Source organism: Salvia splendens, chromosome 5 (genome assembly GCF_004379255.2).
Source record: "Salvia splendens isolate huo1 chromosome 5, SspV2, whole genome shotgun sequence".
Taxonomy (NCBI): domain Eukaryota; kingdom Viridiplantae; phylum Streptophyta; class Magnoliopsida; order Lamiales; family Lamiaceae; genus Salvia; species Salvia splendens.
In genome coordinates, this window is record NC_056036.1 from 41,880,174 (window position 1) to 41,950,801 (window position 70,628).

General features: G+C 38.1%; 7 protein-coding genes across 9 annotated transcripts; 3 read left to right on the forward strand and 4 right to left on the reverse strand.

Annotated features, from left to right (window-relative positions):
* Positions 1-11,412: 11,412 nt before the first annotated feature.
* Positions 11,413-16,444, forward strand: LOC121803418 (protein LAX PANICLE 2-like). Its single transcript, XM_042203083.1, has 4 exons — positions 11,413-11,866; positions 12,404-12,454; positions 12,554-12,626; positions 15,947-16,444. The coding sequence occupies exons 1-4, from the start codon at positions 11,505-11,507 to the stop codon at positions 16,112-16,114; spliced, it is 654 nt and encodes a 217-aa protein (XP_042059017.1). The 5' UTR covers positions 11,413-11,504; the 3' UTR covers positions 16,115-16,444.
* Positions 16,445-18,030: 1,586 nt separating this feature from the next.
* Positions 18,031-19,106, reverse strand: LOC121802676 (protein bicaudal C homolog 1-like). Its single transcript, XM_042202353.1, has one exon. The coding sequence runs from the start codon at positions 19,089-19,091 to the stop codon at positions 18,207-18,209; it is 885 nt and encodes a 294-aa protein (XP_042058287.1). The 5' UTR covers positions 19,092-19,106; the 3' UTR covers positions 18,031-18,206.
* Positions 19,107-20,616: 1,510 nt separating this feature from the next.
* On the forward strand, positions 20,617-25,981 carry LOC121803012 (coiled-coil domain-containing protein SCD2-like). 3 transcript variants are annotated; one of them, XM_042202713.1, is made up of 18 exons: positions 20,617-21,055; positions 21,318-21,484; positions 21,779-21,854; positions 21,945-21,986; positions 22,078-22,140; positions 22,933-22,982; positions 23,083-23,110; positions 23,243-23,311; positions 23,395-23,505; positions 23,600-23,660; positions 23,943-24,059; positions 24,180-24,295; positions 24,509-24,578; positions 24,963-25,004; positions 25,120-25,160; positions 25,244-25,370; positions 25,446-25,569; positions 25,730-25,981. In XM_042202713.1, exons 1-17 carry the CDS (start codon positions 20,744-20,746, stop codon positions 25,556-25,558), a joined length of 1,605 nt encoding a protein of 534 aa, XP_042058647.1. In that variant the 5' UTR covers positions 20,617-20,743; the 3' UTR covers positions 25,559-25,569; positions 25,730-25,981. The 3 variants fall into 3 exon arrangements, 2 of the variants coding, with proteins under 2 accessions (XP_042058647.1, XP_042058646.1); XM_042202712.1 differs by lacking the exon at positions 25,730-25,981 and having other exon boundaries at positions 25,446-25,681; XR_006050887.1 differs by lacking the exons at positions 25,244-25,370; positions 25,446-25,569; positions 25,730-25,981 and adding an exon at positions 24,668-24,755 and having other exon boundaries at positions 25,120-25,196.
* A 9,901-nt stretch (positions 25,982-35,882) lies between these two features.
* On the forward strand, positions 35,883-38,375 carry LOC121801911 (serine carboxypeptidase-like 45). Its single transcript, XM_042201371.1, has 9 exons — positions 35,883-36,409; positions 36,505-36,606; positions 36,673-36,768; positions 36,863-36,955; positions 37,042-37,121; positions 37,205-37,486; positions 37,583-37,707; positions 37,788-37,998; positions 38,068-38,375. Exons 1-9 carry the CDS (start codon positions 36,160-36,162, stop codon positions 38,215-38,217), a joined length of 1,389 nt encoding a protein of 462 aa, XP_042057305.1. The 5' UTR covers positions 35,883-36,159; the 3' UTR covers positions 38,218-38,375.
* Positions 38,290-40,964, reverse strand: LOC121801909 (pentatricopeptide repeat-containing protein At5g13270, chloroplastic-like). The gene has a single exon (XM_042201370.1). It carries the CDS (start codon positions 40,816-40,818, stop codon positions 38,572-38,574), a length of 2,247 nt encoding a protein of 748 aa, XP_042057304.1. The 5' UTR covers positions 40,819-40,964; the 3' UTR covers positions 38,290-38,571.
* A 183-nt stretch (positions 40,965-41,147) lies between these two features.
* Positions 41,148-43,884, reverse strand: LOC121801912 (inactive leucine-rich repeat receptor-like protein kinase CORYNE). Its single transcript, XM_042201372.1, has 3 exons — positions 43,835-43,884; positions 42,413-43,589; positions 41,148-41,733 (listed from the first exon to the last, which is right to left on the reverse strand). Exons 2-3 carry the CDS (start codon positions 43,273-43,275, stop codon positions 41,433-41,435), a joined length of 1,164 nt encoding a protein of 387 aa, XP_042057306.1. The 5' UTR covers positions 43,276-43,589; positions 43,835-43,884; the 3' UTR covers positions 41,148-41,432.
* A 6,917-nt stretch (positions 43,885-50,801) lies between these two features.
* LOC121801908 (ADP-ribosylation factor GTPase-activating protein AGD3-like) lies at positions 50,802-57,827 on the reverse strand. Its single transcript, XM_042201369.1, has 19 exons — positions 57,292-57,827; positions 56,375-56,451; positions 56,163-56,263; positions 55,621-55,691; positions 55,304-55,366; positions 54,801-54,845; positions 54,306-54,371; positions 54,165-54,212; positions 53,953-54,048; positions 53,828-53,869; positions 53,441-53,656; positions 53,214-53,345; positions 52,890-53,114; positions 52,727-52,813; positions 52,310-52,645; positions 52,042-52,187; positions 51,848-51,941; positions 51,286-51,773; positions 50,802-51,200 (listed from the first exon to the last, which is right to left on the reverse strand). The coding sequence occupies exons 1-19, from the start codon at positions 57,334-57,336 to the stop codon at positions 51,086-51,088; spliced, it is 2,493 nt and encodes an 830-aa protein (XP_042057303.1). The 5' UTR covers positions 57,337-57,827; the 3' UTR covers positions 50,802-51,085.
* Positions 57,828-70,628: the final 12,801 nt, after the last annotated feature.

Genomic DNA, 70,628 nt, shown 5'->3' on the forward strand with positions numbered 1-70,628 from the left:
AGCATCTTTTTAATTATGACCTTGAATATATCTATTATATCTAGCACTTTGTTTTTGTTCAATTAATTAAAACATCAATCAAATATCATTATGTCCAAATTAGTACTGTGCATTTAAAATATTTATATCACTAAATTGACTTGCAATAATGAGCACAATTGGTGCAATATAATTAGCATAATTGATAGTATAAAATATTTATATCACTAATTTTCAATGAGTTATAACAAACCTTGATTGATAACTTATATAGTCTATACTCTATTTTTTTTCTTTTTAGTCATATTAGAGCATTAGCAATGGCGCCCGTCCCGGCGTGCCGAAAGTCCGCGCGGGACGTTCGCCATTGTGCATGGGAGGCACGGATACGGACATCCGCTGCAGACACCGGAGTTCCGCGGCGTTCCGTGGATATCCATCGCGATATCCGTGCGGACGTCCGCCATTGCGTTGACTCCCACGGACGTCCGCGCGGACGTCCCGATTATTGCATTAATTTCTTTTTTTAATAATTCTATAAATACGTATCGTTGAACTTCATTTCATTCATACTACTTGTATTAACGAGTATCTCTCTCCCTCTCTAAAATACTTTTCTTTCGAAAATAATGGAGCACCACGATAGCGATTCCCCCGCCACGAGCGAGTCACAGGCGCCTTATTTTCCCGTCGGCGGTAGTACGCCGATGTCCGCTATGCCCCAAATGCCGGGGATGATGCCCCAATCTCAAACGGCGGCGGGGATGATGCCCGGGTACTACAACATGTACCCGCAGTGTATGGGATGATGCCCCAAATGTCCCAGTTGCCCGGGGCGCATCCCGGAATGCCCTAAATGCCGGGGTTGATGTCCGGAATGCCGGGGATGATGCCCTAAATGCCGGGGATGATGCCCCAGATGCCCGGGATGATGCAGGGATCGTCTGGCGCTGCGGGGGGAGTAGGCAGAGGATGATGCAATCATCGGTAGACAACGTCTATCGGCCCTATATGGATTTACTGGCGCCAAACAACCCGCCGAGTACTCCTCTCGAGACTCAGTTCACTGGCAACGAGACGTTCTCGCTTGAGGAGTTAGGGCTATCTCCAATCCACGATTCTCCCACCGACGCACCAACGGCGACAGGGAGGAGGGGGAGGGCAGGAAGAGCGAGGGGTAGGGGCCGCTGAGGTGGGGGAGGGGTCCAGCGGGAAGAAGAGGACCGTCTGGAGCATGGAGGAGTGCATCACGCTGGCGAAGACTTGGATCAGTGTGGTGGTGGATCCGTATGTCGGGGCTAACCAGCACATCGACATATGTGGTGGCGCATTAGCCAAAGCTACCTCCAGTTCAAACCGCCAGGGGGAAAGCCTCACAACGGAGAGCAATGCCGGAAATAGTGGGAGCGGCTGAGGAGGCAGCTTAGCCGATTTGTCGGCATTTACACAAACAACCTCCGCTCGGCAACCAGCGGCATGTCTGTCGAGAATGTGAAGCTCCTGTCTCACCATCAGTTCATCGACACTGCACAGGGGTTCGGGGAATTCAAATATTGGGTGGTCTATCTTGTGGTGCAGACATCGACCAAGTTCACTGCAGATGTTGAATCTGGCTGGCCGAAGCGGACGTCTCCGGAGAGTACAGTAGCAGTGCTGGTTCCCACGAACTCCGCCCCCCCTCGGCCGAGGCAGAGTTCCCGACGTCCACATCGTCGGTCCGCCGCCGTCGCTCGGTTGAGCAAAAGATTATGCATTTATTTTATTTCTTTTCAAGTTAGTTAATTCTCTTGAAAAGTATTTTCATTATTTTTAATGAATTTCATTTTCTCTTCTAATGCGTCTTATTTTGTACATATATTTTTATTTTAAATTCATCTTATACATTTTATGCATTTATATTTAAAACAATTTCTTATCTTATAAAGTATTATGCATTTAGTTATTTTCTAATGAATTTTAATATTAACTTTTTGTTTTAATTTATTCTATTGTATTTTATTTTTTATTTTCTATTTTTTTGTAAATAATTGAAACATTGCTCAAATAGGCAAATGATGATTTATTGGTAAAATAACCCACAAAAAAGATAAATTATTAAAAGATAACACACTATTAATGCTAAAACAATTTGTCTATAATATATAAATCTATGAAACTTTATTTTGAATAATGAATGTCATTTAAGTAGTAGTAACACTAATTTAAAATAGTTCACATCTATATACAAATTATAATCTTACTTGAAAATAAAAATAAAAATTTTGATCGAGAGAACAAATTAAAAAGAAGAAAAAGGATCGGATATTGAAGATGTACGCTATAATTATTTATCGTACTCCCAACCCGAAATTCCTGGATACGCCACTGGATTCAGGAAGGTAAATAGAAAAAAAGAATAAAAAGCTCTAGAAAATTTTTCAATCAAAATAAGGTGTGTATAAATTACACTTTTAATTTTGCAATGTTATAAGGTTGATTACTATGTGTTGACTTGGAGTGGATATTTGGATTTTATGATATGAATCTGATATAGTTATGTGTCATTTGATATCGATTGTGGAATATGACATGAATATGTAGTTGATGTACTTGATACGTTTTATATATGATATTGGAATTATATCAATCATATGATTAAAGAGAACATGTGACGGCATTGCCCTGTATCTGAAATCATAGTGATCATATTGAGACCTTCGGGTCAATCACAATGGGACCTTCGGGTCAAATCATATTGACATATTGAAAATTCCGGGCAGATACCAGGCTTGATTTGTCACAAAATAATAAAATGAACATAGAGACCTATGCATATGAATTTGAAATTATTTATGATATTTGATATTTATTTATACGTGCGGATTTAGAATATTTGTAAATAAGTCTAATAATTGATGGATTTTGTAATTATAGTATTTGGATGGTGAAATGATTAATATGTGATTTCTTTACTTTAATTTGTATAGGTGTATTATAAATTCATATGTCAGAGGGGTTAGGGTATGACATTTTGAATTATTTTTTCTACGTCAACCACTTATACTAGTATTAACCATTCCGTTAGGGAAATCCAATTAAGAAGTAAAAAAAAAATTGTGGTGTGGTAGAACCATATGTGTCCATCATCATAAGATTGATGCTTTATTCCAAGCCTAAGTCTCCTATTCCATGCACTCACTTGTCACCAAATCAAGCCCATGCATGCTAGCTTCCTTATTCCAATTAAATTGATGATGTACGTGGCACTTCATCATACCCAATGCAGCAATGCTTCTTCCTCTTTTTCACCATCAAAATATTTCTTCTTTACAATTGGAAAACCCATTATTTCAAAGCTTCTTCCTTTCATCATTGTTTACTACATATCACTCATTTGACTTGCAATGGATAGGTGTGTATTTAATAATTTATGGATATGTTTTTGGTACTTTGCGTCTTTTAAATGATCGAGCTGCCTAGTTGCATTTTAGTCACGAGACAGAATTTTGACATTGGGTGAAAGAATCTTTATTAAAAATTAAATTAAATTAAATTAAATTAAATTAAATTAAATTAAATTAAATTAAATTAAATTAAATTAAATTAAATTAAATTAAATTAAATTAAAGTTTAAAAATAAAAGTGTTTTTCTTATTATGATAAATATAAAAATTTATTAAATTTATTAATAAATAGTTGAAGCGGTACTGGTATATAATTGAAAAATGTACTACTCCAACTAAAAATTATGCTCATTTGTACCTAAGAATATGGGAATATTCCTCTGCGTTTGTTGCAAATTAACAATTTTAAAATATGGAATGAGAAAATACTTTTTTTAACAAAGAGCTAAGAAGAGACCAAATTTAATGGGATGATATCAGTCAGCTTTTCTGAATAACAGGCAGTCTATAACACGCCTGCCTCCCCTATTGCCACTTTTATTTTTTTATTTATTTATTAATCCGTATTTACATCTAATTAATCATACACTAATCACAACTTAATTTATCTCATTCACCAATTTTAGAACATTATGATCAGTGGCTTTAATTCATCATCAATGTACACATATTTCATTAATAGATTATCAGTTGCATCTAATGAATATTCAAATCCTATATATGTATATTCTGCAATATACATATATTGAGTGAAAACTAAAATAGGAGTATTAAAGTAGAAATGAAAATAGAAATAGAAATTATGGCGGATCTAGGTATAACTGTGGTCAATCGATTTTACAGCTACTAAGGTTCGAAAACACCATTAAATTCGAGGTAGTGAATTGCTTTCAATCTTACAGTGTAGCAATTCCGCTTTAATCCAAGATTAAGTCTATTTATGTTCTTTGTCTGTCATCCATTACCAGTGATAAATTATTATGTCGTTTCTGCCTTCTAATAATGACAATAATTTTTTACACCTACAAATTCTATTTTCTAGATCGTCATTCAATATATAATCACTAATATAATTAATTAGGTATTGAGAACATGGAGATATATGACTATATGAGAGTGAACTAAATAAAATTTTCAAAGGGTGGGTGGATGCTTGTAAAATGGAATGTCTTTGAGTCTTAGCAACACCACGTCCTTCTTCAATTCTTGGCTTTCCAAAAAACACAATCATGCTTGCCTAAACCCCATCTCTATTTTTTTTTCTATCTTGCTTTCTCATTATTCCTTAATTAATCTCCCCTACCCCTATCATTATCTACTTCATAAATCCTCCAATTATTCATTTCCCTACAAATCACTAATTGCTCTCCCACGTCACTTGCTATGCAATTTGTCTCTACTACTTAAGTTGTTTTGCTCTGATTTCTAAAATTTGGAATTTCGAATTGCCAATGTTTCGAAATGTTACAATTCATTAATTAATAGTAAAAAAGAGAATGGCTTACATTTTAGGTCAATTTGGTAATTGAAATAGAAAATGTTAGTATACTAAACACCCAAACAATTGTCAGTCGAGCTATACAGTGACAAAGTTCTGACAAACTTGTTTAATACTCCCTCCGTCCCATAGAAATAGGTCATTTGTGATTGGCACGGGTTTTAATGTGTAATTGGTAAAGTAAGAGATAAAGAGAAAAAGTAGTTGAAATTGTGTAGTGGATGGTGTGACTCATAAATGATAAAGTAAAAGAGAAGGAGAAAAATGTTGTCATAAATAGCTACGAACTATTTGTTTGGGACGGACGAAAAAGGAAATAAGACATATTTCTATGGGAATAGCTTGTAATGTAAATTTTGAATCTTGGAACATGCCCTAAAGTTGTTGGATGGAAAAACCTCCATTACAAAACGAGCTGGATCGTGTATTTTATCTTATTCATAAAATCATTATTTATTAAAAAATAAAATAAAAGTTAATAAAAAGATTATACCTCCTTAAACTGCTACTCCTATTAAATATCCTATATTTTCACTTTTTAATGCTCACCACTAAATATCTTATTCTTTTATGATATTATATATATAAATCTCACATTTCACTAATATTTTTCACCCAAAATCTTTATATATATATTTTAAAATTCACGCTGCCTTAAACTGCTACTCCTATTAAATATCCTATATTTTCATTTTTTAATGCTCACCACTAAATATCTTATTCTTTTATGATATTTTCACTAATATTTTTCACCCAAAATCTTTATATATATTTTTTAAAATTCACGTTGAATCAAAGTGGGACATTTCATCTCGGTCAAAGGAAGTATATTGTTGGCCTTCTAATAGTTTTCCAACAAAATTCATAAGACAAAGATGAATTGTACATTATATGTTTATTTTGGAGCCTAAAATATCTTCTATCATATTTAGGATTTGCTTCCTTATAGCGAGATATGTTTCCTACTCTGATCAAAATCTTCTATCATATTTATGATTTATTTCCTTGTAGTGAGATATGTTTTCTACTGTGATCAAAATTAGGGTTCTCTATTATGCTTATAATAAAGGTATTTCCTCGGTATAAAATCATCTTGAAATTTCAGACATCGCTCTCATATGTAGATAAACAAACGGGCAAAAGAATTCCTTATGTTCATCTCGTTTATAGTCATCAGTGTTTATTTTCCAACATTATATCTGTTATGAGGATTGGGGCAAAACTGCACAATCAGTTCAGTTCGGTTACCAATATATTGTTCGGCGATTAGGGACCGATATGCTGTTCGGTGATCTGACGAACTGCAATCATGCTCGGTGATTGGTCGAGTTTGTAGTCGTGCTCAGGGATTAGCCGAGCTCAATGTTCGGTGTTGAGCTCGGTGCTCAGTGCTCGGTGTTGGTGCTCGGTGTTGGCCGAACTTAAACGAGTTCGGAGTTGACAGTTGTTATTAACTGATGCACGTCGTCGGATGCGACTAGTTAGTTAGCTTTAAATGAAAGCCGTTAGGTTTGAACTAGTTGTTAGATAAGTGTTAGTTAAATAGAGCCGAGCTGTGGAAAAAGAGAAAGAATTTTTCATCCATGAGTTTTGTAATCTTCCACACAAATAAAACACAAGATTTCCATTGACTCTCCAAGAATTGTTTTTAGCTTATTCATTTTCATATCAAGTATTCGTTCTTCTCGTTCCGGAATCGATCTCGTTGTGATAACAAGATTGAGTCGCGTATCTGATAGCATTACAAATTGGCGCCGTCTGTGGGAATCGAAGAAGGACGACGAATTCAACAATGTCTACCGCAAAGTTCGACGTTGAGAAATTCACCGGCGAAAATGATTTCGGCCTGTGGAGATTGAAGATGAGAGCTGTTCTGATGCAGCAAGGCGTCTGGGATTATGTGAAATCCAAGACGGACAAGAAAGAGATTCAAGGGATGGATGCGGCGAAATGTCAAGAACTGGAATACAAGGCGTATAGCTCGATTGTCTTGTGCCTCAGCGATAGAGTCTTGAGGGAGGTTCAGAAAGAGGATGATGCCGCGGGAGTGTGGGAGAAATTGGAGAAAATATATATGGAGAAGTCAATCTCCAATAGGTTGCATCTCAAGCAAAGATTGTTCAACTTTAGATTTTCTGACTCCAAGAATCTGGCGGATCAGCTGGAAGATTTTCGAAAGTATATAGATGATCTTGAGGGTGTGGATGATCCCATGAAAGATGAGGATAAAGCTTTGATGTTATTGAATGCTCTGCCTCAGAGTTTTGAGCAATTCAAAGACTCAATACTTCTTGGAAGGGATTCGAAAGTGACTTTGGAGGAGGTATTTTCTGCATTAAAGCTGAAGGCAATGCAGAAATGTGTCAGCAAGCCAATCGATCAAGCTGCTGAAAGCCTCAATGTGAAGGCAACTTCAAAGAAACAATTCAAATTCAAGAAACCCCCATCTGACAAGTGGAAGCCAAGATCATCTAAGGAAGGAGATCAAAAGGAATCTAGAAGCTGCTTCTGGTGTAAGAAACCAGGACACATCAAGCAAAATTGTTTTGCTTGGAAGAAAAAGCAATCTGAAAATCACAAAGGAGATGGTACAGCAGCTATCACTGAGGAAATTGAAGAGGCAAGAGCTCTCAATGTGGTGGAGGATAGCCCATTATCAAGGCTATGGATCATGGACTCAGGCTGCAGTTTCCATATGTCCTCCAATCTCGACTGGTTCCAAGATTTAAAGAAATCTGAAGGCTCGGTGCTGCTGGGAGATGACCATGTGTGTGATGTAAGGGGTGTTGGGAGCATATGTTTGAGGATGGACAATGGAATTTTCAGAACTCTCACTGATGTGAGATACATCCCATCCATTAAAAGGAATCTTATATCCTTGGGTCTTCTTGAGAAGAATGGCTACGAATTGACTCTCTTTGGTGGAGAGATGCTTGTCAAAAAGGATGGCCAAATGATCATGAAGGCTGTCAGAAACAATGTGCTCTATTATCTGAAAGCTGAGGCAGTTGCTGGAACAGCTAACAACACACAAAAGACCATCAATTGGCATGCTAGGCTGGGCCATGTGGGGGACACTGGGCTGATGCAGCTGGTAAAGCAAGGCATTATTCAGATGGCTGATTCAGAGATACAAAGAGCCATTGGATCGTGTGAAGAATGCATTCTTGGCAAAAACAAGAAGCTGCCATATGGAGTGGGCAAACATAACTCAACACAACCTCTCCAATATGTTCACAGTGACATATGGGGCCCTGCACCAGTAAATAGCATTGGAGGAGGCAGGTATTTCTTATCATTTGTTGATGATTTTTCAAGAAAGGTTTGGATAATGATCATGAAAGAAAAGTCAGAGACCTTCAAGAAATTTCAGGAGTGGTGTACTGCAGTTGAGCTAGAAAAGGGGAAGCCTTTGAGATGCCTAAGAACTGACAATGGGCTGGAATTTTTGTCCCATGAGTTTGATGAGTTTTGCAAGAGAAAAGGAATTAAAAGGCATAGAACGGTGCCTCACAACCCACAACAAAATGGGGTCGCCGAGAGAATAAATAGAACCATTCTTGAAAGGGTAAGATGCATGTTGATAGCATCTGGAATGTCAAAACCATTTTGGGCAGAAGCAGCCTCCACAGCTGTTGTTTTAATCAACAAATGCCCCTCTGCTGCCATTGAAAATCAGACTCCGGATAGTAGATGGTATGGATCTTATGGAGACTATTCAAAATTAAGACCATTTGGGTGTAGAGCATATGCTCACATCAAACAAGGAAAGCTGGAACCAAGGGCTCTCAGATGTGTGATGATAGGCTATCAGGTTGGAGTTAAAGGTTACAGATTATGGTGCTGTGAGGAAGGGAATAAGAAGGTTGTCATCAGTAGGGATGTTATTTTCAGGGAATCTGAAATGCCTTTCTTCATGAAGCAAGTTCAGACTGTTGAGTTTGAGGTGGAGGGTCAGAGGGAATCCTCATCTGATGCTGTAAGAAGTCCACCAGATACTGTGAGAAATTCACAAGAAACCAGTGTTGGTGGATCCTCTGAACATGAAAGTAACATCAAGACTCCACAGAGACTGGTTGCAAGAGACAGAACCAGAAGAAGGATCAAGCTCCCTTCCAGATTTCAGGATTTTGATATGATGCACTATGCACTGGCCATAGCTGAGGAGATGGACTATCATGAGCCTTCAAATTACAAGGAAGCAATAAGGAGTCCGGAGAAGGATCAGTGGCTATTAGCCATGCAGGAGGAGATTGATAGCTTGTACAAGAATCACACATGGATTTTGGTGTTGAGGCCAACTGATCAGAAAACAGTTGGTTGTAAATGGATTTTTAAGAAGAAAATTGAGGCCTTCAACAACAATCAAATCAGATTTAAAGCCAGGTTGGTGGCCAAAGGCTTTACACAAAAGGAGGGAGTAGATTATAATGAAATATTCTCCCCTGTGGTAAAGCATAGCTCCATCAGGATTCTACTTGCCATTGTTGCTCAGAGAAATTGGGAATTGCAGCAACTCGATGTCAAAACAGCCTTTCTTCATGGAGAGCTCGAAGAGAAAATTTACATGGAGCAGCCTCCTGGTTTTGTCCAACCAGGAAATGAAGGAAAGGTGTGTTTGCTGAAAAGAAGCTTGTATGGTCTAAAACAAAGTTCAAGACAGTGGTATCTCAGGTTCAATGAGTTCATGCATAAGATCGGTTTTGAGAAGTCTTTGTATGATCATTGTGTCTTCATCAAGAGAAGAGGTGGAGTTGCTGTGGCATATCTACTATTGTATGTAGATGATATGCTGATCTCTGCAGAGCATAAGGAAGAGGTGGAGTTAGTGAAAGGTGATCTGAAATCTGAATTTGATATGAAGGATCTTGGAGATGCAAAGAAGATCCTTGGAATGGAGATCATAAGGGATAGAGACAAGAAAAGGATATGGCTAACTCAGAAAGATTACATCAGGAATGTGATCAAGAAATTTCAGATGGATAAAAGCAAACCAGTGAGTGTGCCCCTGAGCCAGCAGTTTAAGCTCAGTGTAAATCAGTGCCCTAAAGATGATAGTCAGAGAAGAGAGATGGATAAAATCCCATATGCAAACATAGTGGGAAGCATCATGTACACCATGGTGTGTACAAGGCCAGACATCAGCCAAGCCATAAGTGTTGTGAGCAGATACATGGCAGATCCAGGTATGGAGCATTGGCATGCTTTAAAATGGATACTAAGGTATCTGAATGGTACTCAGGATTATGGCATACTGTTTGATGGAAGTAAGAATTTTGATGCACAGCCTCTATTGGGATATTGTGATTCTGATTTTGCTACTAACATTGACACAAGGAAGTCCCAATCCGGCTATGTTTTCTGCATATATGGAGCTGCTGAAAGTTGGAAGTCGAGTTTGCAATCTGTGGTGGCACTCTCAACAACTGAGGCAGAATATATTTCCATGGCTGAGGCCGTAAAGGAGAGCATGTGGCTGAAAGGAATCTGCTCGGATTTTGGAGTTGATCAAGGAGCTGTGACTGTATTATGTGATTCAAATAGTGCCATATGTTTGTCAAAACATCAGACATTCCATGAGAGGAGCAAGCATGTGGATGTTAAGCTTCATTTTGTGAGGGATGAAGTTGAAATGGGCTCAGTGAAGATTGAAAAGGTAGCTACTGAGCACAATGCAGCTGATATGCTAACAAAGGTGTTGCCCGGACTTAAGTTGAAGTATTGCATGGATTTGGTGAATCTGATTCAGCTGGAGTGATTGTGGAAGATGGATGAAATCTATGGATTGTCCAGTTATGTCCCAAGGTGGAGATTTGTTATGAGGATTGGGGCAAAACTGCACAATCAGTTCAGTTCGGTTACCAATATACTGTTCGGCGATTAGGGACCGATATGCTGTTCGGTGATCTGACGAACTGCAATCATGCTCGGTGATTGGTCGAGTTTGTAGTCGTGCTCAGGGATTAGCCGAGCTCAATGTTCGGTGTTGAGCTCGGTGCTCAGTGCTCGGTGTTGGTGCTCGGTGTTGGCCGAACTTAAACGAGTTCGGAGTTGACAGTTGTTATTAACTGATGCACGTCGTCGGATGCGACTAGTTAGTTAGCTTTAAATGAAAGCCGTTAGGTTTGAACTAGTTGTTAGATAAGTGTTAGTTAAATAGAGCCGAGCTGTGGAAAAAGAGAAAGAATTTTTCATCCATGAGTTTTGTAATCTTCCACACAAATAAAACACAAGATTTCCATTGACTCTCCAAGAATTGTTTTTAGCTTATTCATTTTCATATCAAGTATTCGTTCTTCTCGTTCCGGAATCGATCTCGTTGTGATAACAAGATTGAGTCGCGTATCTGATAGCATTACAATATCATTATATAATATAATATGTAACTGACTGCCCACCATCTATCTACCACTCCACCCCTTCATAACCTTCCAAACAAAGAGAATTAATGGAAAGTGAGATTTGTAAGTTTATTCTCTCCACTGATTTCATTTCCCACCATATATATATATATACACAAACCATACAAAAAAAAACAACCAAAAATAAAATCTAAAAAATTCTTCTTGTCTGCATCTCCTTAGATTCCCTAACACCTCAAAACCCTCGATGGAGATGAGCCGTGATCGGGCCGTGACACGACCATGTTTTCGGCTCGGTTTTGCGGCGGCGAGGGCTATGGTTTCTTCAGCGTAGTTGGATCGGATCTCGTTTGTGAAATGGCGGAGGATAGCGAATCAAGGGAGGAGGAGTGGTTGCAGCTCAGCATCGGAAGACAAGATCTCGGGAAGAACAACGGGCCGGGCTCGGGCCTCGTGGAGCTTGACCTCATGCCTAGTAGCAGCAGCAGCCGCCACTCACACACGAGGCCCGAATTTCGGCCTCCTCGGCCCGTTATGAATTTCGGGCCGCGGCCTTATTTTGGGGGGCCGGATTTCGTGGTGGTGGCGCCGCCGAGGAGGCCGCATTCGGGCGTGTGGTTTATGCTTCAAGCATCGCACAATCAGTGAGTATTGAGTAATTATTAAGATTTCTTGTCAATGATTTTTTATTTTTATTTTTTGTTTATTTTTTTTTCCATATTTTCGACATCATTTCATGTTTGGCCGCGGATTTAGGGGCCGAGAGGAGGCGTCCGGCCGATGAGGAGGGTCTAACTAGTTTTCTCTTAGGTTCCATCCTCAGTTAGTTTCTAGGTTTTCGATCCTCCACTGATTATGATGATGATTTCTATTTTTATTTTTGGTGTCCCTACTTTTAACAATCATCATGGGGCGAGTGGGGCAGCGACCCATAAGGAGGGTCTTGCTAGTTTTTATTTTAGGTTCTACCTCGATTTTCAGGTTCTGGATCCACCACTGGTCATGTTGATGATTTCTATTTTTGTTCCTGGTGTCCCTACTTTCGAAATCATCATGTTTAGTTGTACATTTAGTGGGCGAGAGGGGGTGGTCGACCCATCAGAAGATCTAGCTAGTTTCCTCTTATGTTTCGTCCTCCGTTTTAGGTTCTGGATCTGCCACTTATCACGCTGCTTTTTCAGGGAAAGAGAGCCATTTCTTCCCCAGATATCCAAAAGCTACTTGAGAATCAAGTAATCAGTTTCATTTTTTTTACAAGAGTGTAAATTTAATGACTAATGACTTAATATATTGTAGTATTACAATTTTGTTTCTATTTTGTTCTTAATTAGGGATGGGAGGATGACGATTCGAGTGGTGATAAAATACCTTGTTAAAAAGCTTAGCTTGGAAAATGAATCAGAGGTAATTAACTATGCTTCATCTTTAATTAGACTAATTTATTCTGCCTTTATATGTCTTACCGGTTTTAAAAGTGATTAATAATGGTTCCTTATATATCCTCGAGTGATGACTTGAAATCATGACTTATATATATGTGAATGGTTGGTGGGAATAAGATGATGCAAACAACATAACCTAATCTCAACTCTCAATGAAAGGATAACATCATAAGTAGGTATGGAGTATGTGTCTTAGGTCTGTTTACTGTTGGTATTAGCTTAATCCTGTTATTAGAGGATAGTTAATTAGATAGTTAGTTATGAGGATTTGAGATTTAGGGTTGAAGTTAAGGAAAACAACTTGTCACCTTTATAATAAGCTCCCACACATATATATTTTCTTCTCTGCTTCATTTTTTTCCAAGAAAGTGACAACTCCATTGATTATCCATCCCTTATTCCACTCATCTTCACATGCAATCAAGATATATAAACTAGAGTATATAAATTGTGAAAAATATCATCAAATTTTGGTTATTCCTATCTTAACTTTGGAATTATTTTTATTTATCGTGTCTGAATTTATTGACGTGATGTGTACATATGTAAAAAAATTAAAGACGTGATTGATTAAGTCTATAAATGATACTCCTTCTTGCCCACAATAAGAGTCACATTTTCCTTTTACTATAAATAGTAAGTAGGTCTCAAATTCCGCTAAGTATAAAACTAATATAAAAAATTAGGTTTTATATTCCACTAACTTTTACAACTCACTATTCTTTACATTTTAAAACTCGTACTCACAACAAATGTGACTCCTATTGTGGGATGGAGGGAGTAGTATTTTTTTAAGTAGCCGAACGAAGATTAATTTGCCTCCCTAAACTAAAATTAGCCTAACATTCCAACGTCAGAGCCTAACATAGTACCACAACTTTAAACATTTCAATTATAGTTCATTTCATCTAAATTTTTATCATTGATTAATTTATAATTAGGTCAACCCTTTTATGATTAGGATGAGTATGCACATCGGACTTCATATAATGAAGTAATTAGGTTAATCTTATTATAACCTAATCTTTATTCTTAACAGCTAGATGTACTACAAACATAATTCTAATTTAACATTTTTCAAATAAAAATATGTTAGGTACAACTATATATACGTGCTGCTTTTGCATACATCGATTAGTTACTTGTTGATTTTATTTTTAAATACATCACATACATTTTAAAAATTATCTTGGAAGCAAATGAAGAGTCCCAAAAAATTTTTAAAAATTATTCGGATGTAGTAATTGACAAGAGTGTTACTATCAATTTAAGATCTTTTTGCGTATGAAATAATAGTAATTTTCCAAAACATTCGACCCAACTCCTTATAAGATGAGTTTGTTATAGTGTATCTTTATTTTCCTAAATCAACCTTTCCGTTCCCCTTGATCATTTTTTCACTAATTTGAAGTATTAGTTAGATGTTTATTTCTATTTAGAGGTGGTTTGGCTAATTTAGTTGATAAGTCATAATTACTTGGCCAAAAAAAACTTTTTTAGACACCATGCAACTTAGTGGCCAATCATTGAGATTATAATTGGTTAGGGATATTAATATACCACCAAATTAAAGTTTGGAATCTGCATGAAAGTCAACATAAAGGGGGAAACTCTTGGAGTAATGTGGTACGATGAAATCAAACAAAGTGACATCTTGAAGTGATTTGTTTTAATTACCATATGATTAATTAGGAGTATTTACAATGCGTGACAACAAACATTGATATTAATGACTATGGGAAAAATCTTAAAGGGATCCTCAATGGACCCATTCAATATTAAATGGTTAGATAAATTATTTTTTTGTCTTGTCTAAAGACTTCATTTTATCATATAACCCTATAATTTTAGGTGAGGTTAATAATTAGAAAACGAAAATAGGTTCTGATATTGTATTAGGATCATCATTACGTGATAATTGTGGATATTGAGCAAAAATAAACAAACTTTTAATATGAAATTGAAATTATTAATATTGGAAAACAAGAATGTGGAGAGTAATATTGTTGTATGGGTTTTGGTTTGATTTCGTCATGCTTGCGTTGGTCTCACCTCAGCCAATTGTAGGTCCTTTATTTTCTTTTCAAATTTATTGTGCTTTTAAAGTAGCCATCGAATTAAGTGCTGCACTCATTATAATTGAAGGTGATAAACAAATGATAAAGAATGTGTGGAAGGAATGTTCAACATAATTAATATAGGTATTTATAATAGTTTTGCATTAAAAAATTAGTGGCATGGAAATATTGTCATGTAATGTATGTAGCTCTAAACTATAGAAAAAGATAATGAAGACATATAATATTTCTATAATTGTAATTGAGAGTACACATTTCACGTGACAATAGGTCTGGATCACTACTTTTACTCAATAGTTTTGTCACGTAACGAATGTAATTGACAAGAGTGTTAATTAGGGATTAGCATGAGTCTTAGATCTTCCTTATCTATAATTAGTAATCAATTTTGAAAAGTATCCCCCTTCATTAATTGCTATGGAAATCGAAGTTGTATACCCTAATAATTATTATAGGTTTTGTGGTTGAAGAAAGCAATGTGAAGGAGACTTGCATGAAAGAGAAGATATATATACTCCATTATATTGAGAATTCATAGCTACTATCACATATACTCCTACAAGTTAGGTAAACTATGTAAAAAGGAAGATAGAAATGAAAAATGATCCATCATCTTTTTTATTTATATATATTCTTCCTATTAGTATAATTAAGATGATATGTGGTACAATGTACAAATACAAAACATAAAATAATGAGAAATGATGCATTCTATTATAGAATGACATCAAATAAAATGAAGTCTAAAGGTATAATTATTTAGGCTTAGGAGCAAAGTCTAAATGGGTCCCTTGTAAAATGATTAGAGTGAAGAGAAATTTAGTGATGGTGGAAAAATGCATTGGATTTAGGTAGGGTTATGTGTCTAAATTGTATAGTAATTGTTACATTTGTTATTAATAATAGCATTGGATATGTGATTATCGCTTCTTGAACATGATAGTAATCAATTAATTAGTATTAAGGATGGGTTGGGGGTACCCGCAATGTCGGGTAATCCTGATATATTGAGAGACGGGTATTGAGACAACAAATTTGGCTAAAATCGGGTATGGGTACCCGCGGGTAACCCGTTTCGCCACCCCTAGACATGCATGTGACAAATTTGTATCATTTGAGAAGTGACATGTGTATAATATAGTCATTATGAACCAATTATGTGTAGTAATTGGTAAATACTAATTGATTGTAGTATTTTTTGCAGATAGAGATAAGATGCAAAGGACAAAGGCTTTTACCTATGTTGACATTGCAACATGTAAGAGATAACATTTGGAGTAGCCCAAGAGATTTCATCACTTTGCTTCCTAATTCCTCAACTATTCATCACATTATGGTGCTTCACTATGCTAGAACCGACCCCTCTAATTAAATATTAGACCCGACCCAATCCGACCCGACTCGACTCCGTGATCGATTTTAACTTTAAATGATCAATCCAAGTACTTTTTTCCTTTTTCTTCTCATTTTTTCTTTAAATTATTATTTTCTATTCCAATAGTACCAATATTAATGAAGAATAGGTGCTCCCACTGAAGAAGAAGAAAACCCCATCCATGTAAAAGGTGTTGGGCTGTTGCAAGTGGTAACTTATGTTGGCTTTGGATTTTCATTAAATCTCTTAGCCAATTTGATTATAGTTTTTGCTTGTTTCATCGATTGGACTAATGTAACTTTTTGTCTTTAATCCAACACTTTGTTTGTTCCAGTGTGTGTGTGTGTTTTCTAAATGCTTGATTTCATGTTTATGTTTTGGCCAAATTTCATCTCCGACGAAAAGAGACGAGAAAACGACAAAAAATACAACTTCGTCTAAAGTTCCGTTTTGGATGAAATTCGACCACCTTCCGTACATCCGTAACCACCGGTTTCTGGCCAACACCAACACTAATCCAAACTGCAGATTGATGCAATGAAGGAGAAAAATGACATCAAAAGCTAAGTTGTTGGAAGAGAAACATCCATCCTCTTTACATCATGTGGTCATAAAAAGCAGTAACAAAATGCAAACAATTCCACCCAATTCTTCAACATAAGTAGAAATAGGTTAAAGCATATAATAATATCCACGACAACATTATAAGCACGATTATCTCATGTCCAAAAAGATCATACAATCCAAGCAAAATGCAGAAATACAAAACTACCAAGTCCTTTATATGGTATACTTGCATTTCTAGATACTCCAAGAAATCGTTGTAAGTCATTCACTAAGATGCAAGTAAACAAAATCATGGCACCATGACTCTACCTTATTCACATACAACATCCCTTTCGACGAAAAAAAGGAAACGGCTAAAAACTCAAATGGCTCACTGTATATTAACCAAATTGGCATTGCAATCAATAAGTGATTCTAAGCTCTACCTATTTCAGTTCAGTTGCTTTCCAGAAGAACCATCATTCTACCAAGCTTTGCTCGAGTTCTTCCTAAAGTGAGCTAAAATTTCGTCAATCGATAGTAAACCATTAGAGTTGCAACTTGCACATCCTATAGCTTTCACCAAATCAAATCCTAGACGTAGTTAGGAATCTTTTAAGGCGAAAACAAAAGATTGCTAGATCATATACTAGCTTTTACCAAATCAAACCTTAACGATTTCTATCTTACTACAAAACATCGGTGTTCCCGACAACTATCCAAATTTCAACATCGATACATTCCTACCTAACAGTTCAGGCTCATTTATATCGATTCATATGCAGAAAATAAATCGATTCATATGCAGAAAAACGACAACTTCGGATCAGCCTTACCCCATTTTCAACCGAAATTAAAGACACAATAACACCAAGGAAAAACCATTAAAGCTGCAAATCCTATAACTTTCACCAAATCAAATCCTAGTTAAGAATCTTTAAGGTGAAAACAAAAGATAGCAAGAACAGAAGTTAGAAGCATAAACAGCTCAACGCACATTCCAAATTTTCAACATCGGTGATCTCAACAACCTTCCAAAATCTCAACATCGATACATTCCTACATAACAATTCAGGCTCATTTAATATCGATTCATATGCAGAAAACGAAAACTTCATATCAGAAAACGACAACTTCATATCGATACATTCCTACATAAAACACGCAATAACACCAAGGAAAAACCATTAAAGATGCAAAATCCTAGAGCTAAATCAAATCCTAGTTAAGAATCTTTAAGGTGAAAACAAAAAAGGTAGCTAGATCAGAAGTCAGAAGTATAAACAACTCAGCAATCAAACCATTAGAATCGCTAATCCTATTAGCATTCGCCAAATCAAACCTTAATGATTTATACATTAAGCAAGTCTGAAAGCTCTAACCTTTGTATATCAGCAACACAATCTAGGCACAGAGTAACAAACAGCAAACTAGTTTACCACAAAACTATTTATCATTATTGCTCAAGTTGTTAATATTGTAAGAAAAAACCAATCCATACAGCACAAAAAAGTAGACAAACTACTATCCATACATCACAAAATCAGGAAAAGCCTTTTCTTAGTTTGAGAATGGAGGAATACATTTTCCTCCTCGAACCCACCGCATTAATCCCCATATCCTTTAGATCCTCCAATGTTAACAAAGGCAAAACGTCGTCGTCTACCTCGTGTATCTCGAAAACCGGCGCGTATCTCCCTAACCCTAATCCGACTAACCATTCCCTCACCCCTAAATTACTCCCCCCATTGTTCTTCTCCGGCGAATTCACCTCATTGCCGTTGATTTCAGCTCGATTCCCCCTTCTGTGTTGATCCCAAAACTGCAATCCCATATTCTCTGCGGAATTGATCGGGCTCTGCTGCTGGTCTTTCAAATTAGGGCTTTCCGAGCCCTCCCCCTCGAACTCCCGAAACTCGTAGTTGCTGTTATCGTTCTCTTCGGGAAGGAAGCTCGTGCTCTCAATTCCGACTCCGCCGCCGTTGTGGGCGGCGGAGGGGTCGAATTTGTTCCAATTGGTGCGTGCCCTTTTCGTGGGCTTCTTCACTTTGGGCTTGCGGTGGCCGAAATCGGCGAAATTCTCGGCGATTTCGAGCGAATCGTGGGAATTGTCGGCGGCGGCGGCGCCGCCGTTGACGAGGTTGGTTAAAGGTCGGGTCTTGGAGGTTTTGGCGGCGAGGGACGGGTCTTTGTGGAAGCGCCAGGTGGAGGTTTTAGTGGGGCGGCGAGGGGGGGCGTCGTAGGGCGGGTCGCCGCCGATCTCTCCGAGGCGGACGCTGGGGCGGCGCTGGCGTTTGGGGGGGTTGGATGCGGCGGCGGCGGTGGTGGGGTTGTCGAGTGGAGGGGGTTCTAATGGGGCGGAGGCGGCGGTGGAGGGGAGTGGGGAAGGGGGGATTTGGGCGTCCGGCTGCTGATGCTCTGTTGCCATGTGTGAGTGTGTGAGTGTGAGAGAGAGGAGTGAGAATCTGAGATAAGGAGAAAGGTGGAGAAGAAGAGGGATTTTTAAACGGGCTACTGTTTTATGGGCTGCATATGTTAGGCCCAATGCGTGTTTATTAATCAAAGCTCAAATTTTATGGCTGCGAGCCTGATGATATACGTTATTTAATTTTTCCAAATTTGATGGTAATTACAAAATAAAAATAATAGTATAATGCGTAGGTGTTGCCAATTGAAACTAAAAATATAACATATAACTGTCCCACATATAACTTGAAGGGTTTGAGGGAGGGTGTTGACAATTGAAACTAAAAATATAACATATAACTGTCCCACATCGGGTTTGAGGGAGAGTGTTGGCAATTGAAACTAAAAATATAACTTGAAGGGTTTGAGGGAGGGTGTTGGCAATTGAAACTAAAAATATAACATATAACTGTCCCACGTCGGGTTTGAGGGAGGGTGTTGGCAATTGAAACTAAAAATATAGCATATAACTGTCCCACATCGGTGTCAAGAGAAAACTGAAACTAGTATATAAGTCTAATGGGCCTCTCCTCCTATCACCAATTGGTTTTAGGATGGAACCAACGGAGTCTAATGGGCCTCTCCTCCTATCACCAATTGGTTTTAGGATGGAACCAACGGATTTCTATCAGTAGGAAAGAAGAAACATACTACTAGATTTGTAAGAGTTATGAGGAGAAATACGATAAATTAAGCAAAAATTCATGTCTTTTGCATTGCATTATAATTCCTTTAGGTATGTAATGATTATTTCTTATTCTATTTTCCAAATGAAAAATTGACGATCACTTCACATTTATTATTGGATTTGGAACATAAGTATATTGGATTATTGAGTGAATTTTATTTATTGAATTTGAATTATAAACATACTATATTCGATTATTGAGTGATTTAGAGGATCGAAGTGTTAAATTGTACGCTTAGACTTTGTTCAAAACTTGGTCAAATTAATAAATGAACTTTACACATTACCAATCATGCATATTGACCAAGCAAAACAACTTAATGTCGGCAAACTTTAAAGAAAATGGTCTATCATTTTGTAACACGAAAAACCAATTTCATCTATATTTGTATACAAAAAAGTAAGTATGCGATATGCAACAATTAACCCCATCCTTTCATGTAAAATAAAGAATCCTAATTTTGGAAGAGTTTTTTTGTAATATAAAATACTATTAAGAGGCACAGTTTTAATCATAAGTAAATTAAAACCATTTAGTTAGATTTTATCCTTTTGTAGTAATGGTATGTTGACTTGTACATTTATTTTTGGATTTTTTATTATCTTTTGAGAGGGAGAAATAATAAAAACAATGTCCCCTTAGGCCATCCACAATGGGACGGATGTCCCAGCGGATATCCGGATTTCCCAAAAATACCTCCTGCTACGTCATAAGGACATCCCACTGCACAGTGACGATTAACATCAATTTATGAGCTAATCAATGTGATTAGTGACGTAATGCAATTACATAATCATATCAGAAATCTCCATAAATCTCTCCGACACCAAAAAACACGGCCATTGCTTCAATGGAAGGGAAGATCTAAGCGCACACTCTCTCATTTCCAATTTTTGATTCAGTATTTACAGCAGCAGCAAAAAAAATGGAGAAGACGAGCCAATGGAGCAGCGAGTCCGGCGCCTCGTCGCCGGCGCGTGGGCACCACTCTCGATCGTCGTCGGCGAGTGGCATTTCGAGCGTCAAGCGCACTCAGAACTTCGCCGCCAAAGCCGCGGCGCAGCGCCTGGCTCAGGTCATGGCGTCGCAAGCTGCGGACGACGAGGATTACGACGACGACGACAGCGACGGTGATTCAGGACTCCGATTCAATCCTCCTCTCCCCCTCTCCCTCTCCAGGCCGCCTGTCAAGCTGTTGGTTCCGTTTCCTAAGATTGTTAGATCCTCTTCCGATGCGGTAATTTGTTTTGAATAATTGAATTGTTTCAGCTATGATTTTGTGCTTTTTAGCTGCATTTCAATTAAGTTTTTGGTGGTAGCAATGTCGGTAGCGGTTTGATTGCTTGATCTTAATTATATTGAATTATTGCAATGTGGCTACAAGGAATGTGGAAAAATCATTTGAATGCGAGATCTGTGAAATTTTGTTGAGGAAGGAACCATAATTTGATGCTAATTGCTTTCCTGTGACTGTTTGAAATGAAACATTTGTTTGTTAGGTCACTTGTGACTCGTTGGAAGTTCAACCACCCCGATCAACTTCAGCAGGAAGATCGTCAATGTCAACTAGAACAATGTCAGCTGTACCTCCAAGTAGGCCTTCTGTGAAGAGTCCTGCACATATTCCGCCAATTGATCCTCCTAGCAGCCGGCAGAGAGAAAAGAAGTACTCAGAATTCGTCTTTTGATGCTTTTGTTCTTTGATAGTTCCTGGATTTCAATTGGAAAATGTTATCCTTTCGAAAAATTTTGGATCATTAACTTCGTCCTTGCATGACAATATCATAGCTTACATCATTCCGACAGTTGAATTAGCAACTTAAATCTACAGTTTAGTGCATAAATCATCTATTTATGCATCAATATATTTTCCATTGCTTGCATAGAATCCTTATATCATGGCACGGTGAAATCTATTTGATATGAACTGATGTGTAGTGTGTAAAAATATTAATTGCAGGTTCTCACCAGATTTAGGACAACTAAGTCTTAGAGATAAGGGAGATGCGCGTGCTTCTTCTGCACTTCGTGACGAAGTATGTTCAGAAGTTCACGCTTTAACAGTATAGATCTTAAAGAAGCTGGGTTTTTAGGCTGTATTCAAACTAATATCTTCTTCTTAACAGCTTGATATGCTGCAAGAAGAAAATGAAAATATTGTTGAGAAGGTTTGTTTGTCTTTATTCCCAGCATTCCTCTTATTCACAAATGCAACCATGTAACCGATGTTTATTTATTTGTCTTATTCTGATTTTACAGCTCAGACTTGCAGAGGAGAGTTGTGAGGCTGCTGAAGCAAGAGTTAAGGAGCTTGAGAAACAGGTGATGCATTCTCCTTTCCATTTACTTTTATTGCAAGCAACTCTTGTTATGCTTCGTGTCTTGTTTGTGTCCATGTTAATGACCCACCCCTCCACACTGAATCAACAAAGTTAACAGCAAACTCTCACAATGAATGTTAACACTATTATAGTTACCTGCTTTATGAGAACTGACGAGGAAAGTATAGCAACCTTGAAAGAGATCTTCTTTGCCTTCATTGGCTCTACACTCTCAAACTGTAGGTGTTAGTTTACCAGTTTCTTTCAGCTTTCCTTAAGAATCTACCAGTTTTTTCTGGTAAAATTTGTTTCTAGCTCAGTCAGACAAATATATTGTATCAAAACACTGATAACCAATTTTAAAGCAGATCTACATACATTCCATATTTTCGATCTTGTTTATCCTTACTCTTTTCTAGTCTAATATTGCTCTTCAGAAATAAGATGAACTACACAGTACGCCAATATGGCCATTTCCTGGGGCAATCTAGAATGAAGACATGGAGCTTTTTATTGTGTGGTAACTTTTGTTTATTCCAAGGGCACATTTGGGAAACTCTTGCATCCTAAGATTCCTGCATTGATTTCTCCAGCAGCCAGTTTGGGGCCATGGCTGCTCATTCATAATATGGTCTTATAGTTGAAATCTCTTGAACTTTTCAAAATAATATCCAAACCAACTGATCGTCCCTCTGTTTCAGTCTGTATTTATTTCAGACAAATTAGAATGACTTCCTGTTGTATTTTATAGTTTTCGTATTGAGTATCTTGACATATCACATGTACTCTTCAGGTAGCTTCTCTTGGACAAGGAGTTTCTTTGGAAGCTAAACTTTTGAGCAGGTATATAATTATATAAAAATAACAAAAACCTCCATTGTTTTCTCTTTTTCTCGATTCTGAATATACTAGGAGTAATATTAAAAATTTTAAAAATATGCAGAAAGGAAGCAGCATTGCGCCAAAGAGAGGTTGCTGATTTTTATTGTCTTCACTTGACTTTAGTCTCATTACACGGACTGTTTTGTCCCCTAAGACAAATTGAGTTGTAATGGCTATGTTCATACCTTTAGAATTTATTGTTTGTTCTGAAATTGATCTAGGCTACTCTTCAAGAGGCTATGCGTGCAAAAGATGATGTGCAAGTGTCAACATTGCAATCTGATATTATGGTGAGAAGGGTTAATTTAGACTTGATTAGAAATGCTTGTCCAGCATACTGCTTTTTACAGATGTTACACCATTACTCATTCAGCTCGCCAAGAAAGACTCTGCGGCTGTTGTTGAACAAGTGCGTGGAACTGAGTCTGAAGTTAAAGCTCTTCGCTCAATGACACAAAGAATGGTTCTGACCCAACATGAAATGGTTGGTGGCTACTATATGATAAGTACAAACGTTCCCTGCAGATCTTTTTTAAATTTGACATTTGATGATCTTTTTCTAAATTTTACATTTGCAGGAAGAAGTTGTTCTTAAAAGGTGCTGGCTGGCTAGATATTGGGGCTTAGCTTCTCAATTTGGTAATTGAATATATGTGTTCATTTCTTTTCTATATACTTCTCCTATAATGTCCTAAGGTTATAGGCATATCACGACAAATAGCTAAGCTGAATTTGGAACCTAGACTATTTCGACATTACTTTAGGGAAACAACCCTCAGAAAAGAGGAATATGTAAAGTTTTAGTATTATTGATAATCTTAAAATTCTTAGCTAGCACTTTCTGTGTAAAAATATAAGCCAAAAACTTACAGTTGATTATGAAGTATTAATTGTTTCCTTTTCATTCTTCCATTAAAACAGGCATCTGTCCTGATATTGCTGCGTCCAAGCATGAATACTGGTCGTCTTTTGCACCTCTCCCTTTGGAGATTGTTCTATCCGCTGGACAGAAGGCAAAGCAAGATAGCTGGAAGAAAGGCTAGTAATCTCTTGCTGATTTCCTACTTGTGACCTATAAAAGCTATCCAAGCCAAGATTTCGTAGGTGTTATCTTGTACTTTAGAATTTATCAGCTTGTTCCTGTCTGATGCTGTGCAGGTGATAACAACTCACAAAGAAGCAAACTTGTTGAAGATTTCGATCTTACTGGAGAAGGAAACATTGAGAGCACGCTAGCAGTTGAAATGGGCTTAAGAGAACTTGCTTCTTTGAAGGTTTCCATTTCAAAAGTTGCCAGTACTTGCATATATTTTTTACTGGACTCTTGTTGGTTTCTTATGAATTTATTACTCAGCAGAATAAGAACATTCCAGAATAAGTTGTTTCATGAAATGTAAATTTTTACCCCAAGAAGACTGCAATTTTGCAATTTCAGTTTTCTTCCAAATGTGAATCATCGTTGATCTTTTTTTAACATTATCATCTAGGTTGAAGATTCTGTTGTTCTTGCATTTGCTCAACAAAGACGACATAACTCCACTAGGACTTCAATTCCAGGTTTGTTATTAGTATCTGTTATTTATGGTTCTAATTGTTTAAAGACTCTTTTGTTGTTCTCAGATAAGTGCTTCAATTTTTAAATTCAGGATTTCATCCAAGCCTTTATTTTCTATCTTAAAACTAGATCTGGTGCATAATCGAATCTGGCAATTGTGCCTCGTCAAATTTGACTAGGTACTGGAAATATTATCTTTGTGAAGCTGGCCATATACTTGTTTGTCAGGGTTGCTTTCTGCAGCTTATAAAGCATGATACCAATTGGTTTACTGATAATCTTACTTAAAGCTAGCGCGATCATACATCTCCTAACGAGAGCACTGAAAAGCCTTGCTTACTTTTCTTTTAATTTCACCAGTTTTCTAAACCTTTCTGATTTGGCAGATTTGAGGTCACCAATTGATCCGAAGTATATGGAAGCATTTGGTAAGCTCCTACGATCCTTTGTTATGCGTTCACTGTTAAGTTTTTATAAGTTGTGATGCTGGCGATCGATGATTAATAACATATAAACTTTCCTCATTATGTTTTTATCATACAGAACTGAGTGCAGAGGAATCCGAGGATGTACTCTTCAAAGAGGTTTGTTTGTCCGTCTGCTTTTCCTTGTATTTCACTCGTCGTTTTGAGAAGTAGCGCTATCCTGCATTGACGGTGAACTACAGGCATGGCTTACGTACCTCTGGAGAAGAGCCGAAGCTTATGGTATAGAGGAAGAGATAGCTAAGAAGAGACTCAAGTTCTGGATCAGCCGCAGTGGGCAACCACCAACGTCGCACGATGCCTTTGACGGTGAGTTTCACCACCTTCTTCGTATTCCATAGCCATGTGGAGTATCATTTTATGAAGTGGTGATTATGAATGCAGTGGAGCAAGGTCTAATGGAGCTGCGGAAATTGGCAATCGAGCCACGTCTGTGGGAAGCATCGCGCGAGCAGGATGCTTCCCTGCTCAACGGATCAAAATCAGCTGCTGCGTAGCATTTACAGCAGTACTCCATAATATAGCAAAGCACATTATATATGGTGTAAATTATGAATAAATGTGTTGATAATAAATATTGAAAATTTGATTTTGATTGAGTGTAAAATTTCTTTGATTTTGATTGAGTGTAAAATTTGATCATATGCTCCCTTCCATTGCCAATATAGGCTTTCAAGACTCAAAGCGGACACTTGTTTTTCTTGTCTGGTCATTGCCAAACTCTCAGGAGGGGGTGGCCGAGTGGTCGAGTGGTTGATGTCTGAATCGCTGACCTTCCCCAATCTCCGCCGCGGACCTATATCAATACTATTCTTGCCGCCGCGCTTCTTGTCATTCTTCACCGTCATGATGGACGATTAATTGATGGTCTAACATGATAAGAAGAAAATTCGAAAAGATATTAATTTTAACTACGTAATAAATCGCATGAAATATGGAAACAGATTTACAAATGTAATACAATCGGAATTTATGGAAAAAAGAATAGTAGTACTACTAGTATAAAGACTTCATGTACAAAATTTAAACAGTGAAATTTAAAAAACATTTTTTTGGGGGTTTTTTATTTACTCCATCAAACATTGGATTAAGCTATAAAATATTGTGAGTTTTAATACACGAGATATAAAGAACGAGTGACTGAAGTTAAGAATGTTAATTGAGCCAACTTGCTCAGGTTTGGGTCAACCCACTTCAGTTGTCGAACTATTTGATGCTGGCTATTCGGATTGAGAATTTTCAACCCTACCCTTCGGGTTTCAGGATTCGAAAATTTGTATGATATTTTTGTTGATAATTTTACATTTATTTGAAAAAGAGACAGCGCGACGATTGGTCCCAAGTTTAGTTTTTGGGTTGCAAGTCTTGGGCCAAATATTTGAATTAAATGGAAATTAAAATGGCTAGAACCTTGTAACATATAAGAACTCTAGAGCATTTATTTTTGTAAAGAAGTTACCTTATAATTTTAGTAAATATTCGAGCACTAGCTACTAGCTAGCTTAATTAAAAATTATCGTTAATTTCTTAGGTTTCTCAACAAACAAAGAGCCAAAACAGAGATGCAAGACATCCACAAAACTACACGAGAGATTAATAAAAAATAATCGAAAAGCTGAATGAAGGAATGAATGAAAAGGATGGGACAATGGTGAAATTTTGTCACATTTCAAATGGAAGGTTGTGAAACTGATATATTTATATACATATAGCACTAATAGAAGTAGAGAGACAAAGATTTAAAAGAAAAAATTCCAAAGAATTATGTGTTCGTTGTTGTTTTATGTTGTGGGTCTTCTAATCACGCCTCTGTCTTCTTCTCAAGTATATTTGCATGCGTTGCAGGAGAATATGTCTTTCTTCCTATTTACACTCTACTAATATTATACTGATAATTTGAAATAGTATAATATAATTGTGTGTGTGTGACCCATGACTTATGGCTATATGTTTTTGTTACTAATTGATGGAGGAAGAAAAAGGGTTACACAAAACAAGACAAAATGAAGCATGTGACCTCTATTTTATAAATGGTAGAAACACATAGTGGGCACGCACCAAAAGGTGACCACCATTTTCTTCTACTCAAAAGCTCACCACTCTCACTATGTGTGTGTGTGTGAGAGAAAGAGAGGGATAAAGCTAATTACAAAATATTTCTTTCTATAGTAGAGATAAAACTCTACTCATTTTCCCAATACAATATTTTATATAAGTATGTTACTATATGTTAAAAGTGTAATAATCACCTTCTTCCACACCTTTATTTGATATGAGAACAAAACATTCATTTTTCTTGATTTCCGCAGCACACTGTTTAGGAATAGTTTACAACATGTATCACAAGAATAAATTAGATGGATAAGGGTGGTAGTACTATTCTACTCCTACGAAAAATAATCTTAGTTTAGAGAATTATTGCATAATTAATCAAGTATGTAATTGATATATATATTTGTAAAACTAAAATTGATTTATCTGACAAAGCGTCTCAAAAGTATTATAATGTGAGGAAAGGGACTTTCGAAATTTACAGTTAATTTATCTCTATTTTTTCACACTATAAGACTTTTAAAATATTACACCATCCTTTATTTTCTTGCAATTACAAATTTTCAACATTTTATCTACAAATTTCGTTCTATGTGTGCGGCTATAAACAGTGAATTATAATTATAATTGATGATATTCTAATAACAAATGTTGAAAATAATAAAAGTGGTCTTAAATATTTGGATTAGCTATTCCACTTTAGAGATGTCTACAAATAAACAAGAACTTAGATCATCTATAGATGTCTTTCTCTTAATTCAGTTATGTGTGTACTTGAAATAATTGTCTTTCTTCGTATGACTATATCTTCAGAGTCAACAATTTTACTATATAGTTTTCTATGGGGTGTTCGGTTTGGAAGATTATATCCGAGATTAAATTTGTAATGTGTTTGGTTCATGAGATTCAACCCCTCAACTCAATCCTAGATTGTATCTTGATATTATTTTATCTTGGAAACCGAACACCACCTATATGAATTCTAGTATCCTATAGAGGCATTCAAATTAGATTAGTGAGTGATTTCTGATTTCTATTGTAAACTTAAATGGTGCATAGTACCATACTCAAATTAATTTAACATAAATCATCAACCAAGACTTAAAGTTACTATTTGAAACAGTTTAAACTCAGAAAGAAATTGACCAATGAAAGATGGCGAAGTAGATAGAGAGATTGAATTGATTTGAGACGCTACAAAAAGCAAAGGCAAAAAGCAGTTTGGAAATAGGAATGGGATGTTCTATTTATCTAAATTTGTCAAACAAAATAGCAACAATACATAGTGCCTTTTCAATTCACCTTTGTCACTTCCTTCGTCTATAAAAATTGGGCTGCCCCACGTGACAAAAGTTACAGCACGTGACACGACAAATATTTTGATCGTCTTATTTCTAAATCTTATTCTCACTGTATTAATTGTTTCCATACTATTCATTATCCTAACTAAAACATTTTCTTTTCGGCACAGAATTTTATTTATTACTTCCTCAGTTCAAGAATAGAAATCCTTTTTTCCCATTTTAGTCCGTCCATAAATAGGATTCTCGGTTCATTTTTACATAAATGGAACAGGATCTCACATTCCACTAACTCATTCTACTCACATTTCATTTAAAACTAATATATACAAGTAAAACTCATATTCCACTAATTTTTTTCCACCCACTTTTCTTAATATTTCTTAAAATACGGACCGCCAATAAATGGGACTCCTAATGGCGGACGGAAGGGGGACTGTTTTATGAATTAAGTGGAAGGAGGATAAACTAAAAAGTGAGAAAAAGTATATAAAGATGTTTCTATTTTAAGAAATGTGTCACTTAGAGTGGAACGAAGGGAGTAGATTACAATGGTGTAATGATATTAGAGTCATTGATTCGGAAAATATAATTATGTCTCGACATATATATTGAAAAACTTCATCATAAGACAAAAGCAGTGTGGCGGTCACTGCTTATGATAGATGGTGGATAAAAGTGAACCTCAGTCTCAAATGATCGCTCATATATAGTCATTGCACAAAAGAATCTTGGAAGAATGGCTTGGAAGAAAGTTGTCCCACCTCGAGCACAACTTCAAGTGTGGTTTATTTTTCAAGGACGTTTTAATACAAAAGAAAGACTTTTCAGATTAGGCTTTGGAGGAGTGCAAGATGATAAATGTACATTGTGTAGAGAGGAACCAGAATTGATAGAACATTTGTTCTTCAGCTGCAAGGTCTCGTCAAAATTTTGGTACTCTTGTTACCGTCGATGGAGCTTGTCTTTATGTCTGCCAATCCAACCAATGGATTGTTTTCTCTCACGGTTAGGAGCACCGTTTAAGAAGTTCGACAAGAAGATGTGGATATCCATGTCTTATGTGATATCTTGGTCTATTTGGGATATCAGAAGTAAAAATCACATTCCAAGGATTCAAACCAAATTGGGAGTTCGAGAATAAAATCACATTCCAGTGATTCAAACCAAATTGGGAGTTCGAGGAAAGAAGGTTGGTGTGGCGTCTTGGCACTTGGGTACGTGGAGGAGTCCAAACTATCCCTTTTCACCGGGAAAAATGGTGGATAATTTGAAAGATATAAAAGAATGGCAAGACCCGGAGATCATAAAGGGAAGAAAGGGAGTGAATTTGGATCCTCAATCTATGTCGAATTTTTTTACAGAACACTTATGGATGGGGTCGAGATCAGCGAGCGTGTCCTCACGGGTATGTTCTTCTCTTCATGAGGTTGTGCGAGACTAGAGTGTTTTCTTTTTTTGACTTTTTTTGTCTCTACTGCCGCGTGAGTGTTTTGTTTCTGTTCCTCCTCTTTCTTTGTGCTTTTGGTTTGTCGGGATGCTCCCGGTCTCAGAAGATATTGGGAGATTATGAAGTGTTTTGACTTTGGCTCATGTGCGTGTGGTTGTTTTGCTGCAGGGCCTTGTTTGTTGTTCTGCTGAACTTTGCTCACTACCCTCATTAGCTTGAGCATCTTACTTCTATATCAAAAAATCCCCAACTTGTATGAGGTTAATTGATCCCCAATTTCACTTGAATCCACCATTGATAAGAGGATTTACTTTAGTTAGAAGATTTTCAGTGTCGTGTACTATTCATATAGATTATTATGTCGTGATTGTTTCAATTGTATATAATGAGTAATGACGGATTCAGGAAACAAAACTTGTGGACCGGACCAAATAGAAAAGGTTTTCACCAGCATTGAAAAAAATAGAAGTGAACCTTAATTGCAGAAAATAAAACATATCTATTATACTACGGGGTCAACTGATTCTCAATTTTCATGAACCGGCATTGGAGTGAATCGATCCTCAATTATAAAAAGACCAGTAACTGCAGTGAATTCATAATATATGAAATCTAAGGCGTGAAATTAAAGATGGTGTAATGCACCATCATTTCAATGTTGACACAATCATCTTTTTCAACTGCTACTCTCCAATTTCCAATCCATTTACTTTTTTTTATTTCACCTTTTTCGACTGAAGTCATCATTATATATTCAACATCTTTACCCAAACCCCACTTCAGGTTTTCTCACTATCAAGGCTAATTTTATGCATTTATATTTGTGATTAAATTTGAATGTGTATGCATATTTATACTCCCTCCGTTTCCTCATAGTTGAGTTATTTTTTCATTTTAAAAAGTTTTTTTATAGTTGAGTCATTTCCATGTATAGCAATTTTTTTCTCTTTCTTACTTTTTTTCCAATATTTTATTCACTTTTTACTTTATTCTCTCTACATTTTTATCTTTCTTACTTTTTTTATCTATTTATTTAACACACTCAACATTCATTTCTTAAACTCCGTGCCGAAAAGTTTCGCCTCAACTATGAGAGCACCTGCATCGGTGTCTCGATGCGGGCTAGGTCTCGTCCCGGCTAGACGAGACCGCATCGAGACACCGATGCGGGTGCTCCGTCGCGTCTAGTAGCCCGGGGGAGGGGTGGTTGGCGGGCTGTCTCACCACGCGCGTCAGCCACGTGGCGAGCAGCGGTTGGGGCGTGGCGCCCACTCGCCGACTCTGCGAGTGGGCGTCGATTTTAGGCTATTTTTTTATAAAAAAAAATCTGAAAAAAAATTGACCCTTTTTGCGGCAGTTTTTTTTTACTTTTTTTTGCAGATTTTTTTTTTCTTTTTTTTCCACATTCATCTATAAATAACCCAATTACCCCACCATTTTTTCCACACAAGCACTACACTCTCACAAACACTAACATTTAATTTCTAGTATTTTAAATTATGTCTTTTTTATTTATTTTTTAAATATTTTAATTATGTATTTTTTTATTTTTTAGGATTTTAAATTGTAATTTTCTTTTATTTAATAAATTGTGTTTTTATTAATTGAATTTGTTGGAAATAAACATAAAAAATGAAATTGAATGAATAGTTAAGAGATGAGATGGTTAAGAGGTGGAGGGATGCATGTGTTGTCGCTTAGTTAAGAGATGTGTAAAATGTACAGTGGGGCCCATGAATAGTGAAGGGATGAGACGGTATTGAGACAGAGATGTGAATGGCTTGAAGGAACTGAGGGAGTATAGTATAATTTGAGAATAATTTTGACATATACTTATATAATGATTTTTTCGGTCGAATAAGTTTATGAAGATGGGATCATTTATCTTTCAAGATACAAATAAGTTATGAAAGCATTTACACCTAAAATACACTATTGTTTCACCAAGTTCCAATTACAAGATTTCAATATTACACCACTCTAAACAACAACTTATAGTTAGCATTCATGGCTAATTGGGATTTCATGTATTTTAATGTGGGATTGTCGTAATGTCTATTGCCAGTAATAGATTTATTGAACTTACTCAAAAAATATATTTAAAATATCAAATTTGTTTTATAAAGGGTAAAGTATCACAAAAATCATGAAGTTTCATTAAAGTGTTGTTAATTTTGTACTAATTTTTAGAATCAACCAATTATATCATCATACTTTTGACATTTTTCTAAATTATGACTTAGATTTAGGGAAAATTAGGTATTTTTTAAAAGCCAAAACACTTTGGTTAATCTTATACTAATATTCTATATTTTTTATACTAAAATCAATGGTTTTGTGAGTGATATACAAATTCACAAAAATAATCCTGGATTTCGGCTCCGCGTTGTACACAATTTCCTTCAAATATCCAAATTTTAATATACTAATTGATTGTTTTTGTATGTTATGCGATTGACCAGAATTTGACTAAACTTAATCGATTTTTCAATAATTTGCCTTTTTAGTCATTTTCAAAGGAAGGGGTAAGTCTTAATTACTTTTAGGTACAAGATACCTTTTACATTAGTCATTACTTACATTCCCACCTCTGTATAATATTCCATCAAGATTTGATGCCAATGTTTGTTGTGAAACTTACTCATTTACATGTTTTGGTAGCTCGTTGATTCCTTTATAAAATTGAGATTAATTTACATAATCTTATGTACTAAAAATGTGAATTAAAAAAGAAATCAGACTAAAATATGAAGTGAATCAATTTTAAACAAATGGAATGAAACCACACCAATATTTAATTGATCTTTAATAAGTGTTTTTATATTACCACTTGATATTTGTTTTGAATATAATAAGTATGCGTGTTAAATGGAGCGGCGCTTAAATTGATGTAAATATTGTCTTAACTTGTGAAAGAAGGCTCAATTTCAGAAGCACAAATTTTGGGCACTACCTGTCTTAACCTTCCAACTATATGATGATGAATTGAAGTGCACTATCACTTATTATATTCATAGCTTTTATAGCATATCTTTCACAATATACAATCATGATTTTTCTATATAAAATTAATACTCTGTAATTCTTTCTAATTTGATGATGATAGTAAATCATAGCATAGTCATATTAAACATATGTTATCATGAGAATGCTGCATGTATTAGGTTACTATATTTTTTCATTATTTTAGTTGGAGAAGGAGATATAACTAATTATCACATGATTAATAATCTAGAATTAAGTTATTAGATTCAGTCTCATGAACCACACACAATATATATTTAATTCTGAAATATAATTTTATAAATCGAACAGTCCTATTCTATTGTAAACAATAAATAAGATTAAGTAAGATGAATCAGAAGCCATGTCTAAAGTAAAAATTATATGTAACGTGTGATTCTTTTAGCACTTTCATGATATTGATTATGCTATATTTAATTTATTCATTCCCACAGAAAAAAAAAAGTGGGAGGTTGGATTTTTTTTTACTTTATAAGAAACTTTTAATGTAGTGCTTGCAAGAAATGTGTAAAGCAAAAACTCCCTATCTATTGACAAATGTGGCACGATTAGACAATATCATTACTCAAACAATCAAATATAGAAGTGGTCATGCATTAATTTCAATGGTCAAAAGCTAATTTGAAATGTGAAAAAGAGGACAAAAGGTTAGGTTATTTTCTATTTTAATGCATTACTAGACATGGTGTGACAATAGGAGTTGGTAATGATGATGGTAATTAAAAAGAATTGGAGATTTATTAAATACTCTATTTATTACTAATATTTTAAATTATTTAAACTCTTTACACTTTTGGATTATGTTTTCCTTTTTTAAGGCATTTGCTTCTTTCACTTGTGAATCATCACTAATGAAAGTGTGGGGCATTAGGATTCCATTTAATGAAAGTTCTAGAAATAAAGGTAATGACTCAATCATGACATGTAGTGTGACAACTATTTGTGAATTGTGAAGCTATATATTTGACGATTATATGGTTGACAATAGTTTTTTTTTTCCTTTTTTGAATTTGGAATGACCTCAACTTAGTAGTATTATTATTTATATTGGCATGAGATAATATCCATTTTCAAGGGGTAATTTCTTTTAAAATCACATATTTTGGTCAAAACTTTTATTTCATAAATTTTAAACTTGGTTTTGTAGCAAATTTTTCACAAGTTCAATTTTTCTCTAAATTGAATTCCATGGAGTCTATAAAAGAATGACATGCTTCAGAATTTCAAATCGTGGAAAATTCACTACACTTCATAAATTCACAATTTTTACAATCAACTTGAAGTTCACGGTGAAAATCAAATTTCAATCAAAATTTATTATTTTAAAGACCACTAGTCATCTCTTAATATATAATTTTTCAAAGTATTAGTTGTAACAATTTCAAACACTACACAAGCTTTACCAAAGAACTAATTAGCAAAATTATAAATCAAGAAGAGTGACATATATTCTTGATGTAACATATTCTTTTTTATCTATAATTATTTTGGAATCTACATTGAAAGAATCTTGTTTGTCTTCATATGTTTGTGAAGACATAGTTTGACAAAGAGTATATATAGTTTAGGCCAACTTTTTGTTCCAATAGCCTTTTCTCTACTCCATTAGCCTTGGCTTAGGGGAAGCACCAATTTATCTTCATCTATTATAAAGATGGTCAAAAAGGATGAAAACATTTGTATAAAATAACCATTTATTCATATGTATGTGTGTGCACAACATTTAAAAAGGATTGCTTAAAAATCAAGAAAGGAAATAGTGTAAAGGCCAAATGAAGCAATACATACAAAAAGAGTGGGTGACAAAATGATAAATTACATATACACAAAGCAGAAATACAGCCTCTTTACTTTGCCTTAGGATATCATGTGATATAGCTAAAAAGGTATTAATATTTAATACTGTTTCCTCCACTTTTTTTATCCTTTCACAAAGAAAATAAAAGGTTTCAAATTAAACAAAGGTTTGTCTTTTAGGACTAAATCTTCTTTAAAAAGACCCAATTTGTTGTTAGGGAATAAAAAACATTATTCTAGAATATCTCTTGATTCATTCTACCATGAAATGGTAAATAGAACTAGTAAAAATGTATAAAATTCAATATTTTTCACAAATAGTTTGGAATCTTGAAAGGTAAATTTAATTTCCCAAGCCAAGATTGTACCTGCCAAACAAACAAAACAATGAAAAGGTCTTATTATTCTCTGCATATTTCATACTGAAAGCAACAAATGAAGGTTTTTTTCTTTCTTGGGTGAAATGATATTGTTACATAAGCAAACATGTCTTTCTTGAATGATATAATTGCATTAGCTGTCACATGCCCCATTTCTTATGCTATTGAATTTAAAAAAGATCCTTTGTGTGTACTTTCTTAACTTTAAATTCATATTTTTATCTCAATTACGGTGAATATGTTACGTGAGCATAATTCGACAGATTATTATCAATTAATTTATAATAACATTATTTTTTTGTGTTTAAATATTTGATTTATTTCTCATATTTTAAAAGTGATTATTGATATCAATACAATTAAAAATTAAAGTTCAATTATTCTTTTTAAAGTTATATAGAAAATAGGTAAGTCGAGCTTTGGTATTTATGCCATTTATAAGTTAATGACATCGATAATAATTTAAGATATTAAAATCAATATAATTGCATAAAATAAAAAACTAGTCCCAACATATAGTTAAAGATATGTAACATAATAGTCATCTAATAGAGTTTTTTTTAGTATATGACTATTTATTATCGGATAATAAGTACTCCCTAATATGACTATTTTCTTGTCGGATCAGGTAATACCCGATAATTGGACATCCCTAATTTTATTCATAAATAAATATAAGAACAATAGTAACAAGTTTTATGAGATTATTTGAAATAAAGCATCTTCGAATTCAGGGCGGTTGAAAAAGCTTTCTAGTCTGCACTCAATTGCAATCTTGAATAAATCCCACTTCAAAAAATTGAATCTTTTTGAAGTTTTTGTTTTCAACCCAACCTTTTCACATGACAACAAGAGAACAAGCTATGAGGGGACTACAAATACAATTGCCCTCTGCAAGAACTCAGAAAGCCCAGTTTTTTTCCATTCCCTTTTATCATATTCTTGTTGATTCACACTGCCTGCCTCACAATCAGATCATCCTCCAAAACGACAAAAGCTAATTCAATAATGACAAGAAAAGAACACACCCCATCTTTATATAATCCTCCTTTCCTCTCACACACACTCTCACACCTCACCTGTGCTGCTTGGCCATGGCTGCCATTGTAAAGATCTTAGCTTTTCTCACTTTCTTAGCACATTCAGCTCAGTCCCATTTCTCTTCTTCTTCTTTGTCAGCTGCTGACAGAATATCTGAGCTTCCTGGGCAGCCCAGTGTTGGCTTCCACCAGTATTCTGGCTATGTTTCTGTTGATCAAAGGGAGGAGAGAGCCCTCTTTTACTATTTTGTTGAAGCTGAGATTGACCCTGCTTCAAAGCCTCTTGTTTTGTGGCTCAATGGAGGTCTGATTTCACACTCACTGTGTGTTACTGTATGTGTATTTTTCTTGATGAGTGATGATTGTTTGAATGGTGTGTTGTGTGGTGATTGTTTGCAGGTCCTGGCTGTTCTTCTTTGGGAGTTGGGGCTTTCTCTGAAAATGGGCCTTTTAGGCCTAGTGGAAATGGGCTAGTTAGAAATGAGCATAGCTGGAATAGAGGTTTGTTGTCACATTTCAATCTTGACTAATGTTTGCTTCACATTTGATTGGTTTGATGGTATGCAGAAGCAAATATCTTGTATTTGGAGTCACCTATTGGAGTGGGGTTTTCATATGCTGCAAATTCTTCCTCTTATGATGGTGTAAATGACAAGATCACAGGCATGTTTATTGTTTACATAGTAATTTCTTGGTCCATTTTTAGGAGATGGGGAGTTTCTTGGTCAATATTTTGAAATCTTGCTTGTGTTTATAGCTCATGACAACTTGGTGTTCCTGCAAAACTGGTTCCTTAGATTCCCACAATACAAAGACAGGAGCTTGTATATCACAGGAGAGAGCTATGCTGGTAATAAAATTGAATCTTTTCTCAATAGAATGAAATTCTTGTAATGGAAATCGGAATTGTTTCTAACAAGTTATAGTTACTCTTAGGTCACTATATTCCCCAACTAGCAGAGCTAATGCTACAATCCAACAAAAAAAGACAAGAATTCAACATGAAAGGAATTGCAGTGAGTTTTTTTGCTCTTCCTAAACCACATTACCCATTCTTGTTTCAAGAATCAAGTTCACTAAACTCTAATCCACAATGCAGCTAGGAAATCCAGTTCTTGAATACGCAACCGACTTCAATTCAAGGGCCGAATTCTTCTGGTCTCACGGCCTAATATCCGATACAACGTACAGAATGTTCACTTCGTCGTGCAACTACTCGCGCTACGTCAGCGAATACTACAGAGGCTCCCTCTCCCCAATCTGCTCCAAGGTTATGAGCCTTGTCACTACCGAAACCAGCAAGTTTGTGGACAAATACGACGTCACCCTCGATGTCTGCATCTCGTCCGTGCTCTCTCAATCCAAGGCTCTTGCTCCTCAGGTACAAAAAAAACTTTATCGACTACATTGTGTTGGCTTGGATGAGTTTCTCTCAATCGATGCGAACTGAGTGTTCGGTTGTGGTGGTGAATTGCAGCAAGTTACTGAGAGCGTTGACGTGTGCGTGGAGGACAAGACTGTGAATTATTTGAACCGGAAGGATGTTCAGAAGGCCTTTCACGCGCGTCTCGTTGGAGTCAACCGGTGGCTCGTCTGCAGCAAGTAAAAGTCTTCGTTGATACACACACAATGCGGAAGTGGATGGTTTTTTCCTAATTTTTTTGTGTGCAATCTTGTTGCAGCATTTTGGATTACGAACTGCTTGATCTCGAGATACCTACGATCAACGTGGTGGGGAGGATAATTCAGGCGGGAATCCCGGTGTTGGTGTACAGCGGGGATCAAGACTCGGTCATACCTCTAACTGGGAGTCGGAGGCTCGTACACAGGCTGGCACGGGCGTTGAAACTGCGTTCGAGCACGCCTTATCGGGTGTGGTTTGCTGGGATGCAGGTGGATTGTTGTTACTCTCTTGATTTAAATAATGAAATTGGCGGATAACTAACATGTGGCGATGTTTAGGTTGGGGGGTGGACTCAGGTCTACGGCGACATCCTCTCGTTTGCAACGATCCGCGGAGCGTCTCACGAAGCTCCGTTTTCGCAGCCGGAGAGGTCCCTTGTGCTGTTCAAGGCGTTTCTAGAAGGCAGGCCTCTACCTCAAGAATTGTAAGAGAAAATCTCAGATTGAAATTGTAAAGAATTTAAATTTGTTAATTTGTTGTGTTTTGTGGAAATCAAGAAGTGTAAGAAGAATGAAGGAATGATGTGTGCCATTTAATGGCAGTTTTTGTCATAAGATGAAATGTAATTTTTTGTTCATGATCACCACAATTTGGGAATGAGGTCGACCGATTCCACTGTCGCCCATGAAGTTCGAAAATGCAGCTTAATCCGAGCTTTGAATATGCCGACGATCCCACACTATATTTGGTGTTTCCGTTCTTCATCTGTCATTCATTATCGGCAACAACCGTTACATTGCCCTCTCCCTTCTGACGCCGGCAACCATCTCTTTCACTGCTAGCTACCAATAATCCCGGCACGAGCATTCTCCGTTTATGAAGCGATGGAATCTATTTGAATCTCGAACCACGATCTCCCGTCCCGTCACGAGCGACACATGCTTGCCAAACTCATGGCATCCTCTGCACGCCCTCAGATTCTTGAAAACGACGATCGCCGACGTCGGAGCCGTCGCTATCAGCCCGTACCCTATCGCCAGCCTCTCGCTGTGCACCATCTCCTGCCTCTTCCTCTCCCTCCACACCTCGTCTTCCTCACTCAACAACACGCCATCCCCTCTCGTTTCCTCGAACCCCATCTCCTCCACCTTCGCGTACACCTCCTCCGTCCGGGGATGGTGCCGATCTCCGACCACGAAACGATGCACCACCCCGCCAACGCTGATCCAGCTGTACCCTGTCTCCTTCCGCACGCCCCTCTCCGCCATCAGCCTCCTCACCCCTGCCGCCTCCTCCCACCTCCCACACGAAGCGTGCATATTGAACAGGAGGACATAAGCAGCCGCGTCGTGGGGGTCCAGCCGGAGGAGCTCATCCGCAGCGATTCTCCCTATCTCATACTCCCGGTGGATCGAGCAGCCCCCAAGCAAACTCTTCCAGCTCATGGCGTCCGCCTTGAATGGCATCTCGTTTATCAAATCAAACGCTTGTTTCAATAATCCGGCTCGAGAGTAGGCATCGATCATACAGTTGTAGTGATCGATCTTGGCTTTACTACCCATGGATCGAAAAAACTCCTCTGCTTCTCGAACCAAACCGGCATGGCTGCAGGCCGTGAGGATCGCCACATAAGTGACGGCGTTCATCCTCACCCCGGAAGCCTGCATTTTCCTGAAAAGGGAAATGGCCTCCGAGGCCTTCCCGTGGTGAGCACAGCCAGCGATCATGGCTGTCCACGCCACAGTATCTGGTGCATCCATGGACTCGAATGCTCGGAACGCGTAGTCCAACTTCCCACACTTGGCATACATCGTTATCATTGCACTCTCTCCGTAGAGATACGAAACAAGCCCTCTCTTTATCGCATCGCCATGAGCCTGAGATCCGAAATTGAAATCCGCAAAAGCAGAGCACACTTGAAATATGCTTGTGTACATAAATCTGTTCAGCATAGCACCCTCACTTCTCAAACGCTTAAAAACATCGACGCATTTCTCAAACTCCCCTATTTGAGAATAGCCACACAATAAAGCACTCCATGACACATCATTCAGCTCATCTATAGCCTCAAACACTCGGATACCGGACTCAACGTCTCCACATTTCACGTAGAAGTCCACGAGAGGGGTCCCCACAGAGACCTCGCGTTGTATCCCGTGTTTCACGATCAACCCATGAGCTTGCTCGCCCAATTTCCGATCAACGAACGCTGCACAAGCCTTTAGAGTTATCGAAAACGCAAACTCATCCAAATCAACATCTTCATCAACCATTCTTTCGAAAAATCTCAATGCATCATCATGCCTATTTGCTTGAGCACAGCCCACCATCATCGTGGTGTATGAAACTACATTCTTCTCCTGCATCAGACCGAATAATCTCTCCGCGCAATCCAAGCTCCCGCATTTAACATACATATTGCATAACGCAGTATCCAATGCTACGTTATCACCAAACCCGGCCTTGATTACTCGACAATGCATCTGTTTCCCAATCTCCAAACACCAAGATTCTGAAAAAGACTTCAATAGACAGACGTAAACATAAGGATTCGGCTTAAAGTCGGAATCTTGCATACTCAAATACAACTTAAGAGCATCCACCAACAACCCTTCATCTGCGTAAGCAGATATGATTATCACCCAAGAACCCATACTTCTCTCAGGCATTTCATCGAACAGTTTCCGAGCATCAGACAAGCTCCGGCAATCGCAGTACATTTCGAGAACGCAGTTAACGAGATAATCAGGAGGGTCTTCCGGCAAACGGCGGTGGATCAATTTGCCGAATTTTAACGACTTCAGCTTGGAACATGTCTGCAGCAGGTGCTTATACGATTGAGGGGAGACGGGGATGTTGAATTGGTGCATTTGGAGAAGGTATTCATGGGCTTCTTTGAGCTTGTCCTGTTTCGAGAGGGAGAGTAGATGGACGTTTTCGAGGTCTCCACGGTGAGTTTCGGGTGATTTGAGCGATGATTTGTTGGATTTGAGGGATACCCATGAGGGGATTTTGGCGAAATTTGCGTTCTGGAATTTATCAGCGTGGAGATTTGAGAAGGTTGAATTTAGTAAGTGGAGAGTCGGCATTGATTTCAGAGGAGAAAACAAAATGGAGAGACGAATGAAAGCAAATTACATTGATATGATCATAAATAACGAGCGTAGATAGGGAAGACTATGGTGAAGAATGAAGAAACACAGAATATTAGGATTTCAACGATTTTTCGTCAAAGATAGAACCCTATTTATATTACAGAAAATGTTATCAATTTTGTTTCATCGATTTATTCAATTTTGTTTCTCAATGTATCAATTTCTTATTTAGGGACTGAGAGAGTATTAAAACTCTAATTCACCAAAATTAAAGTAGACAATGAATATCAAGATATGTTAAAGAGTGGTGATAATGTGAAAGGACCTCTAATTCAAAAAAAATAACAGGGCAAACAAAATAATCCCCTTCACCATATGCAAATGCCTCCCTACTTTCCTCCATCAAATCAGTCCCTTCACCTTCTTCACAACACCAATCTCAGTCAAGCAAGAAACACTACAACGTAGCCTCGTTCGCGCTCAAAAAACGACTCGTTCGTTACAGACGAAGGCGGAGCTCAGTGGTTGCTCCCACGGCAAACCTATGCATGTTGCCTCGTGCTGTGTAAGCCGTGGGGACAACCAAAAGCTCCTTCTCCTGGCTTGCTTTAGAAACTGTTCAGCTGAGTCAGCATGGAAACGAGCTCATCGGTCGAGGGGCGGTCAGCGGGCAAGTCTGATAGGCACACAACCGCTATTCTCACAGCCATCAGCATCTCCTCCTCTTCCACTTCTTCTCCTAGAATGCCTTTGTCCAGCGCTTCCCGGCACTCGCCGCCTTGCTGCAGCTGCCGGAGCCACTGCCCTAAGCTTCCCCCGTCGCCGAATAACGGGTCCAGTGGGTCCCGGCCGGTTAATAGAACACCTAATATCACCCCAAAGCTGAAGACATCACTTTTATCTGTATACCTAGAATCAATCCCAAATAAGTTATACTCCAAAACTTACATTTCCACAAACAAAAGAAGCATATATCAAGAAATTGATTAATCATGATTCTTGGCTTGTCAACTTTATATGAAAAATATACTTTGATTCTATGCTTTACACAGCTTTTGCATAAAGCTTAAAAAGGCACTTTCCATATTATTAAACTTTTGATCACTCTATCTTTTGGATGTATAATCATCAACAAACACAACAAATCAATGATAAAAATGGGAATAATGTCAATAAAGACATGCTTAAAGATCTGATTTTTAATGAAGTTAGACTAGTATTATAAAGTGAAAAGAGGAGATAAGTTCAATTCTTAATCACTCTGTTTTTGGATGCATAATCATCAACAAAGCACAACAATCTTTGATCAAACATGGAGTCATGGAGTAATCACGCAAAATATGAATAAAGATCTGATTTTTAATGAATTTATACTATTATAAAGTGAAAAGCATGTATGCATTACTTCTTGATCAAGAAGTGAAAGGAGATAAGTCCAATTCTAGATCACTCTTTTTTTGGATGCATAATCATCAACTAAACACAACAATCATTGATCAAAAACTGAGTAATCACACAAAATATGAATAAAGATCCGATTTTTAATGTATCAACACTATTATAGAGTCAAAGGCAAGCTACTTCATACCTACAATTCTGAAAACACTCGGGTGCATTGTACCCCGATGCTGCTCGTCTGAAATCGGGAAGGATAGCAGCGAGTCCCAAATCAGCCAACCTAGGATCGAACTGCGAGTTCAATATCACATTCGAGGGCTTCAAGTTATAGTGCAACCTTCTCGGATCACAGGCGAAATGCAGGTGATACAACCCTCTAACAATACCAACAGCAACACGAAGCCGAGACTCCCACTTCAGCTCCAACTGATTCTCCCTCACTCTCCTCATTACATCGTCAAGGCTCCCAGCCGGGTCAAAGTCATACACCAACGAGTATCCGCTCGATTCACAAACATAAGACCTCAAACTCATCAAATTCCTATGCCTCAAGCTAGCAAGAACTTCGAGCTCCTTCCGTATCTTCTTCCTCAGGGCCTTCCCCCGAGCCCCGACCCCACAGTCAGGCTCGAGCCTCTTGACTGCCACCACAAGCCCATTGTCGAGGACAGCCTTGTAGTATCTTCCAGTCGGGCTCGAGCTCAGAAGCTCCGAGCTGTTCGAGAGGGCTGATCTAAGCGTCCTAGCGGAGATTCGAGGCGAAAACAGCACAGGGCTTTTGAGAATTGGAGCTCTGTTCACATACTTCACAAAGTGCCTAAACAGCAAAGCTAAGAGAAGGGCACCAAGCAATCCTGTCACAATCCCTAATCCTATGCTCAAGAAAATCCTCCTCAGCCTGTTCTTGAGGCTGAGCGGCGGCGGCGGATCGCCGGAGAAGCTCTTGCTAGGCCTATCTATGCATTCAGATGAGACTACATTCACACAAAAAGCTAACAACACAACCATCTTTAACCCCTTTCTTGCACTAATCCCATGTCTATTCCTCTCCATATAGAAAGAGAGTTATGAGCTAAAATAAGAAAGCAAAGCAAAACCCCTCATTTCTCAAACACAATATTCCACTATATACAGAGAGACTGTAAAAAAAGCAAACCACATTCCCCCAATTAAAGGTGAAGACAGTCACATCATTGAAGAGCAGTTTCTAGAGGAATCTTGCAGCCCCAAATGGCAAAAAGACTGAACCTTTGGGATAAAATCATAGCTGTAGTGAGGGGAAATCTTGAGAATGAAGGAGGAGGGGAATGATTACATCAGAGATTCCATTTGCGTCATTTATGCAAACACCTTGAGCGCTATATTGTCTGTTTTGTACAGTACATTCAAATTCAAAGTGAGAAGAAGTGAAGTGTGTTAGAAAAAGGTGAAAGGAAAGGAAAGGAAAGGAAAAGAAAACCCATATTTCAAGCTCCAAGAACCAAAAGCGCTAACAAACAAACAACATTTCAAAGCCAACCAGATTCAGAGACGGATTGGCCTCATTTTACAAACTACAAACATAAGATTACACATATATGCATAATTTAGTCACTATTGCAATAACACTCACAGAAATGGGGAAGAAAATAACTCTGGTTTGCTGTGTATTTGCGCTCTTTGGCTACACTACTTTCATAGTACAAAATGTAGACTAAATTCTACTTTAACCCCAAAAATAATTTTCAGAAACCACAATTGTTAGCTTGAATGAATTTTTAAAAAAAGGTGCATATTTAAATTAGGCTAAATTTCCTGGAAAATTCATTAAATTTTAGTCAATTTCTTGTCAATTTCGCAATCGTAAAAATAGTCGATTATGCGATAATTTTGATATTTTTTGCTATTATCCCATATCTCAGAATTCGAGAAAATTAATTATGATATGGAAGACGGAAAATACATCTACTCAAATTCACACCTTTAATTTCATAAATTAAAACAATGTCATTTAATATATCTAATCAGTGATGTCTTTAATCTTTTATATATGTGTGTCATTTAACATATCTAATCAGTTATGTCTTTAATCTTTTATATATGTGTGTGTCATGTTAATAAATTAAAACATGAAGAATGAACAATTTTTCAACATGCAAAAATAAGAAAAAAAATTAATACAATCACTAGGATGTCCACAATAGTTAGCCCATGCCCAAGCCACAAAAACTTGCCCAGGGCAAAGAACTTGTTCAAGGCTACAAAAAAACTTGTTCACCCTAATAGTGGACAAGCCCAAGCCACAAAATTAATTATTTTTTCAATTTTTGGTATATTTTAATTTAATTAGAATAAAAATTATCGGAATATAATAATTAGAAAAAATGCATAATTTAATTAAAAAAATTAAAACCAAATCTTCGTTGCATTATAGATAGGGGAAAATTATACAACGAAAATTTTAAAAAAACACTAAAATGAAGTATTTATATAAAATTTTAGAAAATTTTCAAAAATTATAGAAAAAAAATGAAACCTAGCCGGGCACCGCGGCTCTCGGTCGCTGCAATAGGGCGCCGTGCCCAAGAGCCTCGGCCAGGCCAACTGCTCGGCGCGCCCATGCCCCCCCCCCCGGCCGCGGCTCTGCTTGTCCTCCACTATTTAGGAGCCGCTGCCCGACCAAGTCTCATGCCCAAGAGCCGCGGCTCCCTATCGTGGATACTCTAAATATACTACTAGTAATCTTCTATTTTCAAAAATTGAGTTATTGACCAAACTTCATAGAATTTCAACAATTTGCTCTTTAAATTGCTATAAACAAGTAGAATGGACTTAAAAGTGTAAAATTGATGGGATATTATTGGTTCAATTATCATTAACACATGGATACCCCATTCTATTGGAAGGTAAATCTTCATCAACCATAGTATGACTTTTTTAGGAAAGTAGTGCATTTTTCTACGTGTAAACTAGACTCACACAAACAAAATAGAACACAAAATAGAACACATGCACAAATAGAACACATCAATACCTATAGAAATCCAATACAATTTATACAACCATTCAACAAACAAAATAAGTACTCCTACTACTTCATACAAAATAAACCATGTCTAACAACCTCCAACTCTAGTAAATATGTTTAGAGGCCCTTGAAAAGTAAAGTTATGTGTATTCACCATTATATAACTAAAGTATACACATGCACAAATGACTTAATTTAAAATTTGGAAATCATCATTGAATGCATAAATATATGTACTCCTACATGTTTTCTTGAATTTGTAAAAAGGGTCTACTTGTATAGGGAGATTGTAGTATTATAGTATATAGTTCAATTACAAATTTTTGTTTTGCACAAGCATAGGCCACGATTGGAACATTATATAGTACTATATGTCATGTCAAATGCTTTCTTTGTTCCACTAAAAATAAAGCGCTTTTTTTTTATCCCATTAAAAAAAATATTTGTAAAAAAAGAAACAACACTTATATCATCTCTATTTTTTTCTCTCTTTTACTTTCCTCTCTCTTTATTAACTTACAAAATATTTACATTGCATAAAATTATGTATCGGAAACCAAATGTTTTATTGGTACAGATGAGGTTACTTTATATGGATAGTAAGATATTATTCTCATTTAATCTATATTCAATATTTCCTAATTTATGCTATACATTTAATTTGATTATTAACATTATTAATTTTATCATAAATTTCTTTAGAAGTGATGTTTTCTTTCATTTTTTGGCAATTTCAAACAAATAAATAAAAATCAACCCCCATTTTTTACAGAATTTATCAAACCAATTAAATAAAGTTTTTAAAATATTAGAATCAAACAAATGTATACTCAATGCAGATAACACTAAGAATGTAATCAAATGCAAACTCTAAATATTGTACAAACTTCAAACTATAATCTGGACAGTTAAAAAATATCAACAAATTATAATATAATAGCAACAAAAAATATCAATGCAGTGTCAATGGTTGACTACGGGCAATGCTGCATAACATTTCTCTCTATTATTATGGTTTAGTTCACGCTAGCTATATTTGTTTTGTTTATTTATACATTTAGTTTAATTCTATTAAATCAACATTATTATAGACGTCGTCAATTTTATAATTGGCAAAAAAGTTAAACTTGATTTATTCATTTTCTCATTATCTTTAAATAAATTAATTAATAATTATAGTAGTATTAATCTGTACATATATAAAAGGAGAGTTTTGGGGATATTTACAAAAATGCCATTTTAATTAAAAAGCTATTTATTGATTAAAATTATTATTATCAATAGATTTTTTAGATATGGCAGTTATATGAACGTGATTTGAAAGTGTGAAAAAAACTGCTATAAGACATTCATTATGATTTAATTTATACTAAATGCTAGTATCACATTTCTAAATAAAAGTGTACAATATTATTTATTTTTGTAATAACTAGGGATAGTGAAAAATTTTATTAATAAGACAATATAGATTTTTATTAAAATTATGAATGTGGAAAGTTTTGTTTCTATGGGAGTGGATTTGAAGAGACTAGAAGATGAAGAGATGATATTATGGCATGATTTTGTTCTTAAGGAACGTGGAGTGCTAATTGAATGCATGTATTATAAATTCAATCATAGAAGCTTATACTTTTTTTATATTGCTAGACTATTTCGCAAGATACAGTAAGTTTGATTGCTGCATCGAAGTTGTATGATGTATATTTTGAATGTAGGGTTACATTATGTGTTTCTATGATGTATGGTAGAATTTTAAAGGTTTAGAAAATTTATGCTAACTTTTAGTTTTTATCTATTATTGTGGAGTTTTTCTTATAAAAGTTGGGGATTACAATGCCTTGGTTATGAAATAAGTGGGTAGATTTTATCAGAAGAAATATTTGTGTGTGCATTTGAAAAAAATCATTTAAGTTTCTGCTCCATCTAATGTGTTTTCTGGGGTACTTCTTTTACCAAATTAGGGTATATATCTCCGCCAAGAGGAGTTAAGGCCGCCATGGAGATGCAACGCAAGAGAAGAGCTCAAGTTTTAGAATCTGAAGGTATATTTTGGAATAAATGAATTTAGCCTTCTCAGTAAGTGTTGAAAATTGTTTCGCTTTGTTATTTTTAGAATGTATTTGAACCCCTTTTTTCCACAGCCATAACATGTTTTTTTGCACATTGTGGGGAGATGTTGTTGATTCCTATCTTCAATAACTAGAAATAATTAAAGGAAAAATGCCCATTATTATTGTCCAATTTTGCAAGCCAACTTTGCTTCGCGGTAAGTGTCATTTTTGTATTAATTATATGTAATTTTCTGTTGCGACAAATTAATAACTTTAAAAAGTTAAATTTTAGGCACGATTCGTGTGAATACCCACTTTAATACATCTAGGGTTTACATCAACCAAGATATTGATGAGATTTCCAATTTCAAAGAGAGGTAAAGCAATTTTCCTTACATATTTAGAGTTTTGATTTTAAATCACTCTTTATTATAGTATTGACTCTCCTTGAAATGTTAATGGTCTTAACATCCACGTGATATCATCATAGGATTTCTGGTGACGTCGTTTTCTTGTCTCAAGAATCAATTTATCGTTTTACTGATACAAGGGTGTCTAATGAATTTGATGGCTTGGTCGTAAAGACTCTAAGCCAAGATGAAATGGCTGTATGAATCCTAAATTTGTAATCCTTTCCATCTTTACTTTGTAACCACCTTTTCATTATGTATTATGTTGTGCATTATTATAACATGTAAAAACTATAAAATCAATGATTTTTTGGGATATCTACAAATATTTGGAGTATTTTTTTGGGGAAGTTTTGTAATTTATAGGAACCATTTGTATCTGCATCTTGATATAAGGTGAAATACCTATTTAAATTTTTTGGATTTGGAAGCACGATAGATTTTGAATTTTTTTTCTTTATGTTTTTTATGAAATTTTGTTATTTTAACATTATCAGAATCGTTAGTTAATTATATTTTAATTGATTGTTTATTGCATATCAATTTTATAAATTTGTTATTATTGAGTTATTGAATATATACTAAAATATAAATAATTTACTTATAGTTGGTCTGATATTAAATTTTTCTTAACTGGGGCGGAGGGAGAATTTTATTGATATTTGGCTCATTTGTTGGTCATGATGGGTATATTTTAAAGTTAAGGGTTTATGATTTAGGTTTCAAGGTTTGAGTTTTTAGTGTATAGGGTCACTATATTGCAATGAAATGAAGCTCGACTAGGAAGTGTCTCACCAGTGCAATCTTAAATTATTGCAACGTAAACTTGCTCATGCAGTTATAACTCAAAGGTTAATTCATATTTTCACATAATTTTATGCTTTTTAATTTTAAGTCTGATATTTAAATGTCAACACAAATAAGTGTTGAAATTTTAATGTGATCGTATTGACATTTTAAAAAAAATTAGCATTTAAATGCACTCTTGTGGCCATGTGGGGTTATTGTGATTGAAAAAGTATAATCCAAAGTAAGAATATGTCTAATATTCTTTTATTTATAATTTCACAAATTTTATTTCGCATAATGAAATAAATATGAAAAAATTAAAATGAGCCGTGCGTCGCACGAGCGTGATACTAGTTTTTAATAAAATTTCAGTTATTTGATAAGTTGAGATTAGACGTTTACCGCGCATGGGTCCCGCCGAAGGAACACGTAGATTAGCAGCTGCGCTATGTCTGTGGGCCGAAAGCATAACATCATCGGACCTTGTGCTCCATCTCAGCCTTCCATTTCCTGCCCATTTATTTATAGCCGTCGATCTCCATACACGCGAATTTATGCAAAATCACTTTTTCTATATTCTAAATTATTATAATCAAAAAATAAAGATGCGAAAAATTGGTGAAGCGTGTTGGGCTGGACCTCTGAATTAGGACCTCATTTTCTCCAATAATTTGCTTTTCCATTTATTAGGAGTATCTTATTTTAGCCACGCAATCATTTTCTTTCTTATCAAATTCATATTTTAATCAGCATATTCGTACCATTTCAATGATAATATCTCTCTTGGCCTTGAATAACGGGTAGTATGTATTAAATTTAATGGCAAATTAAACTAAGAATAGAGTCACTAGAGCACTCACAATAGTGCGGACGATAACCACCCGATGCAGGCAAATTAAACTAAGAATAGAGTCATTAGAGCATTCACAATGGGGCGGACGATAGCGCGCCAGATGCATGAATAGATTCATTAGAGCATCCACAATGGGGCGGACGATACCGCGCCCGATGCATCGGGCGAGCTATTGTCCGCCACTGTGGGTGCGCGGACGACGGACAATGCGTCGTCCGCGCCCTAAGCTTAGTCCGCGGACGAAGGGCGGACGATAGGGCATCGTCAGCGCCATCATCCGCCCACTGTGGGCGACGCGGACGATGTAACTCGTTTTAGTTTTTTTTTATTCGAAAATTTTGTTTATATAAATACCACATCCTCATATTTCATTTGTAACTTTTCGATTCACTTTTCAACTCTCAAATTAAGCTATAAAATGGATTTCGGTGGATACTCAAGTCCTGGTAGCCCGATATTTGGAGATGGCGCACGGTGGCCATGTACACAACCTGGCGAATATCGGTCGTTCGACGACAACACGCAGCACGACCCCGACTTCAGTACGGATTCGTACGGTCTCTCTGACATGGAGCCGTCTCCAACTCGTCGTCGTCGATCCCGACCCCGACCCCTACCCCGGCGACAACTGCCTACTCGGATTTGGCAACGGCCTCGATGGCGCGGACGTTGTTGGATACGCACAACGCCCTTATGAAGTGTACGGATCCGACCAGAGCTTAATACCTCCAGGGGTTGATCGATTAGTTGCGCTGAAAGTTGAGGCTTTTGTAGAATAGTCAATTTTTTTTATTTATAACCATTATAACTTTTTTTAATCAATGTATTATTTGTCGTTTCTATTTAATCGTTGTGTTTTTTAATTAGTTTGCATTTATATATTTGAAAACATTTAAATTAATTAACAAAACAATAGTAAAACCTATAGGGCGCCCCACTGCAGGTGTAAGGGTAGAAGGATAAAATGCTGACGTGGCGGTGCATAGGGCGAGCTTTAGGGCGCCCCAGTGGATGCCTTAGATTTAATCAAATTAATAACGTATCATGTTCCTATACATTTTTAGAGCTAAATGTCTTAAATTATGTTTTACAGATTAAACTGGTTGCATGTAATTTTTATAGTCTTAAATTATGTTTTGAAAACCTTATTATATTCCCCAAAATAACTATTTATACGCCTATTAACTATTTCTATTTTTCATCTATTTTTTGGGAATTTATTCCTACACTTCTCAATCACATGATCACAAGGAAATTATGATTCATCTAGCCCCCATAACTAATTAAACTAAATAAATATTGCAAAAAAGGGGACCATACAAACTACATGCATTTACCACCTAAAAACAACATAAATTTAGAAGAGAACTCCTATCCAAATTCTTGGCAATGTATACACACAACTCAAAAACAAAACAAAACAAAACAAAAACAAAACAAAATCAACATCCTAACTATACCACCATGTGCAACAACACGCCATTAAAATAAATAATAACTCAACAAACATTATACTTATAATACACCAATTTCATTACAGCTAAATCTTTTTCTCATCACCATTAATCATAATGGCTAAATTAACCTCAAGATCATCAATGTAGAAGCATATATGCTACCTCTGCAGAAGCCCGGGATTCATGAACGGCGTTCTCCTTCCGAGAGCAAGCGATCATACATAATTACAGTAGACTTGCTCCCAACGCCCCCGGAACCATCTTCCTCACTGAAAACGATGCATTGATTGAGCTCGTCATCCATGTGATTCCGACAGTATCGCAAGGACCTCATTGTCGTCAAAACTAGTTTCTAGGGCAAGCTGAAGTGCAGATCTTCCTTGGTCGTCAACAGCTCGCGGATCAGCCCCTCTGAAGTAATTAATCACAATTAGATTTTAGATATGGCGATGCAGCGTGCCTCGTTAGCATGTGAGATTATTCACCGACTCGTTACCTTGTTAGGAGAAGCTTTGCTAATGCGGCTTTGCCTTTGATGATAGACCGATGAAGGGGTGTGTGTGACCTAGAGTCGGTAGTGTTTATGCTTGCGCCGTATTGCAAGAGAAGCTCTATCATTCCTATATCCGCAGTCTCACAAGCAAGGTGAAGCAAGGAGCATCCATCGAGATCCTCAGCGTGAATGTCGTCTTCGCTCGTGCATGGCGGGTTCGTGGAGCTTGGAAACGTATCGTGCAACACCTCAGCTTCCAAGCAATCGGAGTAGGGATCATCATGGCCGGTCTGCTCTTGCAACAGCATTACTCGGGCAAGGGTAAGAGACGAGCTGCTAGCTCCTTGCCCGTAAATAGCATTTATGTCTAATTCTGAGTGAACGATGAGCCCATACACAGCCTTCTTGTCGTTGGCACGGACAGCATCCCAGATCTGTTGTACTAGAGGCTGGTGGTCCATGGCCTTCCGAACAAAAATCTTATCCGCATACTGTTCAAATGGAAACAGCATACGATAAGACGAGATACTGTATAACAAGAATACGAGGATGATAAGAAAACTACCTTGGCATGAATGAATTTCTCCTTCGTAGAAATTGGATCTGTGGGACTGGGCTTGCTGAAGTAAAGCATTTGTCGCTTATTAGCCTCGTACAACCTTCATAAGAAACCAAAATATAAGCGACGACATACAGAGAATTTACACCAAAAGCAGCTCAACAAAGCAACAGAACTTGTTGTGTTAAAACAAGCTTTACCCCGTGGAGCCAAGATCGACTTGGAAGACACCCTGCGACTGCAGTAATTCCTCCCATACTGAATTGGCGAAGGTGTTTCCCAGAGACTGAAATAAATTTAAAACAGACGGCTCCCAGACCTTAACATCGAGAGTTAGTGACCTCACCTGCAAGGAGGAGCAAGAATCGACTTGCACATTAACTATAATATAAGCAAAATCCCAAATGTGTTTGGTTTCGAGGGATTATGTAAAACATAGGTAAGGCCTAGTAATAATGCTACCTATACCTTAGATATGTGCACACCGAGATTACGATGAACACCAGAGCATTCGATGCATACAAGAACACCCAGATTCAAGGATGCCCAATCTGGTTCAGAAGCACCACAATCAGCACATTTGTCGTTACCGCAGACTTTCCGCAGTGCATCTATTGGCTTCTCAGTTTTAAGACCGGTTCTTTGCTGTTGTGTGTTTCTCACATGACGGTCTATCTGTAATGAGTTCAACCTCTCTGAAGTGTACTCTTCGATTGCTCCATGATCAAAGTCAGCGCTTTCAAATGAACTACTCTCGCTGGTGGACCGATGATGACCGCTTCCCATCGGACTAACGGGTAAACACTGAACAACGATAGGACGCGTTCAGTAGTGAAAAATATTCAGATCACAGATGATTAGTGTATAACAACTCGGAAATGTTACCCTATCGGGAGTCTGGGAACTCAACAATGATGCTATCACCCCCGTGATTTTCTCAATCCAATCCATTTGATCCAGGGCACTCTCTGCCTGACAAGCAAACAGAACAATTCGTGAATGTCGAAACAATAGCATACTTGAGAAGTATAAAACTGTAAAATCAGACCTGTAGTGTGTAGTTCTTTGTTGGGGAAATTATTCGGAAGCAGAATCTTAAATCTGATTGGTCAGCATCAACTTTTATTGTTGAAGTTAACAAGTTGACGGTATGATGAGCAACCGATTTCTCGTCATGTACCCCACCATGATAATGAGAATACAACCAGCGACTTAGCAATCCAGAACCCAATTCAGAACTATTCCGTTGATTAGAAAGTTGAGCGCCCGAACCCTGCAGCCAAAGATATCTCGTGGGATTGAAAGGACTGAATTTCTGGAGAAAAAAGTACCATCTACGTTACATAAGGGTTTAGTTCAAGTATCCACTCACAGAAGGTTTGCTGCTTCTTTTGCGATAATAGTACAACATTCCTCGGCTATCAAGGACAAAGAACCTTCTTTTCCAATCACCCCTCAGGTTCGAGGATCGCTTCGAGAGGTAACCCTGTCTAATTGTTTGGACCTGAATGAAATTCCAAGCTTCAGCGACGCATAAAGAAAAGAAAATGAATAAGCTAGAGAAATTGACTGAGCGTTTTAACGTCAAAGCTCTCTAACCTTTCCTCTTGCAGCGGATTGCATGACAGCCTCTATCATCTTATGCGAACTCCTCCCAATGGCTTGTATTCCATCTCCTTTTGGAGATCCTTTTGAACCATTTGAGGACCACCGGCTTTCCCTATCAATCTGTCTTTTATATTCCTGCATCCTCTCGTTAAGAGCTGCTTGTTCATAGTTGGATCTCTCTTTTGATTGTTTCGCATAAGTCGAGACCTGCACCAAATATTAACAATCCATATAATATTTCTCGGGTCATAATATTATAGAATTCATATAGTGTGTCCAAAACACTAATGGAAGGAAAAGTAACTTTAGGGAATTTCAAATAATCATCATTACTCATATACTCGACTAATTCAACGACCCGAAGAAATTGACACAAACCTGGTTAATATATGGTTCCATTTGATGCAACAGCTCATATCCCTACACAAACCAAAGAATAGAGGGGTTGGAAACGACAGAATCACTAGATTGAGAGGTTTGACCACTTCATCATTAAGTTCTACCTGTTTGAAGTAGCGAAGATGAGAAGCCATTGTCTCACTAACTGCTTCTAAGAACTCAAATCTTTTCTTTGCTTCAACATTTGAAAGAGCAGTAACCTGGATGGTAAGAATTCAAATTAAGCAAATTAAGCACATTCGAAATTTTGTGCAACAGAACCATAATTCGAATTTGAAATAATCAAAAGATATATAGTAAGTGGAAAATCACTAACCAGATTAAATCGCGCCTGCTCAAAAGTTGACCGAGCATGATGGAGTTCCTGGATAATTCCAAGATACAACGTTAAAACATGCAGTTAAGGGTATTATATGGAATTAATGATTTAGCTTCATGCGACAAATTTGATAGTTACCTCCTCCAGGACAGTTGCTACATCACTTCTTGTGCCTTTTCGTAATGACAAAAACTTCTCACGAGCCTGTAGAACTATAATAGATTTACTAACAAAATTTACCCAAGTTGTCAAAGAAGTCTATCATAATAAACACCCCGCTTCTTAGAGACGAAACTGACAACCCCAAAGTACTGCTAGGCTGCTAGCAATTGTTATGGGGTTTTAGCAATTGATTCAGTTTTACTCATCCCAAGCTCATAACAATGACTCTATCTGGCATGTTACGAAAATTTTGAAGGACCTTCATGGCCGGATTTCAGAAGAAAGGTAAAAAATGTGTGGACAAATTATAAGTTAACGCTACTGGTACGTTCCGTTGCTGTCCTAATGCAGCAATTCTAAAGTTCAAATTTAAAAATGCTCGATCCCAACTCTTCAACCCAACAAGGTGCCCAGGCAGAAGACACTGGATGCTACATGCAAAAGCAAAGGAGAATAGGTATGGAACAATACCTGGTCATAGAGAAGACTAGCCTTGTCAAAGCGTTTGCGTGCCTCCTGTGTGCTAAAACCCATTAGTGAAATGATCAAAAACTACAGACAGCAGAACATATGGATAAAGATGACATAATAAATGTTTACAGGAGGCATGCCAATTTCAATACGAGTAGAATAAATACATGGAGGTGGCTCGGTAAGATAATACTACAATAACACTGGACCCAAGAACTTGGGTTGTATGCATAGAATGATAGAATACTACAATAAGTTGTGGAAGGTGAGATTTTGGGCCTGATGAAGAATACTAGATTTCATTTAACTAGTTTCCATCAAGAAAAAGGCATTTAGAACGAAAGACGTTCAAGTGGATCACACAGATAAAGGACTCTGGCGAGTGGTGAGACAAATAACATGGCAGCAAATTTTGAGGTAATGATTACCAATTAAAGACAGCAAGCAAATAATATATATTGCAGTTTTTATCAAATCTAAAAGAGTAAAAGAGAAAAGGGTACCTTGACATCATGCAAATCCAAATTTACAAACTGCAGCAATCGATCATTTAGCAAGTGTTCAACCTGCACAAGTAAAAAAGCATACAGTTATATGCACATTTGCATGATAACTTATCAAACATCTTAGTATTCACAATCAAATCCAATATCCGTGTCGTTCATAAAAGTAGATAAAACGATGTCTATCAAAGTTACAGATGAAGTACAGCTTCATTTTCAAAACAAGTTCCAAGAGACTGATAACACATTTTTTCCTCAGTGGCCTCAGCTGTATACGAAGTATATACTAGATCGAGACCAGATTCATAAGTGCATACCTGAGATCTAAGAACTTCTTTGTATGTCCCAATTTCCCTCAATGCAATGGTGAATTTCGTCATTACAGGACCTACACGGGCAAGAATTTTAAACTAACAGTACCAATTTTAATCAATTCACTGATTAATGCCCACTGCCATAAAGAAAATAAATAGGAGTGTTACCAATAAGAGAACCAAAAAAATACTGTGGAACAAGATCAGACAAATTCAAGAACAAATTGAGTCTTGATCCATAAAGATCTAGACAGATGTGACCATAACACAGATTTTTTAGGTGTATAGCATGTGGTACGATGTCGGCACATATATACCATATCATCAGATCAATTAAACAATATTAACGTGACTAAGATTTCTCTAGATCGTGCAATGAGAGAGAGAGAGAGTAACGTGTATTCCCATGGATTGACATTTGACACTCAAGAATCCATATGGCAGTCAGCACAGGCAAATTTTCATGGCTGTTAATGAAGATAAATACTTATGCAAGACATCTAACTAGATTGCAGACAGTGAATATTTAGAACGTCCATTTATACCTCCAAAGGCAACACTAATAGGGTCATTATGGCCTCCACCAAAAGTTTCCAGAGCACTAGCAAAAGCTATGTCTCCATCATATCCCTCACCGAGTCCTTCACTGTAAGCAAAAAAAAGATGCTTCAAACTTTAGACTCCACATTATCAAATAGAAAAATAGAGAATAACATGTAAGTCTAGTGTTCTAGAAACTGAAGAATGTTGGTCTCACGTGTATCTTCGACATCCTTTGCAAAACTTCAAACATCTTTCACCCAAGGAGTCGGCACCTTCCTCCAAAGTTTGTATCTGTTCATCGAAAAAGTACAGTTACAGAACCACCATCGGAAAAAAAATCAAAGAGCATCAAGAAGCAAATTACTGGAATGACACATACGCTCTCAGAGAGTCAGAGACTAGTAAAGTCTTTTAAATAGGATATACTTTGCTTTCTTAGAAATTTGTATACCAGCAAAACATTTCTAGAATATCCTTGAATGTGAAGTGTTCAAAGTAGCTCAGATTATAATGGAAGTCTCATTATTTCTTTCAACATCGGCAATAACACAACTCTTGGCATCATCACGCCCACACATTGATAACACAATTTGTTTGGCGACTAGAAAATGTCGCAGTGCCAGGACTTCCTTACTTTCCTCATATAAACTGAAGCCCAAAAGGCGAAAGACGAAAAAAAAGGAGTACATGCTTGCAAGTTATCAAATGTTTGAGGAAATTGAATATCTACCACTGTCACTTTACGATGCCATGTACCGAGGGAAGAAAATTAAGCCAAAAAACCCCCCCAACATATCTTCAATCTTGAGACATGAGCTAAACCTAAACATTTCTACAACAAATCCTGTAACTTCAGATGGCCAAAGCTTGGAATCATCAATTCAAAGCTGACATAATACCTATAAATAACTAAAATCACACAGCCCAATGGGTCAGTGTTCTATGATCAGAAAAGGCATGAATTTATTACAAACTAACCATGATTTAAGTTTTGAGCAGCAAGAAATAAGGAAAACAATTAAATCAATCGTCATCAAACAAAAAAAAAGTAACAAACTCAGCTTATTTACAGCAAACAGCTACAAGAATTTTCATTAAATGAGTTGAAAAGGAAGAACAAAAAACACCAACCTGCTTACGAAACATAGGAGAGTCATCAAGCTTAGCAAAATGCATGTTGGCAGACCCAATTCTTCTGCTCCTTTTTTACCTTCTTTTAGTTCTAAACAAATTAAATTCACCAAACTTCCATTGACAGCTAACAACAGGATCTTTCTCTCTCCTTAAAGCTTAACCCATCACTACAATAACTACCATTTCTGCCGATCTCACTGATCCAAATCTCAGCTCTATGAAAATAAAAAATGAATTCTTTCGAAATGGGTTTTGCTCTAAATTCACGTTTCCTTGAAAAACAAAATGCGGGTTTTATTTCTTTCCCAATTTAACACTTTCCCATTTGGTGGAGTACAGAAATCAGAATTATGTTGGTGCAAAACCCGAGAAGGGGGAGAGATTGAATGAAGGGAGGAACCCAAACCCTAGGGGAGAGGAAAGTGAAAAGTGAAGAGTGAGAGTGGAGACCAAGTGAGATGGAGAGGTCTGTTAATGGAGAAATCTTGGGAATTGATGAATGTTTTGTTGAAGAATCAAGAAAAGGTGTCAATTTTATTTTATGGAGTGGTCTTTTTCTCAAGTGTAATAATTAGACTGATTAGTTTCAATTTCATGATCAATTTTAGTATTTTGGAGTACGATATATACTACTTATAATTTTTATTATCGCAATAGTATTAGGAGTAGTTTAATGGTTATAATCAAATGTAAAAAATGTACTTTCTAAAGTAAAATGATGAAAATTTAAAAAAATATTGGATCAAGTATAATTATAGTTTTTGGTAATATTTGGATTTCAATACCAATAATTTTCAATCTAGCCTTGTTTTTTTAGTAATGGCCCACTATTTTTTTTAATTAAACGTTCCATGATTATAATTTGGTAATAATATTTTATTCTCTTTTCGTTTATGAAAACAACATATTTCGTTATTTTTGGACGTATCCTAATAAATGACATGTTTTTTCTTTTTTTTCTAATTTTAGTAAGTGAACTTCACATTTTACTAAGTCATTACACTCACATTTTACTATAAAATTAACATGTATATGACTTGAGAATCACATTCTATTAACCTTTTTCATCTATTACTTTATAATGTCAAAAAATTTCTTAAAATTTGCGGCAAATCAAAACGTGTCTTTACATATTAATATGTGGTGTCTCCAACTAATCATGATTAAAAAGTTGTTTCTCTCGTTTTTTTCTCTTTCTATAACTGTGATTGATTGAATACACTATATAACAATATATCCTGGCCACCTATTTTTTTAGCTATCAATTTGAGTTTGGAGGTAACAGTTCCCCAATTTATTTAGCAATTTTGGTTAGTATTCTATGACTAATCGTGGGTGCATTGGATTTGGGACGAATTTGGATTGATAATAATAGCACTATGATTTATGAATAGTCAAATTATTGTTTTTGTTGGAACTAGTTGGCTTTCCAAATTCGAAAAAAAAAAAATTGATCCCAATAACAAGTGCATATCAAAAATATGGAGTTTAGTAAGACGTTCTGATTCATCTGAATCTTGACAAATGAAAGGTCCATTAATCTATACTTATGTAACACTATTATTCATTCTTTGGATTTTTGCAATTGTTTGCTTGTAGTTATTTCTATTGCAATGTTAAGGTTGTGGTGGAATGAGACATTAATGTTAGGATAACAACACTAATTCGGTCATTCCCATTGTCTTTGATGACAAAGTCATTGTCTTGCATTAATATGCGACTCAATTTGACTCTTATTAAAATTATTGGAATGTAAGAGCCAACATTTATCTCCACCCACTTGGCAAATATGACAAATAAACGAATAAAATAATATTAATCAAGGAAATATGTTTTTATGCAATGATATCCGTTTTTCATTCATTTAATATCTCTCATATTCATGTAAATGACTTACTAAAAATAGTGTGAATAACAATAGTATAACGACATAAAATGTGCATGATATGTGTATGACTTTTATTTATCATACTTGAACATTGGCTTGTAAATCATGCTAGTTGGATCATTATGGGGTCAATAAGTTAGAATGTGTATCATATTATTTTTATTTATTATAGTTAAAATGTTAGGTCATAAATCATGTGAGTTGGATCAATATCGGGTCAATCTGACAAAGATTCAACTAATAAGACATAATATGAATGATTGATCCAAATATAATATGGAAACTTTCAACTTGAATACGAGCTAAGCCTGGTAAGGAAACATTCAATTTGAACACAAATCCAACATGCGACCTTCAAATCTGAGCACGACCAACACACGACATGAAACTGTTAACGATAGTGACATGGATTGACACGCCATGAACCCGAATGATACGACTAAATTTCTACATATAATTTACAAGAATAAAGTCTAGTTTACACTATTTTAAGTACATATATTTTTTTAATAAATAAAGTAATTTAAATAATAATATTACTAATAGGTTAGTCGAACTGAAAAGTTATTAGCTTCCTAACGAGTCGACTCGAGAAGGACACGAATCAATAAAGCTCAACTCAAACTCATTATTTTTCGTACATGTTCGTCGTAACGAATTTTTATATCTTGTCAAAAATTGTCAACCCTATTTTTGCATTAATTCCCTAAAAAATAGAATATGGGATACATGTGATACGAGGTGGATTATGCAAGTGTTAACTTTTATTACTATAACAAAAATATCTAATTGAACAATTAAGAATCAAATTAATTAGCAGTTAATTGGATTAGTGGACACCCACTGATGCCCTTATCACTTTTAGTAGTACACTATTGTATTTTTGTTAATAAAGTAATAATCTAGTAAGAATTCTCTAATCTGAAATCAAATAAAAAGTGAAATAAAGGCAGCGACTATGGCCTAGCCTTGTTTACTTTTTGACCACTTGCAATTTACTTTTTCTGCCTTCTTTTTTTTTTATATATGTTGTTCTCATATTTGATATCACTAATTTATTTTGCGGAAATAAATCAATCCGAACAAATTATACTTCGATCTATATACTAAAATTTCAAATCATATTTTATGTTTTAATTGCTTCCTGATGGGGTGCGTACTAAACAAGCCCAACAGCAATGACGGCCCATCAGCCCAAAGCCCAAGCAGGAGTATGAGTTCGGCATTACCAAAGAGTTCGGCCTCAGCCTACAGCTCGGTAAAAGCCAACCTATCAAGCTCTGCTCTCAGGTCGGCATCAAGCTCTACTCTCAGATCGGCAACCAAAGCAGGAGTATGAGTTCGGCATTACCAAAGAGTTCGGCCTCAGCCTACAGCTCGGTAAAAGCCAACCAATTAAGCTCTGCTCTCAGGTCGGCATCAAGCTCTACTCTCAGATCGGCAACCAAAGCAGTTCGGTCTCAGTTTTCGACCGAACAAGGAGTTAGTGGACCCATACAGGATGTCCAACACACCCACTACCACGTGGTGTCAACTCAGGCCACGATCGTAGGCCATGACCTATGATGAGGCGGCGAATTTTTGATGTTTGTAAATGCAGGAAATAAATGAAGATCAACACAGAGATTTTACGTGGTTCGATTTACTGAGGTAAATCTACGTCCACGGGGAGAAATGGGGGCAGGTTTGTATTGCTTGATCTGCGAATTACAGCTTACAACACTGGCCTGCTTTATGATATTCTCTCTAGAGAGCTTTTTTAGAATTTAACAGAAGAGGAGCTTATCTATCTGACCTAGGTTCTATTTATACAGTGAACCAAGATCGTGGCATGCAGCATTTATTAGGTAGTGGATGTCGTGGAGATCGTGGCGACCTTGCATGGGTCCACTATCCTGCATGAGTTAATGACTGCTTGACACCACTAAATAGATCGTCGGTGTAGTGGAGGTGGAAATCTTGCATGAGTCCACTATCTCCTAGTTCGGTCGAATACTGAGACCGAACTGCTGAATTATTGCCGAGCAGCTTTTGCCGATCTGAGAGTAGAGCTTGATGCCGACCTGAGAGCAGAGCTTGATGAGTTGGCTTTCACCGAGCTGTAGGCTGGGGCCGAACTCTTTGGTTGTGCCGAACTGAACTCTTTAGTCACGCCGGACTGATACTCTTTAGTCATGCCGAACTGATACTCTGTCTTGGGCTTTACTGCTGTTGGGCTTGTTTAGTACGTACTCCATCACTACCCCCCCCGAAAAGCGAAGTGAATCACTTCGGCATTCTGGATAAAAGTATGGGGTAAGTTGATGTTTGTCCACGGTCTCATGAAGTGAACTCTTCTTTGACCGGACTTGGTTTGTGTCCTAATTTGGCGAGTTTTATCGCTCGGATCGAACTTTCCGTTGTCCTAATTTGGGGATCGGACTTTCCCTTGTCCTAATTTGGGGATCGGACTTTCCCTTGTCCTAATTCGGCGAGTTTTATCGCGTGGATCGGACTTTCCCTAGTCGTAATTCAGGCAAGTTTTATCGCGAGAATCAGACTTTTGTTGCAGTTCGTTTCAGACGAAGTGCTTGATTCTTAAGCCGAATTGTGGTCTTGTATCTTCTGTAGAAGCTTTGACTCACAATTGTTGGCTTGTTGCAGCTCGTTTCAGACGAACTGCTTGTTTAAGCTGAATTGTGGTCTTGTATCTTCTGTAGAAGCTTTGACTCACAATTGTTGGCTTGTTGCAGCTCGTTTCAGACGAACTGCTTGTTTAAGCTGAATTGTGGTCTTGTATCTTCTGTAGAAGCTTTGACTCACAATCGTGTGCTTGTATATGTTCTAAGAAGGGGATCAGCCTTCGAAGAACAAGATACCTCAGTAACATTTGTAAGAGACGACACGCACAGAGACAGACAAAACATACAGACAAAACGCACAGAGACAAATAAAGACTAAGCAAACCAAATAAAGCACATTGAGCAAACAGGACTCAAGACTGACTGACCGGACTGTCTCTTACAAATGGAACTTTTTGAGGTTGGAAATGTGCCATGTTCGGGGTACCTGTTCTCCTGACATGTGAGCCAATTTGTAAGACCCTTTGCCGAGGACTTCTGATACCCGATACGGACCTTCCCATGTGGGTTCGAGCTTGCCCAGCTTTTCTGCTCGGCTTACTTCGTTGTTCCTCAGGACGAGATCTCCCACTTGAAATTGCAGCTTCTTCACCCTTTGGTTGTAATACCGGGCTACTTGCTCCTTGTACTTGGCTGCTTTTATGCATGCCAATTCTCTTCTTTCTTCGGCAAGATCTAGCTCGGCTCTCAGTCCGTCGTCATTCATTTCTGAGGAGAAATTTAGAGTTCGGGGACTGGGTACGCCGATCTCCACCGGAATCACGGCTTCAGTGCCGTATACCAGACTGTACGGAGTTTCACCGTTGGAGGTTGTGGGTGTAGTTCGGTAGGACCATAGGACTTGAGGGAGATTTTCTACCCATTGTCCTTTGGCTTGTTCTAACCGAGCTTTTAACCCTTTCACCAGGATACGATTTGTTACCTCCGTTTGTCCGTTTGCTTGTGGATGAGAGACCGAAGTGAACCGCTGTTGAATATTCAGCTCTTGGCACCAATTCTTGAACGTCTTGTCGGTGAACTGAGTCCCGTTATCCGAGATGAGGATGTGGGGTATGCCAAATCGGCACACTATGTTCTTCCAGACGAAATCCAATGCCTTCGAGCTCGTTATCGTAGCTAATGGTTCAGCTTCCACCCACTTCGTAAAGTAGTCCACGGCAACGATTAGGAATTTCATTTGCCGAGGAGCTTGAGGAAGTGGTCCCACTATGTCTATGCCCCATTGCATGAAAGGCCAAGGGCTTTGCATAGTGGATAGATCGGTCTGCGGCATTCTTGGGATATTTGCATGGATTTGGCACTTCGGGCATGTCTTGACGAGCTGCACTGCTTCTTGTACCAAGGTTGGCCAATAATATCCCCATCTTAGAACTTTTTTAGCTAAAGCTCTAGCTCCGATGTGGCTGCCGCACGATCCTTCATGAACTTCTCTGAGGATGTAGTCCGTCTCTTCTGGTCCTACGCACCGCAATAACGGCTGGAGGTAAGACTTTCTAAAGAGGACTCCTTCATGAAGTTCGTACCGAAGTGCTCGGCACGTGATCTTCCGAGCTTCTCTCTTATCCTCGGGCAACTGTCCTTGATCCAGATACTGCAAGATCGATGTCATCCAGTTCGGCGAGCTGGATACTGAATGTACCTCGGCTTCATCAATGCTTCGATGCATTAATTCTTCCGCCTTTGAGCTCGGATCTGAGGCCAACTTACTTAAGGTATCTGCTCGGCTATTTTCCGCTCTGGGAATGCGGATTATCCGAAAATAGGAGAAACTTCGGCTAATGCTTTGCGCTTTGTCCAAATACTCCTTCATTCTCTCGTCACGAGCTTCACTTGTACCCAACATGTGATTTACTATGACTTGTGAATCACAATGGACTTTGAGAGATTTGACGAGCAGACTTTGCGCTAACTGGAGTCCGGCCAGGAGGGCTTCGTACTCGGCTTCATTGTTAGTAGTGGGGAATAGGAACCGAAGTGAGTAGGTTACCTCGTGTCCGTCGGGAGCGACAAGTAAAATACCAGCTCCACTTCCCATCTTGTTTGAAGCTCCATCTACGAATCCGCTCCAGCAGTCCGGCGGCTCTACTTCGGATTCCAAGGGCTGTACTAGTTCGGCATTGGCAGAATTCTTCTGTTCGGCAATAACAGGAATTGCTTGATCGAACTTTGCTTCTGCAAGAAAATCTGCCAAGGCTTGTCCCTTGATAGCTTTCCGAGGTAGATACTCGATTGAGTGTTCTCCCAGCTCTATGGCCCATTTGGCGATTCTGCCTGATGCTTCTGGTTTGGTCAAAACTTGCCGAAGAGGCAGATCGGTTAAGACGCATACCTTGTGAGCGTAGAAGTATGGCCGCAGTCTCCTTGCTGCATTTACTAACGCCAGAGCAATTTTTTCCAGAGGTTGATACCTTGTTTCTGGACCTCTTAATGCTCGGCTTGTAAAGTAGATGGGAAACTGCTTTAGGCCTTCTTCTCGTACAAGCACCGCGCTGATGGTTTGATCCGATGCCGCTAAGTATAAGAATATTACTTCGGCTTCGGTTGGAGCAGAGAGAATAGGAAGCTCGGCTAGATAACTTTTGAGCTCGTCAAAGGCCTTTTTCTGCTCGGCTCCCCACTCGAACTTTGGTGCCTTTTTCAACACCTTGAAGAACGGCAGTTGCTTTTCGGCTGCTTGGGAAAGGAATCGATTCAGTGCGGCTAGACATCCGGTTAGCCTTTGCACGTCATGTATGGACTTCGGCATTGCCATGTTTTGAACGACTTGAACTTTTGAAGGGTTTGCCTTGAGTCCGTCCTTTGAAACCCAACAACCCAGAAATTTTCCTGAATCTACCAAAAAGGTACATTTTTGGGGGTTGAGTTTGAGGTTGGCTTTTCGGAGCACGTCGAGAGTGGATTTGAGGTTGTCTTCGTACTCCGAAGTGCTTTTGCTTTTGACAACTATGTCGTCGACATACACTTCAACCTGTTTCCCGATTAGGTGCCGAAAAAGCTTGTCTACCATCCTTTGATAAGTGGCTCCGGCATTCTTTAAACCGAATGGCATCTTTTTATAAGCGAAAATGCCGAAATCGGTGATGAAAGCTGTTTTCGGAGCGTCACTCTCATCCATCAACACTTGGTGATATCCTTTGTATAAATCAAGAAAACAGAAAATTTCGAAGCCGATCAAAGCTTCTACTTTTTTATCTATATTCGGAAGGGGATAGCAATCTTTTGGACAGTGCTTGTTTAGATCGGTAAAATCTATGCACATCCGCCATCCTCCTCCTTTTTTCTTGATCATCACAGGATTGGCCACCCAAGAAGGATATTTCACCTCGAATAGTACATCCGCTTTTAGTAATTGGCGGACTTCGTCATGGATGACTTGGCTTCTTTCTGCCGCAAAGAGTCTTTGCTTCTGTTTTACTGGCCGGATTGAAGGATCAATATTTAACCGATGAGTGATTACCTCGGGGGGCACTCCGGTCATGTCCAACGGAGACCATGCAAAGACATCTTTGTACTCCTTGAGGAGCTGAATGGTCTTTTCCCGGAGTAGAGGCGTTCCTGCGAAGCCGACCTTGACCGTTCTGGATGGATCATCTTCGTATAACTGAACGGTCATTGAGTTCGGCTCTGAAGTGACTTCGGTCATCTCGCTTGCCTCTGACTCCGGTTGCTGTGATTGCTATGCTTGATGGTGCCGAACTGATTGCTCGGCACTTTTAAGCGCAATCTGCAGACATTCTTTTGCTCTCTTTTGATCACCTCGGATGACCGCTATCCCACCTTTAGTGGGGATCTTGATGGTGAGGTGATAAGTAGAGCAAACGGCCCGAACTGTGTTGAGCCAGTCTCTCCCCAGGATGATGTTGTACGGAGACCGAGCTTTTACCACAAAGAACTCGATCATCGTATTGGAGCTTGTAGGCGCTTTTCCCACCGTGATCGGAAGGCTGATAATACCTTCAGGGCGGGTGTCCTCCTGGGCGAAACTTTTCAGAGGAAGTGGAGCCGGATTGAGCCGAGCTGGATCCACTTCCATTTTATCGAAACATTCTTTAAAAAGAATGCTGACTGACGCTCCTGTATCCACAAATACTCTGTGGATCAGTTTGTTTGCCACTCCGGCTTGAATGACAATAGCGTCTTGGTGAGGAGAGATGGCTGGGACGGGATCGGCGTCTGAAAATGTAATCATTTCGTCTTTCTTCAGCCTTTTATGTGTTGGCTCCTCTTGATTGGAACCTCTGCGTTCTGCTTTTAGGGACGACTTGGTCTTCCCGGCAGGGAGAGCATCAATAGTCAGGATTACTCCATCATATTGCGGCTCGTCGTCGTCTTCGGGATCCTCATGCCTTTTCGGATCCTGAGGATTGCAGTTCGCACCTCTCTGCTTTTTGTTCTTTTTCGGCTGCTTGCTTTGGTATTTTTTTAACGTTCCTGTTTTCACAAGAACATCAATACCTGCAGCCAAATCTCGGCACTCCTCGGTATCGTGACCGTGGGTTTGATGGAAGGAGCAATATTGATCCTGAAGTCGCCGTGCGGCTGATTTCGTCATCCGCTTTGGTTTTTCGAACATATCGGAATGTAGTTCGAAAATTTCCGCTCTTGACTTGTTTAATGGTACGAACTGAGCGGGCGGCTTCTCAGGATTGAGACGTGGCCCCAATCTGCCTTGTACCGGTGCCCTTTGAATTCTTTCAAAAGGAGTTCGGCGAGGAAGCACCTGGTCGCTTTGATCGGGCTTCCTTTTGTCTCCTTTTGTTTCCCACAGACGGCGCCAGTGATGAGGCGGCGAATTTTTGATGTTTGTAAATGTAGGAAATAAATGAAGATCAACACAGAGATTTTACGTGGTTCGATTTACTGAGGTAAATCTACGTCCACGGGGAGAAATGGGGGCAGGTTTGTATTGCTTGATCTGCGAATTACAGCTTACAACACTGGCCTGCTTTATGATATTCTCTCTAGAGAGCTTTTTTAGAATTTAACAGAAGAGGAGCTTATCTATCTGACCTAGGTTCTATTTATACAGTGAACCAAGATCGTGGCATGCAGCATTTATTAGGTAGTGGATGTCGTGGAGATCGTGGCGACCTTGCATGGGTCCACTATCCTGCATGAGTTAATGACTGCTTGACACCACTAAATAGATCGTCGGTGTAGTGGAGGTGGAAATCTTGCATGAGTCCACTATCTCCTAGTTCGGTCGAATACTGAGACCGAACTGCTGAATTATTGCCGAGCAGCTTTTGCCGATCTGAGAGTAGAGCTTGATGCCGACCTGAGAGCAGAGCTTGATGAGTTGGCTTTCACCGAGCTGTAGGCTGGGGCCGAACTCTTTGGTTGTGCCGAACTGAACTCTTTAGTCACGCCGGACTGATACTCTTTAGTCATGCCGAACTGATACTCTGTCTTGGGCTTTACTGCTGTTGGGCTTGTTTAGTACGTACTCCATCAACCTACGCTACATCCACGATCTTAGGCCATGACCTACACGACATCCACGACTTAGGGTGGTGATGCAAGCCACGATCTTAGTTCAAGATATAAATAGAACTTAGATCAGATAGAAGGGGCTTAAGCTCTCTAGAGATAAAACACCATATAGCAAATAGCAAGTTTGTATTTGTAAGCTGTAGAAAACAGATCAAGCAATACAATCTTGCCCTCCCTTTTTCCCGTGGACGTAGATTTACTTCAGTAAATCGAACCACGTAAATTCTTTGTGTCATAATCTTCATTCTCTACCAGCATTTACGAACATCAGAAATTCGCGGATCCATCACTGGCGCCGTCTGTGGGAAGCGAAGAACAAAATTTGTGATAAAGCGAATTTTTGATCCATTTTTTCCACCCAAAAAATGCATACCAGATCGCAGAGTACCCGTATTCCTGCTCGTGAGAACCAGGAGGAAGCCAATCCATCCCATAGGTCTGGAAAACAGCCTAGGGATAAATCCACCACCAGTTCTCATGGCGAAGGAACAGGCCGCTCCAAAAATCGTCCCACTGAGTCTTCCCAGCAGCCTGATTTGAATGAGGCTGTCAAGCTGTTCTTGGCTGAGAAGCAGGATGAGTTCTTAGCCTTCCTGCAAAAGAGCCAAGAGCCGAAGACGAAAGCGGAGGATTCTCCTTCCTCATCCAGACATGAAAGTCACTACCGCAGTAGTGCCGTGTCTTCCAGGAAGAAGAATCCTCAACCCCGACATATTCCTGTTCTTCCTCGGTACCGGAATCACAGGAGAACTCAATCTCCTCCATACCGACGAGATATCGGATTCGCCGTGTACGGAGCACTGAAGACTCCGTTCTCGGACGACATCACCCGAACTCCCCTACCACAGAACTACCGAACTCCGTCGATGACTTACGACGGGCTCGTGGACCCTCACGATTTCTTGGGGCGCTATCAGTATAACATGGCGAACCAGGGTCTCGACGAGGTCCACATGTGCAAGCTGTTTCCCGAGCTGCTCATCGGGAACGCGAGAAGGTGGTTCGATAGCCTCCCCCAGGGCAGCATCAGATCTTACCGAGATCTAATGGATGCCTTCCACAGGAGGTTCTTTCAGAAAGCGGAAGCCCGAATCACTTCGGCTCAGCTGCTTTCCATTCGTCAAGGTCGCGACGAAAAAATCAGCGACTTTATGACAAGATTCCACAAGGAATGCCTGCAAGTAGACGATCTCAACGATCTGCTTGTCATCTCGGCATTCCAAAATGGAATCCTGCCCGGAGCTCTCTACAGGAAGCTCGTTGAGTGCGGTCCGCAGACAGCTCAGGAAATGTGGGACATTGCGGACCAGTACTCCCGGGCCGATGAGGCAGACCGTCGCAAACGGTCGTTAGACAGCTCATCGTCCCGAGGAGACAGGAGGAAGCCCGATCATAGCGATCAGGGACATCCTCGCCGAACTCCTTTTGGCGATCAGGGACATCCTCGCCGAACTCCTTTTGAAAGGATTCAAAGGACTCCGGTGCAAGACAGATTGGGACCCCCGTCTCAATCCCGAGAAGCCGCCCGCTCAGTTCGTACCACTGAACAAGCCGAGAGCGGAAATTTTCGAACTACACTCTGACCTGTTCGAAAAGCCAAAGCGGATGACGAAATCTGCCGCGCGCCGACCCCAGGATAACTACTGCTCCTACCATCAAGACCACGGTCACGATACCGAGGAGTGCAGAAACTTGGCTGCAGGTATCGATGTTCTTGTGAGGGCAGGGACATTGAAAAAATACCAAAACAAGCAGTCAAAGAAGAATAAGAAGCAGAGAGGTGCGAACTGCGCTCCTCAGGATCCGAAAAGGCAGCCGGATCCCGAAGACGATGACGAGCCGCAATATGATGGAGTAATCCTGACTATTGACGCTCTCCCTGCCGGGAAGACCAAGTCGTCCCTGAAGTCAGAGCGCAGAGGCTCCAATCGAGAAGAGCCAACGCATAAAAGGCTGAAGCAGGACGAAGTGATTACGTTCTCGGATGCTGATCCCGTCCCGGCCATCTCTCCTCACCAAGACGCCATTGTCATCCAAGCCGGAGTGGCAAACAAACTGATCCACAGGGTGTTTGTGGATACAGGAGCGTCAGTCAGCATTCTTTTTAAAGAGTGCTTCGACAAACTAGAAGTGGACCCAGCTCGGCTCAGTCCGGCTCCGCTTCCCCTGAAGAGCTTCGCCCAGGAGGACACCCGCCCTGAAGGTATTATCAGCCTTCCGATCACGGTGGGGAAAGCGCCTACTAGCTCCAGTACGATGATTGAGTTTTTCGTGGTGAAAGCTCGGTCCCCGTACAACGTCATCCTGGGAAGAGACTGGCTCAACACAGTTCGGGCCATTTGCTCCACTTATCACCTCACCATCAAGATCCCTACTAAAGGAGGGATAGCGGTCATCCGAGGTGACCAAAAGAGAGCAAAGGAATGTCTGCAAATTGCGCTTAGAAGTGCCGAGCAGTCAGATCGGCACCACCAAGCATAGCAATCACAGCAGCCGGAGTCAGAGGCGATGACCGAAGTCATACATGAGCCGAACTCGATGACAGTTCAGCTGTACGAAGACGATCCATCCAGAACGGTTAAGATCGGCTTCGCGGGAACGCCTCTACTTCGGGAAAAAACCATCCAGCTCCTCAAGGAGTACAAAGACGTCTTTGCATGGTCTCCGTTGGACATGACCGGAGTGCCCCCCGAGGTAATCACTCATCGTTTAAATATTGATCCTTCGGTCCGGCCGATAAAACAGAAGCAAAGACTCTTTGCGGCAGAACGAAGTCAAGTCATCCATGACGAAGTCCGTCAATTATTGAAGGCGGATGTGTTATTCGAAGTGAAGTACCCTTCGTGGGTGGCCAATCCTGTCATGATCAAGAAAAAGGAAGGAGGATGGCGGATGTGCATAGATTTCACCGATCTAAATAAGCACTGTCCCAAAGATTGCTATCCCCTTCCGAACATAGATAAAAAAGTAGAAGCTCTGATAGGCTTTGAAATTTTTTGTTTTCTTGATCTATACAAAGGATACCATCAGGTTTTAATGGATGAGATTGACGCTTCAAAGACAGCCTTCATTACTGATTTCGGCATTTTCGCTTATAAAAAGATGCCATTCGGTTTAAAGAATGCCGGAGCCACTTATCAAAGGATGGTAGACAAGCTTTTTCGGCACCTGATTGGAAAGGAGGTCGAAGTGTATGTTGACGATATAGTCGTCAAGAGCAAAAGCACCTCGGAGTACGAGCACAACCTCAAGTCCACTCTCAACGTGCTCAAGAAAGCCAGCCTCAAACTTAATCCCCAAAAGTGTACCTTTTTGGTAGATTCGGGAAAGTT

Coding starts and splice junctions, on each gene's coding strand:
- LOC121803418 (XM_042203083.1), top strand. CDS start 11,505: ATGTTTTCGGCTCGGTTTTGCGGCGGCGAGGGCTATGGTTTCTTCAGC. Junction 11,867..12,403: donor CTTCAAGCATCGCACAATCA/GTGAGTATTGAG, acceptor CTGCTTTTTCAG/GGAAAGAGAGCCATTTCTTC. Junction 12,455..12,553: donor AAAAGCTACTTGAGAATCAA/GTAATCAGTTTC, acceptor GTTCTTAATTAG/GGATGGGAGGATGACGATTC.
- LOC121802676 (XM_042202353.1), bottom strand. CDS start 19,091: ATGGCAACAGAGCATCAGCAGCCGGACGCCCAAATCCCCCCTTCCCCA.
- LOC121803012 (XM_042202713.1), top strand. CDS start 20,744: ATGGAGAAGACGAGCCAATGGAGCAGCGAGTCCGGCGCCTCGTCGCCG. Junction 23,111..23,242: donor CAGCATTGCGCCAAAGAGAG/GTTGCTGATTTT, acceptor AAATTGATCTAG/GCTACTCTTCAAGAGGCTAT. Junction 25,161..25,243: donor AGGATGTACTCTTCAAAGAG/GTTTGTTTGTCC, acceptor GGTGAACTACAG/GCATGGCTTACGTACCTCTG.
- LOC121801911 (XM_042201371.1), top strand. CDS start 36,160: ATGGCTGCCATTGTAAAGATCTTAGCTTTTCTCACTTTCTTAGCACAT. Junction 36,769..36,862: donor TGTAAATGACAAGATCACAG/GCATGTTTATTG, acceptor TTGTGTTTATAG/CTCATGACAACTTGGTGTTC. Junction 37,122..37,204: donor TCAACATGAAAGGAATTGCA/GTGAGTTTTTTT, acceptor TCCACAATGCAG/CTAGGAAATCCAGTTCTTGA.
- LOC121801909 (XM_042201370.1), bottom strand. CDS start 40,818: ATGCCGACTCTCCACTTACTAAATTCAACCTTCTCAAATCTCCACGCT.
- LOC121801912 (XM_042201372.1), bottom strand. CDS start 43,275: ATGGAGAGGAATAGACATGGGATTAGTGCAAGAAAGGGGTTAAAGATG. Junction 41,734..42,412: donor GAGTGTTTTCAGAATTGTAG/GTATGAAGTAGC, acceptor GATTGATTCTAG/GTATACAGATAAAAGTGATG.
- LOC121801908 (XM_042201369.1), bottom strand. CDS start 57,336: ATGCATTTTGCTAAGCTTGATGACTCTCCTATGTTTCGTAAGCAG. Junction 54,049..54,164: donor AGCAGGCGCGATTTAATCTG/GTTAGTGATTTT, acceptor CTTACCATCCAG/GTTACTGCTCTTTCAAATGT. Junction 53,657..53,827: donor TGGAACCATATATTAACCAG/GTTTGTGTCAAT, acceptor TATTTGGTGCAG/GTCTCGACTTATGCGAAACA.